General features: G+C 37.9%; 3 protein-coding genes and 1 long non-coding RNA gene across 4 annotated transcripts in view; 1 reads left to right on the top strand and 3 right to left on the bottom strand.

The window, feature by feature from the left end:
• Positions 1–5,863: 5,863 nt before the first annotated feature.
• LOC129280441 (uncharacterized) lies at positions 5,864–7,615 on the bottom strand. The gene has a single exon (XM_054916466.2). It carries the CDS (start codon positions 7,613–7,615, stop codon positions 5,864–5,866), a length of 1,752 nt encoding a protein of 583 aa, XP_054772441.1.
• Positions 7,616–8,876: 1,261 nt separating this feature from the next.
• Positions 8,877–9,677, bottom strand: LOC129280439 (uncharacterized). The gene has a single exon (XM_054916465.1). The coding sequence runs from the start codon at positions 9,675–9,677 to the stop codon at positions 8,877–8,879; it is 801 nt and encodes a 266-aa protein (XP_054772440.1).
• Positions 9,678–27,586: 17,909 nt separating this feature from the next.
• On the top strand, positions 27,587–44,176 carry LOC129280438 (EGF-like repeat and discoidin I-like domain-containing protein 3). The gene is made up of 9 exons (XM_064112168.1): positions 27,587–27,651; positions 30,408–30,474; positions 31,928–32,119; positions 34,252–34,356; positions 34,845–35,000; positions 35,901–36,068; positions 37,364–37,689; positions 37,904–38,060; positions 43,923–44,176. The coding sequence occupies exons 1-9, from the start codon at positions 27,613–27,615 to the stop codon at positions 44,174–44,176; spliced, it is 1,464 nt and encodes a 487-aa protein (XP_063968238.1). The 5' UTR covers positions 27,587–27,612.
• A 9,542-nt stretch (positions 44,177–53,718) lies between these two features.
• The window catches only part of LOC129280749 (uncharacterized), a 12,115-nt gene continuing 661 nt past the window's right edge, over positions 53,719–65,172 (bottom strand). Inside the window, exons 2-3 of the long non-coding RNA XR_008586463.2 lie at positions 55,981–56,143; positions 53,719–55,343 (exon numbers count right to left, since the gene is read on the bottom strand). This is a non-coding gene — a long non-coding RNA (uncharacterized LOC129280749). The remainder of the gene's footprint in view (positions 55,344–55,980; positions 56,144–65,172) is intronic.

Below are 65,172 nucleotides of genomic sequence, written 5' to 3'. Positions count from 1 at the left end.
TTTTAACTTTGAAATAATTCCAATACTTTTTGAAACGCACATTGTAACATGGTGTATGTGTTTGTTCCAAGACAGAAATTCATCCATAATTACACCCAAACATTTAGAATTGGTTTACTATTCTAAAGGCGTACCGTCAATGTTAATGTAAATCGGTGTGTTGATATTATGACATTGATGTCTGAAATACATAAAATGTGTCTTTTTTGTATCTAAAGAAAGTTTGTTGGCCTTAAACCAGTTAGATACCTTGTAAATTTCACGATTTACTACATTGTTTAATGAATTAAGGTCTTGATGAGAATAAAATATATTTGTATCGTCAGCAAATAAGACAAATGACAAAATAGAGGTTTTTATAATATCATTAATATAGAGTAAAAATAAAAGGGGACCTAAAATCGAACCCTGGGGAACACCACATCGAACTAAAAGAGAATCAGAGTCATTATTATTAAGTGACATATTGCCTTCGATTATTCAAGTAATCTTTGAACCATAAGAGAGATTGGCCTCGTATTCCATAATGATTGAGTTTGGAGAGTAAAATATCGTGGTTAAGAGTATCAAATGCTTTACTTAAATCACAAAAATGCCAATTACGTGTTCTTTATTTGCTATGGCATTAGTTATTTTGTCATAAATTTGAAGTAAAACTGAGACTGTTGAATATTTTTTTCTAAAACCATATTGATTCGAATTGAGAATATTGTGTTTGTTGATAAATTTGTAAAGTCTTGTGTATACTATTTTTTCTAGAATTTTTGATATTGTTGGAAGTAAAGAGATGGGACGGTAATTACTTATTTCGTGAGGATTGTATTTTTTAAAAATTGGATTGACTTTAGCTATCTTAAATAAATCTGGGAAAACGCCTTGAGATAAGGAGTTATTAAATATGTGAGCCAAGGGGCCAGCAAGAGGGTGAATTATTTGCTTAAGTAAAAACATAATGATGCCATTAGACCCAGAAGATCTAGAATTGTGAAGGGTACGGGCAATGTTGATAATTTCTGAAGGGTTTGTTGGGGTTAAAAAAAAGCGACTCCTGATTTGGATCTGACAGATAATCTGTGAAATGTGCTTTGGGAGTATTTATTGTATTTGCTAATTCGGGTCCGATATTCGTAAAAAAAGAATTGAATGAGTTTGCATAAAGACTTGGATGAAGTATTTTTGATCCATTAAGAGTAATGTAATCATTAGGTGGGGGGGGGGGGGTGTACCCAAGACTTCTTTAATAATTTTCCAAGTTATATTTGTATTTCCACTGGCATTATTTATTTTGTTAGTATAGTGCAATTTACGGGATATTCGAATAAATTTAGTTAGTTTATTACGATATATCTTATATGTTTTTAAGGAATTATCAGTTGGATTGCGCAAATGGGACTTATAGAGTCGATTGCGTGTCTGTATTGACTTGATTAGACCTTTTGTTATCCAAGGATTTTGGGGTTTTAACTTTACCTAAAGGGATATTTTTTTCATAATAATGTTTTAATTTATTATTAAAGTGATTGTAAGCACTATTGGGATCTACTTCATCGTAAACCTCTTCCCAATCTTCTAAAAATAAATCTTGCTTTAATAATTCTATATTTTGTTTAGATTCTTTACAATTAAGATATTCTTCTTTTTAATTTGAGTAAGATAGTTTACAATTACAAGTTAAAAATATATGTAGGTGGTCCGAAACCTCAGAACAGAGGATCCCTCCGATAGCTTTGCTATTATGGACGTTCGAAAAATGTTATCAATCTGAGTTGATGAATTCAGATTAATTCTGGTGGGTTTATTAATAATAGAAAGAAAGCCAAATGAGTACATCAATTTCATGAAATTAGTTGCATTATTATTATCGGTTGAGGGCAAGAAGTTAATATTAAAATCGCCGAGTAGAAAAATATTTTTGTTTTCATCCCCTATTTTATATAGAAGTTGCGCTAATTCATCATGAAAGAGGTATGTATTTGAATTAGGGGGTCTATAAACCAATCCTATGATAATGTTTTTGGAACTAGTATTTTCGATCTCTATGAACAAAGACTCAGCATGAGATAAATTTGCATCAGAACGAACTGAGAATTTAAGATTATGTGAAATATAAAAAGCAACACCACCACCTCTTCTTTCTTTACGGTCTGTCCTTATTAAATTATACTTAGGTAGATTAAAAATATCTGGGGAATTTTCATGTAGCCATGTTTCGGTTAAGCCAATTACGGAAAAGGGAAAGTTGTTTAACGAGTGGAAGAGGTTAACTAAATATTCACAGTTCTTATTTATACTTCGTATGTTTTCATGAAAAAAGTGAGATATTGTCTGAAGTATTATTAAATTTGTTGTTGCATTCTTGGGGAGTGTAATATTTGCTATCGTGTGAATTATCAATGATAATGTCCGGGGTAAAAGTATGTGATTCGGACAGGGGGGTGTGAAAATGTAAAGTACCGGAGGTTTGGAGAGAAGTCAACTGCAAGTGTGCAAGTGGTGCAGGTGATTGTGCGTGTGCGTGAAGGTGTGTTCATGTTTGAAAGTGGTGCTCGTGTATCAATTGGAACATAGTATACAAGTACAAAATGAATAAGACCCATCTTGGTCAATGATGAATAGGCAGAAGAGCAAAGCCCGACCACCAAAAAAATACAATAAAACAATTTCAGCAGCAATACATAGAATTTACAAAGGGGGAATCGAAACAAGACATAATTAACAAACCGAGCCTAGGTTTAGCTATATCGAACATTTGATTATTACAGTGGTTTCTACCGGTAAAAAAGACTTTTTAAAAGGGCATGAATTTGTATACTTGAGAGATGAATATCAATAAAAATGAAAAGGGGAAAATGATTTAGAGAATGATAAGCACTGAAAGACTGGTGGGGACTACAAGGTCAGTGACTACACGATCCAGCCAACTATTGTTTAATAGAAAGTTTCATATAGAGGAGTGGGAAATGATCAGTGGTGCATAACCACGCCTTAGTGATTGAAACCTTGGGATGTGACAATGCATATTGATTGCATTGAGTTTACATGAAATGAAGGTACAGTACAAACTTTCAGTATGTTTTCACCGGCGGACCGTTTACAAGTCAAATAATGAATGTGGTTATCTGCTTTGAGACAATGTTTAATTGGATAGAGATATTAAGCTTTTGGTACACAAAAACATTGAAAGGGTCGGTGTAAATACAGGGATGAATTCGAGGAGTGGCGGGAAAAAATACTATACGGAAAAACGTGAAGTACGTGACTAAAGATATTGGTACAATCATGTAGTTGAAAGGACATATAATGCACAGCTTACACACTTGTATTAGCGTAATCAACATACATAAAAGGATAGATTTTTCCCTTCTCTCTCCCTTTCTATTAATCAAAGGATAAAAGCAATTGTATTAACGAATTTTCGTTTAATAACAATATAAACAATAAAAGGTTGTTTTATGAATACCGTTGAAGAATGTAATTACAGTACAAGTACAAATAAAGTTTACTTGCGATATTCTGGTTGTTGCTAGCAGTACATAAGCTTCATTACGTAATGATTTGTAATTGTAAGGAGACAGAGAACAGAACAAAAAATGATTAGGCAAAGGTCAATGAAGTTTGCCCATGGTTAGTCGTCATGTTCTTACATGCTCACGTATCGACCAATAATATTCATGGACAAAATATGGTAGGCAGGGAATGATCGGTGGTGCATGGCAATCACGCCTACGTGAAACCTGTGGATATAATAATTCAAATTGATTGCATGCATTGAGGTTTAAACCTTTTATGAAATAAAAATATGCTAATCGTATCTTTCCTGACAGACAGTTTAAAAGTCCAAGAAGGAATTTCGTCATCCAATTTGGGACAAAGCTTAATTGGATATAGAGATAAAGCGATTGGTACACAAAAAGGTGGGCCGTACATGTACGGATGAATTCTCATAGATCAGGAAGTAAAATATAGGTAACAACTCCATTATTAGTACCTCATACAATTCTTGTTACACTTGTTCAATTTCTATTTTCCCATATTCTTTAATTGTACTAAATCGTTAATCAAGCAGATTCTGTTTAATTTTGCTAATCCTCTAGTTAAAAATTAAGAAGCATTTCCAACAATTGCCTAATAAAATGTTAAAGAAAACACTAAAAGTTCAGAAAAATATTGAAAAAGGTTTCCTTCACTACACATTCTTTCACATGTTTAACTTTGGATATTGTGATATTTTCAAAAACTTAAGCGCTCAAAATTGATCCTACATGTACATGAACCAAAAAGCATCCTTTTGCTAATAACCTTGAGATTTTGGTAAACTGTATTCATTTTTTCAAGATAAAGGTCTTATAAAAACAAAACCAACACCGTAGTCAACCAACATAAATTGAACATATATTCATTCAATATGAAATATTAAATGTTCTTAAATGTCCGGCTTCAAATGCAGTGCATCACTGGCTCGAAAGTGTCCATCTTGGATATTAAATTTATCTCAATCACTTGAATCGATATTCGATATGTCCATTAACAAAATTGTCCAACTTACTTGTCTCGTCTTCGTACGCGAATGTATTCATCTAGTCTTAAAACGCGACTATGTTCATGTTGTATTAGAAGGCAACTGTGTTCATCTTATATTAGCACGCGACTATGTTTATCTCAACGCGACACATCCTCTGTTCCCTTTGCTTTTGGAACTCACAACGCGATAGGGTCTCACAAGTGGGTTGAACGCTACAACTCATTTTATCACAAATATTTGTTGTAAAACTAAACATAATCAAAATGGCTTTCCAGAAAAAAAGGTATTTTTTGGTATGTATTCTATCACAAATTTGAACAATAATTGGTAACTTCCTAGCACTGAAATATGAAGATGCGTTTTGTTTTGTTTACCCAAAGAATTTCACCCATCTGCTTCTAAAATTAAACACAACTTTGCGAATGGCCTAACAAGAACACTATTCCTCGTTTTGATCTCTGCGCTACGGACAAGACCTTCTCTGTCGGGCATGGTTTTGAGCACTCTACCCAACAGCCACAGATTACGCGGTAGATTCTGGTCCACAACTAGCACAAGGTCACCAACTTTCACATTGCGATGCGTTGACACACATTTTTCCCTCTCCTGCAGTTGTGGCAAATACTCCTTCAGCCAGCCTCGCCAAAAAGGTCTGCCATGTATTGTACAAGACGCCACCTTCTTTTCGCATACACGTCAGTTTTATCAGTCAATGCTGGAGGTAGTTGAGGTTTTCTATTGAGCAGAAGCAAGTGATTTGGCGTCAAGGCTTCTACATCATTCGCGTCATCAGAAAGTCTGGTAATAGGCCTGTTGTTGATGATGCTTTCGACTTCACAGAGTAGCGTACTCAAACTTTCATTTGATAGTGTTGCTGCTTCATCAAGGCAAAGATCAATTTCCTCACTGTGCCAATCTGTCTCTCCCAGATTCCACCAAATTGTGACGCTCCAGGTGGATTGAATGACCACTTAATGTTTCTCTGGAGTAGTTCTTCATCTAGCTTGGCTTGATTCCACCCTTCTACCTCTCGTCTTAGTTCCCTTTCAGCACCACCAAGATTGGTTCCATTATCTGATCTTATCTCTCTCACATTGTCTCTTCGAGCTATAAAGCGTCGTATAGCATCGATACAGGAATCAGTGTCCAAAGATGAAGCCATTTCAATATGAACGGCTCGAATGGCTAGGCATGTGAAAATCACTCCGTAACGCTTGACCATACTCATTCCTCTTTTCAATAGGCCCAAAGAAGTCCATGCCTACTTTAGAAAATGGTTGGTCATCAGGCGTCACTCTTTCCTTGGGCAGATCAGCCATTTTCTGCTGTAGAATCTTTGCTCTATGCCGACACACATTTCCTTATCATCCTTCTGATTTTAGCTCCTGCACCAGGCAACCAGTACTTCTCACGAAGTGTCGACAGAATGTAGTTTCTTCCACTGTGTCCACATTTCTCATGTATCTCTTTAAATATCAATAGAGACACAGGGCTTTCCTTGGGAAGCACGATAGGATGCTTTGCTTCCAATGGTAACGCAGACCTGCTCAACCTTCCTCCAACCCGGATCAGGCATCCTACCATTTTTGGATCTAGCTTGTAGATGCTGCTAGATTTCTTTACACTATCTTGAGCAGTTAGTAGATCCATTTCTTCCTCAAAGAAACGTGACTGTTCATACTGCAGGATTTTCTGTTCTGCATAGTTCATCTCGTCTAAAGTTATCCTACTGGATTCACTTACCTCGTCAGGTTTGGGAAGCTTTCTCTTAGCTTTAATCCACTTCAGAAACCTGGTCACCCAACAGACTGCCCTCTTTAGACTGTGCCATGATGAGTAGTGGGCAATCATTCTATCCATGAGTCTTTCTTCATCTACTGCTGTGCCGAAGGTACTGGCATCTTTGACTAATTTGACCTCTGGATCATTGTCTAACAGATTTCCCGCTTCTATTGGACTTGTGGGCCAGTTCTCCTTCCCTTGCACTAAGAAATCAGGACCATGTACCCATCTCTCACTAGCTAGAAGATCCTTTGCTGAGAGTCCCCTTGACACATCATCGGCTGGATTGGATGTGGAGTCCACAAAGTGCCATTGCTCTGGATTAGAGTAGCTCCTAATTGCTGCTACTCTATTGGCAACAAAGGTCCTGAATCGTTTCTCTTTGTTTCCGATGTACCCTAAGACAATGGTACTGTCCGTCCAGAAGTGAGAACTATCCACTGGTACATTAAGTTCTCGTTTTAGAAAGGCATCTAGCTTCACACTTATTGCTGCAGCAGACAGCTCCAGACGCGGGATTGTTGAGTTCTTGGTTGGAGCAAGATGAGATTTCGCCATCAAGAGCTCACTGTGCATCTGATGATCTCCAGTCCTAGATACCAGATAAGATGCTGCCCCACATGCTCCTTCAGATGCATCAGAGAAATGATGCAAATCATACTTGACTGGCTCCGCAAATCCATGGGGTCTAATGCACCTGTTAACTGTGAACTGTTCTATGTCTGGTAATTCATTAAGCCAGATTAGCCACTTCTCTTTATCGACTACAGGAATTGGATCATCCCAGGCTAACTCTTTCCGACAAAGGTGTTGCAGAATTAGTTTTCCTCTTACTACAAATGGACTTGCAAATCCCATCGGAACGTAAGTTGACGAGACGACACTTAGTAATCCTCGTCTTGTGAAGGGCTTGCCATTCGGTAAGATCTTGTACCCAAAACAATCTGTTTCGACATTCCAGGTTATACCTAGAGCACGATCAACTGGGAGAGCATCGTAATTCAAGTCTACTCCAGACAACTCCTTAGCCCTCTCATCTACTGGTATAGACCCAACAACAGCTGGGCTATTACTCATCCACTTAGTGAGATTGAATCCCCCTCTGCTAAGTAGTTCTCGAAGTTCAACTGCTAACTTAATAGCTCTCTCCTCAGTCTCTGTCGATACAAGGCAATCGTCGACGTAAAAATGTTGAAGAACAGTCTCTATCGTCTCAGGCCCAAAGTCTTGTTGATTGCCAATCGCCGTCTGACGAAGGGCAAAACTGCAGGCACTAGCACTCCACGTCCCTCCAAACAGATGTACACACATGCGGTATACATGTGGCTCTATCGACATATCTCCTGACGGCCACCACAGGAATCGTAGAACGTCTCTCTCAGAAGGGGGAACTCGAACCTAATGAAACATTGCTTCAATGTCAGCTGTTAAGGCAATTGGATCCTTTCTAAACCTTAACAGTACCCTGTCAACTTGTTTATCAGATCCGGGCCTTGGTGCACAGCGTCATTCAGTGATACCTGGTTTGACTTCGCAGCACAATCATAGACAATCCGTACCTTTCGGCTTCTTGGGGTTGACCACAGGATGGTGAGGAAGGTACCATACATTCTGCTTTTCCTCAGTCTGAGCTCTTACAGTGGTATCCACCTTCTCAGCATACCCCTTCTCAAGAAGGCTGGACATTCCGTCCTTATACTTGCTGAGTAGGTAATCATCTCTCTTAAGTTTCTTTCTCAGTGACTCAAGGCGACGTTCTGCCAAGAAAAGGTTCTCAGGCAACTGCAAATTCTCATCTCGGAAGGGAATAGGCAATTGGTAATGACCCATGTCCATTAATATCCCTTCCTTCCAGAGCTCGAGTACCATCTGATCGTTCACAGACATGCCTCTGCTATCATCGTGGAGATTCTCCATTCTCTCAAGTTTCCAAAAACTCTTGACTTGATCTTCTAGTTCCAGTCCAAATTGATCAGAGACATAGTTTGAAGATACATGGATTCTTGCATTACTTGGAGCTCCTCTCTCTCTGAGCGGTCCATTTAGAGTACATCCCAAAACGGTTCGAACTGCGTAAACCTCACCAGGCTTACCTGCTCTGACTTCAAGCGGCATCAACGCCTGAGGTACATCTTGCCCAATTATCATTGTGACCTGGCTTTTACTTATGTCGGGAAAGGCAAGATCCTTTAAGTGCGAACTATTGGATATGTCGGCTTCTGTCGCCATATTAGAGATGCTAATGTTCAAGTCAGGACGAGTAAATACCCTCACGTCTGACTCTGTGTCCGAAGCCTATCCCATGACTTTCAGATTCACTGCATCACATCTCATCTGGCTGTTTCTGTTCTTTAGGGTAGATACAGATAGAATCTTACTTCTGCCTTTAGCTTGAAGCACCTCTTGTAACTCCTTCAGACAAAATGAAGTGGTCGAGCCAGAGTACAGGAGTGCAAAAGTCTCTACAATTACGTCTCCATCTGTAGCTCGTACCTTGACAGGCACAATAGGAAGAGCCACTCGAAACCCTCCGGCCCCTATGACTTCACTGCTTGTATGTGATGACAAAGATTCACCAGGCACACAGTCTTCTGTTTGAGTTGCTATCTTTCTCTGTCTTCTTGGAAGAATTCTTGCCTTCTCTAGACCTTCCTTCACTAGCTACGAGCTGCCTCCCAGTATGAAGGAACTTGGTGTGCTTCATCTTACAGCCCTTGACAGAACAGGTACGGTTCAATGAGCACTTAAATGACATGTGCCCCGGTTGAATACAGTTGAAACACAACTTCTGGTCTCGAGCATATTGAAATCGTTGTTCAGGATTCATAGTCTTAAGCTGTGGGCAGCTGAACAATCCATGATTATCACCACAGATCATACACTTTGATGAGCTGAGAGAAGTTGAGAAGTTGGACTTTGGAGCTTGCTGGTGATGAAAAGATGAAGAAGTCTTTTCTTTGGCTTTGAAGTTACGACCTTGTGATCCTTGAAGCAATGTTCCATAGACAGGATCACTCATGTCATCAGCAGCATTCTTAACATAAGCAACAACATCATAAATGTTTGATGGTCTCCCCAAATCTCTGATACGTTTCACTTCTCTTACCCACCTAGTCCTCAATGCATAGCGTAGCCTCTCGATTACCTTCTGCAGCTCTCTCTGAGAACTCATCTCTTGAAGAATACCTAGCACTCTTAGTGTCTCTGTGCACGACTGCAATTCATCAGCGTACTCTCTTAACTGCTTACAGTTACTTGTAATTATTGGGCCTTCTGTCACTCGCCTCAGCCAGGCTTCTCCTATCTTAAAACTATCTCCAAACCTCTCGTCCAGAAGTTCTCTAGCCCGGACATAACCTTGGTCTGGTACCATCATCATACAGCACTGTATAACCTTCCTTGCTGCGCCCTCGCAACAACTGTACAGCCTCATTAGCTGACAGCTGCTCGACAACAAGGTATCGCCTATCATACAGTCGAATGACTGTACAAATTTATAATACTTCAGCGGATCACCATCAATTCAGCATTGGGTGAGTTGATAGATGCTAGAAGCTGTTGCTGGCTTGCTTGACCCATCTGCAAATGTCTTAATATCTCCATGTCAAGCTGACTCTTTGATGGAAATGTCTCCTTGTGTGTAGAAGCTGTCATCCCAACAGGATCATCCATCATCTTAGGAGACTGTTCAAGCTTATAAGGCAACGTGCTTTCATCTCCGCCAACATCCTTAGCGACATCACTCTTAGCCTGGGTGGCTTTACATTTGTCCGATTCAGCAGACTGAGTCTTGAAGGCTATCACATGACTGCTAATCTTAGAGCCATTCTCGGACCAAAACACCTCTTTTTATTCTGTCATTGCTGCTCTAATTGCGCATTGAATTTCATGATTCTGGTATCATAGTAAAGAAGAAGAATCATTCTTTCAGGTCAAGTGTTTGAATTTATTCAAAGATTTGTAATATAGGTTAAAATTGTGATCTAAAATATGCTACAAAATAATTATTTTCACCTGACAAAAGCTGCTATTTTCACACTTTATTTTTGTTTGAGCCCAAATGATTTTTATATCATGATAAAGCTGAATATGTATGCTTTAAAATGGTATAGGTTTCAAAATAAGAATTAGTTTAATCGGGTCAAGATCACACTTTTAATTGTCCAAGTACATAAAGCAGCTTGAAAACAAGAATACTGCACTCTGATTGGTCAAAGGGACCACACACTGGCAAATTCCAACGGTTCCACTGCCTGGGCTCATGGGAAGGTCACACTTCCCATGTGGTAATCTCATCAAATACCCCGCGCCTGTTGTTCTGTGAACCTTATCCAGCCAATCAGAACTCTGGATTTCATGCAAGTACAAAATTTCAGAAATCTCGTCTTGTACCTTGGTGGGAAAAGTGTGATCTTGACCCGATTAAAAGGTGCCGCATATCAAGAGTGGCATTGTGAGAAAGCACAAAAGTTCAGCTTCATGGTGATATATATATCATTGAGGCTCAAAATAAAAAGTTTTGCACAATTTGCAAAAGAAAGCAGAGGAAGAAAATTCAGTTTTGAGGCACATTTTCAGGCCAGAAATTCACTTATTTCTCAAACTATTGTATACAAAATAAATGACCAATGTGAAAGAATAACATTTACTCTATCTGATGGTGCAATGATATTTCATTTAACTAGAGGTTACAACAGGTAAATTATTAGAGAAAAAAAATCTCACGAATCACGAGATTTTGCAAGGAGGAGGATTCAGCCACGAGATGATTTGGATGAATCTGGCCTTTTTGCTCATTAGCATAGGGACCTGCGGTCTGACTGTTCAAAATCAGGTTAATTTTTGTTATATTTCTAACAGAAAATTGTTAGATTCGAACTACTACATGTATACCAACTGTACGCCCGAAGGAGGGTTATCATCTCGTATTGTTGTGTAAATGATACATAACAATTCATTTTAGGAGTGTAGTAATCCATGTTAGATAATCTTTTTCACGGTGACAGCCCGCTAGACCGAGGGTCCGCGAGACCGAGGGTCCGCTAGACCGAGGGTCCGCGAGACCGAGGGTCCGCTAGACCGAGGGTCCGCGAGACCGAGGGCCCGCAAGACCGAAGGTCCGCGAGACCGATTTTTTTCCCTTCATCGGTTGCCGCGGTCGAGTGGTTTAGGGCACCTCGTTGCAGAGGCGTAACAGTACCTGTTATCAGAGGGGGGGGGGGGGGGGGGGGGGGGGGCAGCGCCAATATTTCCCAGTAACTCCGTCTAAAATTAGTGGCATAACTAGAATTTAAGTTTAGGTGGCAGTAGTGAGCACTGGAAGCGCTTTCACTTAATAATGAGCGCACGAAAGGTGATCCATATTTTAAGAGGAGTTTTCCCCCTCCCGCGCGAAGCACGGAAGCTCCGAAATTTTCTTCGAATTGTTCCTTGTCCGCTCCGGCCTGCTCTTCTCACGTTCTCTGCCTGTTAACGGAGAGAGGGGGATTTTAATTGCGGAAGCTCCGACGTTTCTTTGAATCGTTCCTTGTCTGCATCCACTCTTCCAGTGGCGTTACAGGCGGGTGGCAGGGGGGGGGGGGGAAGGGGAAAAGAAAGGGGAAAAGGAAAGGAGAAAAGAAAACTAAAAAAACATAAAAAGAGAAAACGGAAAGAACTTGGGAAAAGGAAGGAAAGAAGGACATGTAAGAAAAAATAAATTTCCCCGATATACAAATACATTAGCATGATTAGTAAGACAGGGAAATAATAAAATTAAAGATGACAAAAAGTCAAAGAAAAGCGGGAAATGAAGATAGAATGGAATGAGGCAAAATTTAAATTGGAAAATAAAGAGAAGGGACAACATATTACTACCGGGCTGCTGAGGATTGAAGATAACGAGCGGGAAGAAAGATGGATGGTATATAACATAATTTCGTATGAAAGTCTATCATAAACTTGCTAAATCTCCAAAGCTACCGGGGGCTCTGTCCAAGAGTCAAGATCCCGTGCAGTGGGGGCTCTTCATCTGTAACATTTAAAGGGCTCTATATACAGTGCGTATCAAAAAAGTTTACACTTTGAAAAAGCCCTGGGAATTAAAAAATATACAACATGTGGGTAATTTTTTCATATATAATTATGGGTTTGGGTCTCATCTATCCAATGAAAGTAAAAGTTTTGACAGAATGTTACACTTGAGTGAGCACTGTCCACTTTTGTAAAGCTTGCAGAAATCTGTTTGCGCAGAAATGCTTGTTTTCACGCTGTGTCAAGGGGAAAGGGCGAAATCAAACTTACCCTGCGAAGCATTTCTCATAAATTTTCCTAGCACTTTTAGCCAATTTAAATAAAACGGATACATTCAAGCATTTTGAAACAATTTTGCCGCCCAAATTTGAAATTTCAACACTTAGTGAGCACAACCTTTACCCTTTTTGTGCCAGCTAGATCTGAGGATATAACTAAATCTGTACAAAATTTTATATCAGACATCTCCAAAATTTTTTGCTAAGTTTTTATCATTTAAAGTTGGTTTACATTTCATTTTTCATTTAATACTTGTTTCTCAACACTTTTCCCAAGCTTGGCAATGATTAACAAAATGAAAATTAACCCTAAGCCATTTCATGTAAATCACAGCTCAGTGTAAAGCAAATATCGTAACGATGGACTCGGTGTGTGGGGGAGTGGGGTGGTCCGCAATGCACTCTTCGAAGTGTTTTGGGCAAGTAAACTAGTTAAAAAAGGTAAAAGATATCTCCAAATCAATTTTACTAGCTAATTTCACCGTGTTCTTCATGATTAAGGTCTACTTTTACTCGCGTAACTTTTTCAAAGTTCTGCGCAAATCATTTTTCACCAACTTTTCAAAAGTAAGTGGTGCTCACTCAAGCGGAAATATTATTCGACAGTTATATCGTCATTTGCTTAAATGGATCTGTACCAATGCTAAAATGTGGAAAAATCGTCAGGATATTACAAATGTATAATTTTACAGGATTTTTTCTAAGTGTAAACTTTTTTTTGATACGCACTGTATAACGGGCCCTTATATGGACCCTTTTTGCATTAAGCTTTGCGTTGAAGCACTGGCGTACTGGGGGGGTAGTTCCACAGCCAAGGGGAAATAAAAGAAAATGAAGGAAGCAGCGAAATGAGATGAATGAAAAAAATACATGACATGATATTTGCTATGATGTAAAAATCTATCACATAATTAGAATTTAATTTCAAAAGGCAATTTTTCTTTCTGGCTCGCTTCACTCGCTGGCGACTTTTTACAAATTTTCCAACATTTGTTATGGTGTGCCCCCTCAAAATATTTGGATGATTACGCAAACAACAGCAAAATCAGAAGGAAAGAAAGAAAAGCAAACGAAAAGTGTATAATATTTTTCTGAATATCACGTCAAAATCTATCTTCATGTTAGATTCTCATGAACAGGTATTTTTGTTTATCTCGCTCGCTTCGCTCACTCGGGAGTTATTAAGCTACTTCTTGCCACAAGGGCTATACTTGGCCCCCTAGAGCATATAAAGCTACGCCTCGATGCGCACAATCATAACAAATGTTCTGTTCACCGTGGCGTACAAAAAATATTATTTTATTTTATTTTTAACATTGTGCCAAAGTCTATCACAAAATTGTTTTTTTGCATTAAAAATGTCAAAATTTTTGCTCGCTCGCACACACACACACACACACATATAATATATATATATATATAATTATAATGATAATAGTAGATTTCTTATAAACGCATAACACCTACAGGTCTCTATGCGTGATGACTGAATGAATGAACAAAATGATCAATTATATTTATCAATTGATTACACCCTCGTAGCAACCCCCCTCCCCCCAAAAAGAGGGGGAACGTGAGCGTTATATATATATATATATATATATATATATTTATATATTTGCCCGATATACTCCATATATCGCCCCCTCAAATCTTTGCTTCATGATGCCATTGCCAGTTTCATGATATATGACCGGGAATTTTTTGGCTCTTCCCCAGTTTCCCCCATCTTATTCCTAAATAATTTCGCTTCTTTTTTCTTCATGATTTTTGTCTATGTCTTTTCTCGCTGCTCTAGGTGAACTCGGTGCTTCTATTTATTTATTTTCCTTCCCTTTTACGGTCATTTTTCTACCATTTTTTCTTCATCTGGATTTCAGAGACATACCTTTAACATACATGACTGTTTATAAAACTTTGTCTGGTTTTAGAAAAGTATTCATCCATTTATTTAGAGTGTCGGTATTAAACAATTATTTAATAAACTAACGTGATGAATGAAACAAAGGATACAAAATGAAACAAGGCAAAGCAAAAATGCCGAATAATGTTAAGGACTTAAATGAGAGTAATAATAATGATGATAAAAACAACAATGATAATGTAACTACTACTACTACTACCATAGGCGGATCCAGGGGGCCCGAGCCCTCCCCCCCCCCTTATTGGCGGAGCAAGAAAAAAAAGGAAAGAAAGAATAAAAAGGGGAAATAAAGAGGACAAAGAAAGAAGAAGAGGAAGACGAATGAATAAAATAAGATAAGGGGAAGACTTGGAAAATAAGAATCTTTTGGGTCACTATATTAAATTTTCGCTCGCGCTTCGCGCTCGCATTAGGTGATTTTCATATCTTGTTCAATATGGAGTTTTAATATCAAGTTTGGAAGTCAATGTACAAAACATATTTCACCTCGGAAATCGAACTTTCATTATTTTGTGTAATTTACAAATTGTTTTTAAGAAGTGCTCTGTAAAAATGTCATTTTTATGGTCTTAACTGCTGAATATTACATTTTTCGCTCGTGCTACGCGCTCGCAAATTTTGATTTATCAGGTACCTATTATTTTCGTGTATTCCATAAAGTTTTCAAAGTATCACTTTTCAGTTCTGATTGTCAAAACGTATCAGCTAGCGCTGCATTCTCGCATCATGATTGGCGAGTTATGTATATCTCAATATTGGTTATACAACAAACTGCTTAAAATCCCTTTTCAGGACAGTTTATAAAAAAATCTCGATTTCCACTCGCATTAATGATTAAAATATGTTAACTTGATGCATCCAATTTATAATTACAAAAGTGCTTGAGATGCCTCATTAGGCATTAATGAATAAGATATTAATTTAATAATTAAAGTGGCCCTTTTGTTTTATATCGCACTTAGGAAGAGGAATAGCAAGATAGTCATTTTCATATACATGTCTAAGGATGTCCCGGTCCTACATTAAAATTTAAATAGTAATTAAAAAATATCAGCTCTTTATCCACCTCAAAATTTTCCTACAAAGTGCTTGAAATAATACAGTTGAAATTTACTCTTTTTCAGATCGGAATATCAAATGTCAAATAGTTTAAGCTCGCGCGCTTCGCGCTCGCTTTGATTTTCATGATAAAAGATTTATTTAGAATGCCTAGATTCTAGGACTATACAGTGCGTCCCAGAAAAAACAAAACCGAGATTTATCGATGATTTATCATAACTTAATCACAAATACAATAGACAAATGACCTACCATTGTAAAGCTTAGAATCCCTTAGAATCCCTTCTTTCATCTGAAATTATTCATTCACGCATGAGTGAGCAAAAGCAATTTGAAGAGGGGATACCAAAAATTCAGTTGGCGGTGCCTATCTGAATTTGAAAAAGAAAATCACATGCATTAAAAGTTCAATATCTGCTATTTTATTTGATACCTCAATTAAAGAAAATGGTCAAGAAATAAAGTTCTGGTTATTTGAAAAAAGGGCTGATTTTCAATAATTTCATGAAATGAAGAGGTTTTACAGGCTAGCGTCCAGACTCACTCGACACTCCGTTTTGTTGACGATCAGCCGTGCATTAAGTCTTTTGTTACCGTGCGATAGCTTTTGTGGGAAACAGGTGAAAACACGTTTATTTATTGAAATTATGGAAATACAAGCATTGTTTTTTTTTTTTTTTTTTTTTTTTTTTTATTTCTTGACAATTTTCTGTGATTAAGGTATCAAATCAAAAAGCCAATATTGAACTTTTAGTCATGTGACTTTCTGTTTAATATTCAGATACCCCCCGCCAAATTATTTTTGACATCCTTTCTTTTTTTTTATGATTAAGTTATGATAAATCATCGCTAAATCTCGGTTTCGTTTTTTGTGGGACGCGCTGTATAAGTATGAAATACGTGCGCGCACGTTTATTTAGATAGTCAACTTGTTCACTATTGAAATCATTATCCAGTATGAGATCACAATATAAAAAGTTTTCTGCTCGCACTTTTTGCTCGCATTATTAATGTAAGGAATTCAAGATCCCCACTTATCCTTTTCATGATTTACAAAACTTGAATAGAGTGTCTCGTTCGGGGGGCTAAATCTCGAAATTTTCCGCTCGCATCAGTTTAGTTATTGTTTAGTTATATACCTACTCTGTTTAAGTTACAAATAGTGCTTAGAATTTCCATTACTTACGTAAAAATGTAAAACAAAATCAGCTCTCGCTTCGCGCTCGAATTATTTGATTTTAAAAATATGTAATGTCTTCATGGCTAACTGCAAGCAGTCTTCAACAGTACCTTTTTCATCAGTCCATTTCTGCTCGCGCTTCACGTTCGTAGTAATTATCCATTTGCATACACATCTTTTTCAAAAAACATTGCCCAGAATTTTAGGAAAAAATACAGAAGATTTCAACAAAAAAATTAGCTCGCGCTTTGCGCTCGCATTATATAAATAAGGATTATCGTATTATATATTTATGTCTATTCATAAGACTAAAGCTAAAGAAGTGACTATTAGGTCTACCCCTTGACAGAAACCAAAAAATCTCGGCATAAATCATCTTCGTGCGGCCGATCGGGGAAAATATGGCTGAAAGCCCCCCCCCCCCCCTATTGGCGAAGGCTGGATCCGCCCCTGACTACTACTACAACAACTACTACTACGACTTCGACTTCTACTACTGCTGCAGCTGCTGATATCATGACAACAAAAATAGTAACAACAACAATAGAAAAATGGGTTTTAGGACAACTCCCCGAGAGGACTACTCCTCCGGAGGGCGACTCCCCCATGACAACTCCCCAATGAAAACTCCCCCGAATGACCATTCTCCCGAGGGCAGGCTTCCCGGAGGAATAACTGATTTAAACCGGCACTTCTATTTGAGTGACAAATTAATTTACGTTCTTTTCTTTAGAACTTTCACCTTCTTGTTCTTCTTATTATTCTGTTTAAATGAAAAAAAATGCTAAGATAATATTGCCCATAATGAAGGTTCAATGTTCCAGGTTTAAGTATTTCCATGATACTTCCAGTTTTATTGTTAAACATTAAATGCACAAGATCATGAAGCAGAATTACCATAAAAATAAACGTTAAATAAGTAGAGTCAACGATTAGGTAGTGTCAGTGAAATAAGGCATCGTAAGTTTATACTGTAAATAGCATAAACACCCCCACCCTGCACCCCCCAAAAAAGAGACGTTTCGTGCGCGCAGTACGTATTTCGCACGATTCGCGTGCTCACCACCGTCCCCTAAAATGAACTCCTAGCAACACCACTGATTCTAGACTAAGTTACCGGGAATTATTTTGCCCCCCCCCCCCCCCCCCCGATAACAGGCACCCGTTACGCCGCTGCAGTGCGCTGCAACGAGGCGCCTTAAACCACTCGACCGCGGCAACCGATGAAGGGAAAAATCGGTCTCGCGGGCCTTCGGTCTTGCGGGCCCTCGGTCTCGCGGACCCTCGGTCTAGCGGACCCTCTGGCTCGCGGACCCTCGGTCTAGCGGACTCTCGGTCTCGCGGACCTTCGGTCAAGTGGTCGGACCCCTTTTTCACGATGAGTTTTTGTAATGAAGAGAAAAAATAAAGTTCATTCTTAGCACGCGAGCCGCAGAATGATAAATTTTAGCGTGCGCAGACGGGGCTGATCCCTAGTGTGTCGGACGGGATTATCTAGTCCCATACTGGTCATGCTGGTTTCGTGTGGTATATTCCACGTATCTTTTCCCCTTGCGATGACCAATGTCCAGTTTTATAGTGCTTAATGTTGATACTTAATCTGTGAAATGAATAGTTTACCGATATCTAAAAATGCTATAATATACCTGACACATGAATGATTTCATTTTCGAGGATTATTATTTCTTTCGACCTGCATGAATCACAAAAAGTCAATCTTATAGGTAAAGAATGTGTACATTGACTGTATATACTGTAGTTAAAAATGAAAGAATTGTCAAGGCTTGGGAAATATCGTGTTAAGTTTGCCCAATGTCATGAGTATCTCACTGTATGTTAAACAGATCCCAGAATGACTGTAAACTTTGTAAATTCCACGGCTGCCTCCACGAACTGGGACATGAAGACGACATGGCGGCTCCTGATTTGTTAAAATCTAAATGATGGCAATATTTACAACAATTTTGAATCATACAACTGCGATAAACCAGGCTCTCGTGATTCGGCGGATAGTCCCTATAACCATTGCAAGAAAGCAAAACATGATTTCGTAATGACCTGGGCTGATTGGCACTTTGCGAGAAATGTCTCGTTTTTAGACTTTCGGCCATGCAATCTAAAGCACTAAAAAATATCTTTCTAACAGTAGTTTATTAATTTTAAGAATTAAAAAAATGTAGCTTCTGTGTTGAAAACGAAGGGAATATTGGAAAAACCTTTCGGCTCTTAATCCAGCTCCTCTTCCTCCTCCTCCTTTTGTATATACCATCCCTTTATCTTTCTTATTTCTAATAGTAATTCCTGTTTTTATCGTGTAAATATTAAGTTTTACCTTTCATCACAATGGGGATCCTACTATAAGCTTTCCAGCTGTCCGAGATTACTGATTTTAATGCAACCCCAGGTAACAAGCCAACGTTGGCTCCACGTTGGAAACTTGAAAGTCGTTGGATGTTGGAAAAACTTGATGGATTAACGTTGAATCGACGTTGGAAACTAGTTTGATGGAAAGATGATGGACAATCAACAATGATACGACGTTGCAACGTTGGAAACTTGTTAGTTGGAGAGTTGTTGGACAGTCGACAATGTCACAACGTTGAAAACACGTTTGATTGGATAGTTGTTGAACAGCCAGCAATGGCACAACGTTGGCAACGTTGGAAACTAGTTCGCTGGAAAGTTGTTGGACAATGGCACAACGTTGACAAAGTTGGAAACTAGTTTGTTGGAGATTTGTTGGACAGTCGACAATGGCACAACGTTGGAAACTAGTAAGTTGGAGAGTTGTTGGACAGTCGACAATGTCACAACGTTGGAGACACGTTTGATTAGATAGTTGTTGACAGCCAGCAAAGGCACAACGTTGACAACGTTGGAAACTAGTTTGCTGGAAAGTTGTTGAACAATCAACAATGACACGACGTTGGCAACGTTGGAAACTTGTTAGTTGGAGAGTTGTTGGATAGTCGACGATGGCACAACGTTGGAAACTGGTAGATTGGAGATTAGTTAGATAGTATACAATGACACAACGTTGATAAAGCTGGAAACTAGTTAGATGGAAAGTTGTTGAACAACTGACACTGGCACAACGTTGGAAACTGGTAGATTGGAGATCAGTAGGATAGTCGACGATGACACAACGTTGGCAACGTTGGAAAGTTGTTGAACAAAAGACAATGGCACAACATTGGAAACTAGTGTGTTGGAGATTTGTTGGACAGCCAACAACGTCACAACGTTGGAAACGCGTGTTTGATTGGATAGGTGTTGAACAGCCAACAAAGGCACAGCGTTGACTACGTCGGAAACTACTAGTAGTTCGATGGAGAGTTGCTGAACAACCGACAAAGGAACAACGTTGGAAACTATTTTCTTGGAGATTTGTTGGACAGTCGACAGTGGCACAACGTTGGCAAAGTTGGAAACTAGTTTGATGGAGAGTTGTTGAACAACGGACAATGGCACAACGTGGAGCGTTATTGGAATAGTTTATTGGAGAGTTGTTGACACAATGTTGGAAACTATAGTTTGTTGGATATTTGTTTGACAGTCAACATAATATCCCGGCATAATATATACCCAGTGTTGCACTGGCGTAAATCCGTGTTGATGAGTGGGGGGGATGACTGAAATATTTTGGAATTTTTTTGCAATCATGTTTTTAGATATGCAAGGAATTGTCATTGATATGTCCACAGTGGCGTACCGTGGGTCACGGCATTGGGGAGGGGGGCACCAGTAAAATATTTGAATCACTAAGTGAGTGCGCGAAGCGTGCTAAGTTGCCAGTTATACTGACCTAATAGAGACATTTTAAGGACAATGTCATTAAACGGATATGTATCTCACTGATCAAATAATGCGAGCGCGAAGCGCGAGCTGAAATTTTTTATATTCACACCTAAAAAGGGACAATATAATCAAATTTGTGTAATCATGATAGGTACCTGTCTCGCTAAACAACGCGCGCGCGAAGCGCGAGCTGAAAACTTAGATAATTCAGACCTGAAGTGGGGCATTCTAAGGTTTCTTTGTAGGAATTAACTAGGACCATACGTATTTCATTAACCAAATGATGCGAGCGCAAAGCGCGAGCTGAAAATTTTTGATATTCAGATCAGAAGGGACATTTTAAGGACTGATTTTAGGAATTCATGAAGAGCAGACATATCTCACCAATCCACAAGTGCGAACGTAATCATGGACAGGAAATGTTTCATATATAAGAAGACCTTAACATGGGGCAATCACTTTTGAGTCATGAAAAAGAAGCATATGTCACTACATAAAACAATGATAACTCAAGTGCTAGGAAATATATTTGGTTTATATTGACTTGAAAACAGGATGTTTTAGTACAACAGGATTATATATCTCGTTAAACAGACAATGCGAGCACCAGGAACAATAAAAAAAGACGTAGGCCCTGGGCAAATTATGTTTCATAAAGTTGTAATGTAACATTACATAATTATAATATAATATAACATTATAATGAATATTTTCTTCTTTCCCACTACGTTTCTCTTCCTTTCTCCCTTTTTTCTCCTTTCCCCCTTTCCCCGTTTTTTTTGTCAGCCGATGGGGGGAATGTGCCCCCCATGCACCCCGTAGTTACGCCACTGTATGTCCATATGGCAAATACTCCTCCAATATTATTGTCTTTTTTTACCCCATGATGGTTTAATGGTTTTATTAAAGATTACATTCAACAATTTTTGACATTCCATCTTTAATCCCTTCCCAAAGACCCCAACATTGATGAATTAGAAGAAACAGGGGTTTCTCTTCAATGTTATAATAAGGACATAAGTATTTCGTTTGGAAATGGTGAAATGGCTCTTTATTTGCATTTATGATTCAATAATATTGTTTTATTTGTTAAGCGGTATTTTAGGAAGAATTTTCACCAATAAAACAATTATCTCTTGTGATTTTTTTTTCATTTCTTTCGTAAAAAGTGGGGGGGGGGGGATGTTTGTACAGGCCATCCCCCCCTCTTCGAAAAGTGGGGGGATATATCCCCCCCCCCGGGATTTACGCCAGAGCAGTGTTGAGAACGTTAGAAACTGGTTCATTGAAGAATTGATAATGATATACAGACGACTACTCGCATAATTTCCAATGGGGCCAAGGGGTGGGGGGGGGGGGTCGATCAAGTAAGTTTGCTTGTCTATCCATGTCACCCTAGGTATCCCCCAGCAATAAGGGGAAAAGAAATCGAGAGAGAAGGAAAATAATGGGAAGGGAAAGAGGAACTAAAACTAAGTCTAAGGGGAAAACAAAAATAAAGATGAGGTAGAATAGAGAGGCTGCATGCACCGGGGGATGCAAATGTGTCGATTAATATAGAAAATAAAGGAGAAAAACAAGAAAAAAATGTAGTTCAAGACCAGAATTTCCAGAAACGCCCTCGTCCTTTGCAGCTGGCTAGGCCTTTCACAGTAAGTACGAGATATGTCATAGGCCTATAACGTCACATAACTAGAAGAAATTGAAGAAGGAAATACAAGCATCAAATGTGCCTATTTAAAAATACCATACTATTCTGATGCGCAAAATTAGTCGCGACGTCGGACTCCTTCTGTCATGTCTAGTCTGTGTAGTCTGCTTCCTTCAATTTTGAACTTGAAGAATCTGGCAGAATTTGGACTGGATATTACAATTAAATTCCAGAATATCTAGTGATCTGGAACAGTACTTATAAGCTGCATATTTAGGACCTACAATCTACAGTGAAATTTTCTTTGCACTTGCAGATAATCGGTAACTGCAACCATTGATCCCCTCCGAAAGATCCCGGACTCCTGAGTCAGCTTCTGTGCGCGTACAGTCCGACGCTATTATATTCGTGTAAGTAGTAGTAAAGTAGTACTTAACACCAGTCACTGCACAGTATAACATATGGCAGTGTATCCTATTAGTATTACCGGACACCTTTATTTCAGTGCTTTAAAAATGACAACTAGAGGAAATACAATCAAGAAATATTTGCACTTGCTATTCCAAAAATTATGAATATGATAAAATTATTTTATATTTACCAACCGTTTTCTTTGCATCGCAATTGTCGCATACCCCTCCACGAAAAACAGTTATTTTCGCGCGCGACAAATTTCATCATGATTCCGGACGCGCGCCGGACGGGTAAAGATATTCTTCATTATAATGATGTAAGAAAGAATTTGTGTGAATTTTTCTTCATATATCATATCATACATAAATTATAAGCTTATGTTTTTTTTTTCACATCAAATCTGAGCAGATGTTGGTAATAAATTCGTGTTTGATAAATTTTATTTTGACTTCTTAGCTGCATGTTCCATGGCACTGTCCAATACTATGCTCGTTTGTATCGTAACGCTCATCAGGTTTGATGAGCTGTCGATAGACGGCTCTAGTCACGGTAAACCTCACGCACGGTATACCTCGAGTCTAGCCGTCGACGATTAACCACAAAACACCACACTTCATCATTCGATCAAAGGAGCGGACGAGACTGAAATTCGGCAAAATCAGGCCCATTTTTTCATCAGAAAATATATCAATTGTTAATGCAAAACTACCTTATATGATATTTTAATCATTTTCTGTCATTTTAGAGATAAATAAGGTAAAAGTTGGATTTTTTCGCCTTGTTTTAGCAATCTTGTTCTATGTATTGCTCTGTGAAATTGAATTGCGGAAGTCTTACGGTACGAAATTGTTTTCGTACGCAGTACTATGCGCGTCCGGAATCATGATAGTGTCCGGTAATACAATACGTAACTATACTAACTAACCTCGTAATTAGCTTGTGTGAGTGACTAATACTAACCTCGCAATACGTGTGAGTGGGAACGAGTATGCGATACCAAGGGCAAGGCAACAGTCATTGGGTGATTTCAATAATTTCAAGTACAGTGTTGAAATATGGTGTTGTTGTTGTGACAACACCATACTTGAATCAGGCTGGTGTTGAGATTGACCTCGGAAAATATGGTGTATTTCCGGCAGTTTGTGTTGAAGGCTGGTGTTGATTGTCATCTGCTGAACCCAACACTGCACTGTGGCTGCATGGTGTTGATGATCTACATGCAATTTCCCCATTCAGCAACACCGACCCCCAGGGATTGAGAGAATCGTGATTTAAAGTTCAGTGTTGGTGTTGATGAACTGTAGCTCACGAACAGGGGGTGAACACGACGAACCATTTCCGTAAAATTATCTTTTACATTTAAGATTAGAGCAAATCATTAGAGTTTTAATACATTTCAATGAAAAATAATATTACGCTTGGTGTTGGAGCTCAGTTCAGCAGCCCTTTCACACTCTCAACACCGTACACCGTACTTGAAATCACCCAATGACTTGCTACCTGGCATGCCTGCCTTATTTATTATACGCTGCCTTGAATTGACCTGGTCGGTCCTGCCTGGCCTAGCCTGGACCGAGTGTTTCCAACTGCAGTCAAACCTGTAGTTGCTATGTGAGGCATGCTACACTTGACGCTGATGAAATATAATTTAATAGTTATGGCACGAGCGAGACTAGGCCATGGCCATGCATATTGAGATATCAGTTGACTTCTATCTTAATCAAAAAGAGGCACTCTTTAGTTACAGTAGGCAGTAGCTACATTACTCTGAGTGAGGCCAATCTACGCGACCTCCTTTTTAGATTTTGTAAGTACTGAGCATAGAGATGTATGGTACTGAGAGACTGCAATTACACATGTGAGTTTTTGTGATGATTACTGACGTTGCAATTGGCATTGCATACCGAGTCATTAAACAATTGTAGACAGAAACAGAGATTGCAACTCGCAAGAAAATGTAATACATCTTAATTCTTATTACATATGCATATGTTTTTTGGTATTAGTCTTGTTTGAGAAAAAGAGGATGTCAAAAAAGTTTGAATGCTACAAAGGCCTCAATAAATATCACACGTAATTCTCTTGATTCCTCTTAAATATGTGAAGAGACTTGTAACAGAAAGAATGAAAAGAAATGAATAGCTGTAATAATAGTTGTAATGTTTTTTTTATAGAATCATGAACAGGTTACAGATGATGATGGCACAGTGTTGAAAACTGTTTGATGGAGATGGCGCATCGTTGGATTTGTTTAAAATTAGACCAACAAAGAATCAATGTTACAAGAACATTTAACCGATATTAGACAAACATTAAATCAACGTTTACGCCAACGTTGGACTAAGATTGGACTAAAGTTGAATCAACTTTCCATCAACATTGGACCAACATTATACCAACGTTGGATCAACGTCACCCAACGTTGGACCAACATTGGACCAACGCTGCCATACCTGCCTCATCTGGACAAAATGATTATGCACTCATGAATATTCATTGCATCAGTAAATGACAAAATTTTAAGGTAATATTGCTATAATAATGAGAGTATTTATGTTTATTCAATATTTCCACCATGAAAAGTTTCAGAAAAGTATGTGGCTCCTTTACCATATCATTTATAATCAAAACATATTATTCTAGGTGAAATTTTCAAGGTTAAGTGTGGAAAATGATATTAACTGTATTCTGCCAAGTATAGCAAAGTTGCTCTATAGATAGGAGTCAATGACAGGATACAGTGGATAGGTGTAGGATGATAGGAATAGGATATAGGATTAGGATGTAGGATTTTGAATAGGATAAGACATGATGATAAAGATTAGAGTGTAGAGTTGTAATGGTGGACTTCACCTTGAAACCAATTAATGTTTTGTTAATTACTGCCATACGTTGGAATAACGTTGGAGCAATGTTGGAGCAACGTTGTGACAACGTTGTAACAATGTTGGAGCAATGTTGCCAGACAACGTTGGAGCATTGTTGCTGGACAGCGTTGAACCAACGTTGTAAACATAGTTGGACTGACGATGTATGCACGTGCACGTCCATCGCTGCTTCAACGTTGCCAATCAACGTTGCAGCAACGCTGTTATTGATGACTCAGCCGACATTATACCAACGTTGGAGCATTGATGGTGGACAACGTTGAACTGACGTTGAAAATGTTGTTGGTCTGACGATGTATGGACGTGCACTTCTATCGATGATGCAACGTTGCTTACCAACGTTGTAGCAATGTTGTATTTGACTATTTAGCCAACATTGGATCAACGTTGCCAGACAACGTTGAAACATTGTTGCTGGACAACGTTGAACTGACGTTGGAAATGTTGTTGGTCTGACGATGTATGCGCGTGCACTTCTATCGATGATGCAACGTTTGCCTACCAACGTTGAGGCAACGTTGGGAAAAAATTCCCAACGTTGATCCAACGTTGGTCCAACGCTGTATTGTTACCTGGGACTGTATTTTGTTTGGTGACTGTATTCAATCTGGCTAAACACAATCAATTCATCAACCAATCAGTCAATTTTCTGCTGGTCCTATTAGCCCCCTTTCGCTGCTACTGAAACTGACTAGGTGGTAGAGGGAGGGAGGGGGGAATAATCATCTCACCGTGCTCGCTGCCGCCCCAGACAAGTGCCTGTTTGATATATTTTAATTGCAAGGGCTTCTCTTTTCCTCCTATATCTCCCTGTTTTCTCTTTCTTTGTTTTTGCTTTCGTGCCATTATATATCTCAAAGATAAGCTCTCATTATTTAAATTACCACTGTCTTGTATATTCCTTCCCTCCTGTTATGGTCAAGCTCTCCTCAAATAAAGCTTGCCCTATTAATATTTGCCCCTCTGTCATTCTACCGGCATGCAATCTCCTTTTGGCCCCTTAATTCTTTTTTTTCTCCCGGCCTTGACCCCTCCCCAATCTATTTCATCCAACCCTTTTTACTCCCCCAACTCACCATGATTATAATTTATAATCACAAGAGCCTGGTAATAGGCATATTGAAGGTCTATAAATATTGCTATTACTTTCATTTTAACAAATAATTTGAGTGCCCCCCCCCCCGACGGTCATGCATGCAGGTCGACTTCAAGATTAAATGCTCGTGTACTCACATCATTGGGCTTGTATGCAATTTTAAACCAAAATCAATGGCATCGTCGGGCATCAAAACAACTCCACACTCAGAATTTTTAGCAGCACGCGTTGACAACGCCCTCACTGGCCAAACTTGTATTTCGCTTCAAAATCATCGCTTATGACATCAGTCTCGACATTTCAAACCCGACATTTACCTTTGACTATTTGCTCGAAGGACAAAACCTAGGATACTCACCAAGTATCCTTGTATACCGCTGGAATATGAAGAGATCCTAACAGCATCTTCTTACAACATAACCATTTTTACCATTAACTAATGATGCAAAGCATTAACATTCTTACGCTTTGAGGTCATTGACCTCTAGAGGTAATCAGAGTCCAAAGCTGACTTATGTCTTAATTTATTTAAAATGAATCCTATGACAAAGGTGAAATTGTTATGCTGCAGCAGTAATTTGCAAAATGGATATGATCAGGTCAGTGTCTGTACTACTACCCATAACAAATCGTGTATATTTGTCAAGATGGCAGCCATTTGGATTTCTGACAATTGGACGTCTTTCCATGCAACCCTTCGATTTTGGGGGACTTTCAGTACTTCATTTTGAGAAATTCTTTACAATTTATTGCACTGAAACACATTCTTTTGCACTTTTTAAAAGGTCATTTAGGGGTTCAATCACCAAATGGATCATTTTCCAGGATTAATAAGACGATGAGCAACCTCTACACAGCTGCACACATGCATGAGCTCCAAAATTAATTTTCTCCCATCTAATATCATTCATTAATCAAGTTTGGAGCTCCCATTGTATAGGCCGTGTGCGTCACTACCAACCCAACAGGCAAGAGAATTGGATGTCTTTGAGCATCCAGCGGAGCATCATGTCTAAACATGGGACACAGAAATGGAATCTAATTAAGGTAAGCAAATTTCTGTAATTTTGGTTGACCAAATCCAATAGAGTTTCTAACCAGTGGAAACTAAAAGGGTTTATATTAAGGGTCAAGTCCACCCCAGAATAATGTTGATTTGAATAAACAGAGAAAAATCAAACTAGCATAATGCTGAAAATTTCATCAAAATCGGATGTAAAATAAGAAAGTTATGGCATTTCGACGTTTCGCTTATTTTTTCACAAAACAGTGATATGCACATACAAATGAGTCAGTCGATGATGTCCATCACTCACTATTCTTTTGGTTTTTATTGTTTGAATTATACAATATTTCATTTTTTTACATATGTGACCATAAGGACCAACTTGACTGAACCATATAATATTAAACAATGTTCATTCCACATGTTCAGGGAGGAATTAATCGTTGTTTAACTTGACAATGAGAAGAAAATTACACTATTTCATATTTCATATAATAAAATACAAAAGAAATAAAGAGTGGATGATGTCATCAGTCTCCCGATTTGCATACTGACCTGGATGTGCATATAAATGTTTAGTGAAATTAAGCGAAACTTTAAAATGTCATAATTTTTTTATTTTACAACCGATTTTAATGATATTTTCAGTGTTATGCTTGTTGGATTTTTCTCTTTTTATTCAAATCAAATTTATGTTGGGGTGGATTTGTCCTTTAATGTTATCGATAGACCCACCCTACCTCCACTGTTACATAATATATTTGTGTGTATATTTGAAGGATCCAGTCTCTAATCGTATTCACCACACTTTTGCAAAGATTGAGTACCTAAATCTATCGGAAAATAATGATAATGATAATGATGATGATGATAATAATAATAACAACAACAACAATAATAACAATAATACTATCGATGATAATAATGATTAATAGTACAGATTTTTAGAGTGCAGAAAATATTCACTAGAGTAAGCCTGTACTGCACTACACGACTCATAAAATGTTTATTGATGTGTTGTGAGTTTTAATTCAAAGTTGTTTTACAGATGGTGCTTTCCTAACTTCTAAGGCTAAGCTATTCCTCATCTTGGGGGCTACACAAACAAATTTATGCTCGATCACCTAGCGTTACTTTTGTTTTGAAGGATGGGATCTGTAAAAGCAGATAATCCATTAAACTACACCATATTGCGATCATGATCATGATGATGACTGGATTTATAACTGAACAATCCTGTAATGTAGTCAGGAGCTTGACCAAGAAGTGCTTTCATTTGACCAAATGAGAATAAGACCATGGGGCCCGTTTCTTAAAGATTTACAACTGTTGTAACTTTGCCATTATGGCAACCACCAAGGCAACCTTGATTCTGATTGGCTGCTGAGCTCTGTTACCATGGTAGTTGCCACAATGGCAAAGTTACAATATTTGCAAGTCCTTTATGAAACGGGCCCCAGGTATATATTAGACCAATTGCAAATTAGATATAATTATTAGCTAACAAAAGGGGTTAAGTCCATGTGTTATTAGACAAACGGAGAATTAGTCCAACTGTTGTAAGACCAAGTGGGTAAAAACCGAATTTTCCACTGGCTCTGCTGCTGTACTCTATATTAGCCTGCCCTAAAGGTAAATTACCAGTTGGTCTAAACCTAATTTGACTAATGACTGTTTAGCCTCATCCTATACATGGTCTAATTCCATTTCGTCCAAAACCAGTTTACCTTTTGGTCTAATTGTCATTTTCCCTATTTAACATTCCGTTAAATTTCAATTTGGTATAAGATATATATTGTTTGGGATTTTGGATTTATATGGGATTTAGACGAAAAAGGTGAATATACCATTTGTGGGTGCGTCGTGGTTAAGTGGTTCTGACTCTCGCCTTTCAAACAGAGGGTCGTGATTTCGAATCCTAGCCATGGCGTGTTTTCCTTCAGCAAATCACCCAAGTGAGCTAAATGGGTACCGGCAGGAAGTTATTCCACAAAAACCTGTGCGCACCAGAATCGGTAGACTAGCTTAGCCGGGGTACCATAGGAGCTTCTTGAGCACCTAGCAAGGTGGATACGTGCGCTATAAATATCTTATATTAGTATTATTTGACGATTCGGCAATTATACCGAGTGGTCATGAGACCAAGCAAGAATTCGACCAAGTCCTATACATAAGACCAAGTGAAAGTAAGTCCAAAAAGTTACTAGAGCAAAAGGGTTTAGCTCCTATGGCTCCAACTGCTACTGCTAGACCAAGTGGATATAACCCCCAAAACACAAAAATAATAATAAATTATAATAATAGTAATACACACACATGCACCCTCATACATACACACCCAAACACCCACACACACACACACTCACACACACACACACACACACACACACACATACCCTCACCCCCAACATAAGACTCACCATGAGTCACCACAACCCCGGGACCACAACGTATACAACCTTATTACAAACAACGACACTCACCTGGACGCACATACACTACACGCCAGACTGGTGTTTGAAGATGTTTGTGTGATGGGCGACAATATGTGGTTCTAAGTTTCTTTTTGCCGACACTAATTGGCACAATATGCTTAAAAATGAGTCTGGCAAGTGCAGCACATGTCGCGAGGCGACAATTTGTGGTGTCAGGTTTTGCACAAATTGTCGCGGGGTGACAATTTGTGCTGGGTGACAATTTGTGGTGCAAATACGTTCTCAGACATATCTGGCTGGAATGATCATTTGGATGTATACATGTATTCATAAATAAATCATTTGATGTTTGTAATACTCAGGAAACTGGTCAAGGGACAGTTACTTTCTTCATCCTGCTCGTGACCGCGATCACATTTTGTGCAACAGGTATAACTGAAAATCTTTATATATTAAACAGGTATACCTGTTCCGTATTTCATTTGAACTAGTCATGATGGTGGACCCGTGGTAGCGTCAAGTCAATATTAATGCTGATTTTTTTATGCATTACTGTAGAGAGCTAAGGGACTTCTGATTATAGTTAAGCGCTATATAAGCAAGTATGCTTATTATAAAAGCTATTATCTATGTATATTTCTCATATATAAGTAATAAATACGTGACAAATATTGAATAGGTAAAAACTATCATATTCTTTTTCAACATCAAAGATATGTTGAAAGTTATTGCTGTATGGTAGTGTAAATACCTTTAGGTGGGTTTCGTGCATGTACAGTTGAACTATTGGGAACTAGACATATGATTACTAGGACAAAATAATTGTTTGGATAAAGTAAATTCTAACTGATTTGGATCAAATAATTCATGAAGAACTCCATAATTAGCCGCAGTAAGCTTGACCATTCAACGCATTTTCCGTTATACTTAACAATTTATGTTTGATTAAATTCAAGGTTCGCTCCACTCCTACCCCCTTTTCAGGGAGGGGGTTGGATTTAAATAAATTTCTGAAGCCAGAATTGATAGGTAGACAGTTATTTTAAAATACATCGATACAATATATCAAATTAATGACATTGTGCAGCAAGCATATCGCATTGATTAACTTAACCTCGCGATAAAACTCGCTTGCCGCGCAAGACTTCTGTTTTGACCGATATTCAATAATTCACGTTTTTCAAGTGCCATCTATTCACTCGGCATTAATTATCGATGTCCATTAGCCTTTCTATTGAGGTTAGATGACAATCATCTTTATAGCTGTGACATAATTCGAAATCAATATCATTTCTTACTTTTACTCAACCTATCCTTGATATCTAATACGAAAATAATTGAATGGAAATGAATATACAAATAAAAAGATAACAAAATAAGTAAATGATATGAATAAAGAAATAATAGATAAATAAATGAGTAAATAAGTAAACAAATATAAAGATGAATAAATAGACGCATCGGTAAATTTTGTCCAAGAGACTCATACCACCCCATACATTAATAGGCCTTATTGGTACGCCCAACCTGAAAACTTACCTGAACTAAAGTTTTTTTTTTTATATACATTGAGTTATTGTTCAGGTATGTATTATATGTAAATAGTTTTGTTCTGCTCTAAAGCGCCTTGAGCATCTAATCAGGATGGAAAGTGCGCTATATAAATCCCATGTATTATTATTATTATTATTATTATTATTATTATTATTATTATTGTTATTAAAGTGGGGGGTGGAGGTACCCTGACAATTACTTGGCCTTATAAAAAACGAAAAACCGGAAATTGGAAAATAGAAATTAGGAAATTAACTTTGAAGTCAAGCAAATGAAAGCTACCATATTTTAAAAATCACCTGTTTATCCCTTCATAATTTCATTGTAGCATCGTCTGACGTCCAAGATGGGTGCCCTCACGTAACCATGACGTCATGTCCAACAATTACTAGAGAGAATGGCGAAACTGTGCAATACATACCGAAACCCCTAACACTTGATCTGGATTGGATAACTCAAAAGATATCCAAACATCATGAGATTTCTGAGGATGCTCATCATTATTTTTGCACCGTACCAGGTAAATAGGAATTGGGACATTTAGTTATTGAAAAAAAGTGGTGTATAAATTGTTCATCTCCTTCATAAACATATGTTTCTGTAATAGCAAAGTTCATATATCTTGGAATGATTTTATCATTCTATTATATATTACATTATTATATTTTAAAGATATATTCTGTTATTGCGGAGGTGTTGTAATCTTGTAGTTAAGACACCTGTCCTTTAATCAAAGGAACACGGGTTCGAATCCCAGTTATGGAGTGTATTCCTTCATTTATTCACATTGTGCTACACTGAGGTGAATGGGTAATCGGCAGGATTATCCTCGAATGCACCAAACGCTTTAAGCAACTGGAGATGAAGCCGGACTTATACTGTATAGGGTGTGCCATTGAAAAGGCAACTATAGATAATCGGCGCATCATACATGCTATATTATAATTATTATTATGTGAGGGGTTGTTTAATATGCAAACTGAAAGTATAAGTTGTTTTAGTTGAGAATTAATAGACAAAACATTCGACTGGGTAAATTGTATTTTTAAAACAAGATATTATTAAATGAAAAGGTGTTTATATGGCCAGGCTTCCTACCCGTCTTCATGCGATTTCCGTTTGCACTTGAAGTTTAAACTGTTGTAAAAACACAAAGTTGAAAACTACGCTACTTCTATTTTCTTATAATCACACAAGGAAAACCGAATCTAAATGTCACAATTTTCCATGATGATTAGTTAAAGAGAGAGAGATAGAGAGAGAGAGAGGGTGAATGAAAGAGAAGAAGAGTGAGACCCAACACTGAAAAAAGGAACATAAGCGGAAGCATATCGTGCATGTTACATTGAACATTACAGTGATTCAAGGGAGTAAGGGATGTGAAATAAAACACAATTAAAGCTGGGTAAAGGATTATAACATCAAATATACCAGTCTTAGAACAATTATTTAGAGCTTTCTATTGGGATCCTTCTGCACAAACATGAAATATTTTCTTGTAAAATGGGAGCACCGAGGCTGGTCCTCTCATTTCCATTGTATATGCATACTTGCTAGGATGATGTTCCCTTTGTCCTCTGTTGGAAAAGTAGTGGTAATATATTTATATACATATTTAATTTATTTATTTTCATTGGGTACTCAAAACTAATTCACAAGGTACAAATACGGATTTATATAAGTTAGATGACAAAACAAACTTTTTAAAATGCTGCGCAATCCTATCATGCTTTGCAGCAATAATACCATGGTCACATTTATTCTACGGCGGCCGTACGTCGAGTCGAAAACAGCCGTTTCAACATTTTTGTATACCAGCTAAATATAGGTGGTTTGAATTTGCTCTAGAGCAAATGTGACCATGGTATATTCAGATCTGTACTTCATCTTTTCGAGTTCTCGTGTTATTGAAAGGTCGGATGACAGTGTTCTTATCAAGACGACGCAACTTGCCATGAAAGGATGATTGATTAATTAAGATAGTGTTCTCTGATACAGATCACTTCATGTGTTAATATGATTACGGCTTTGTATAGGTTTTTAACCAGATACATGTCGATATTCAATATAATTGACACGAGACCCGAAGAGTGATGATTAATCACCTAATCTACATGGCATAGTAAGACGCGATTTGAAAATGAATATTTGTTGTGTGATTAATGAATTAACTAATCAATTAGCAATTAGTGTATGCATTTGATGTTATTTTTATTATTTTATTTCAAGTTCAGTTATTTACTTATTATGATTATTATGATCATTCTTTTCTCGGGGGGGGGGGGGGGCAAGAAAAATATGGGACGATTATTTCAATACCAGGAGTGTCATAACAAGGGTAGCATGGAGGTGGCAGACTCCTGATAAGGCATGAAGTAGGGTCATATCAATCAGTCCCCCGCTCGCATTAAATCAGTGTCAATTATTATATAAGGGCGGCTAGCATATGTGATGGTTGAGTTTGAAGATATGGTTGCTACATGATCATACAATAATTACCAAAAGATTTTCATATAATATTATTTTTAATCAGTTTAATGTAAATGTACATTGTGCTTCTTGTTCTGGGCATGATGTATTTTTCAGCACACAAACTCTTAGATGTCATACAAACGATATATTTCTTATCGATCTTTCGTTCTACTATTGCAGCATGTCTTTCGAACCCTTGCCTGTATGGAGGAACTTGCGAGGAAACAGAAATTGGATTCTCTTGTATCTGCATCAATGGTTACCAGGGTAACAGATGCGAAAATGGTAAGTGACCACAACCCTAATCCTAGCCCTTACTGTAGCCTTTATTTCCTTTGCCACGATGTGAATCCATTTACTTGCAATATTATATCATACACTTCATCGTCCATGAGATAATAATAGACATAATAAATAAATACCAATCAATTTCAATACTGAATCTACGACGCACAGTTAACGAATGGAAGAAACAATCTTCCCTAAAGCTGATGATGCATAAAACCTTCAGTTTGACGTCGTGATTTACCATGTCCAAATATGGGATTTCTTTAAAATCTAGTCTAATTGGAGTACATTTTGTTTTTGTAACGCGGTATAGCAAACACATCGGAAAAATCCACATTCTCAAGAGAATTATGGTTTTATATTTATATATTACTTTCACACTAACTCCAGCATTGAAGGATCAAACAATCCATTAACCATATCTCAATAGTGCTATTAATAACACATCTTTCAGTTCTTGTATTTTTTAAATTCAATATGTATAGAACATGTCCTGTCTGTAAAGCTTCTTGGTGATAATATATCCGAGGGACCACTCGCTCTGACATCCCATCCGCGCCCTAACACGTATTTCCTGATACATCAACACCAATGGAACATGAAACTATCTCAGCTGGCATGTCAGTACCTAGGTTTTGAAGGTACTTATCACCTTATATGATTTGCCGATCATCGATGTTATCCGAGTTATTGGTATCCTCGTAATTGTCACAGTCATCATCACCATCGTCATCATCATCATCGTCATCATCATCATTATCATCATTATCATTATCATCATTATCATCACTATCATCTATGTTATCATCATCATCATCATCATCATCATCATCATCATCATCAACAACCGTCATTGTGGTTGGTTTAGCAAGTGTGCACCTAACAGGCTGCTTGAAATGCTATGAAACCAGTGGCCGGGTAATAATAATTGTGAAGCGCTTTGATCAGTCGTAGATTGATTAAGCGCTATATAAATGCAAGTTATTATAATCATCATCATCATCATCATCATCATCATCACCATCATCATCATCATCATCACCATCATGATAATCCTCATCATTGCATTTTGATATTTGTATATACGGCCTGCCGGTTCATTCTCAATTCAAGTGCCCCTTTTTACTTAAATAATCATGAGGAATAGAAAAAAGAGGTTCGGGTTCGTGGAATCAAAGATAGTAGCTCAGTTTATTTAAAGTATAATTTTAACAAGTAGGTTTCGATGGCAAGGAATTGATTTAAGCTTTTTATATCTCAAGAATAATGTACAACTGTAATATTTCAACACATGAAAACTCCCGTATCTTATCAAAATAAGATTTTATTGCAAGGACAAAGGGGAGGCTGATTATTTATTGTAGTACCTGTCTACATGATACAATTGTTCATGTTTTTTTTTATTCAATGTCTGGAAGCATCGTGTTCAGTCACTCGTTCTATATAGGTATATAAAATATATGTGTATAATATATATAGTATATGTATATATTGGTTCTACAAATCTTGTGATTTTCTTTCTTTGCATCCCCACAAACAAGGGGTATTTGCCACTGTAAGCGGTGCGCTGTATGATTCCATCGACCCCCCTTCTGAGGTTGTATCAGTGGTGTGTCCTGATGACGTCATGAACATAACTGAGTGCTGGTACGAGACTAGAGTTGGTGGAATCAACGAAAGCGAGACTATAGCCGTAATATGTTGCCCTGGTGAGTATATCTGATATGCGACTATTGCTGAACTACTATTACTACCACTACCTTTGCTATTAGTTTTTAACTGAACAAATTATCCAAAACATTATCATCAAGACAGCTAAGGTCAATTATGTATTTAAATGCTTCTATTATGATAAAACATAATAGGGAAAGGAGGAGTATACATATACCAGTGTTCTGGGTATTGTGGTATGATACTACAGAAGAAGTTACAGTTTTAATATTAGAATAATAATCATCGCTGTTATTAGTAGTTTTTTTATCGATTGGAAAAAAATCCTAGGCCTAATATGATAAACATGGTCTTAGAGATTTCAATATGCCTTGCCAACTACACTGGCACCCAGTGGCGGACCTCCACCCGGAGGAGACAAAGCATTGGGGAGGGGGCACATCATTGTTTACAAACAATACAGTGCCCCTCCAATGCTTTGTCTCCTCCGGGTCACGGTCACGGTCCGCTTCTGTTGGCACCACAAAGTAGAATACCTTGCTATATTTTAAACAATGTTGTGTCCTCGCAGTATTTAATCAGCATTTTTTTTTCTGTCTGACAGGTCGGATCTTGCCACTTTCTTGATTTTGATTCGCTTAGAAACATTTACTATGAACTGATGTATGTTTTGATTCATCCAGTAAGAAGGACAAATAACGATTATTCTGACCTTACTGTTTGAAATGGAGGGAACAGTGTCATGTCCCAACGGTCCGATCCAGGACGCTTCTTCAGCGTCAGATTTATTTCTAATCGTTATTTACTGTTACTATGGTAACTGTCTGTTAAAATGGGTCTTGTCGGATAAAAATTCCGACAAGTCCTATTATAAAACAGCCTTCTGTTGTCACTGACGAAAGAAAAACATCATGACGGCCTCAAACTGTAGGAGAAACTGGAAATAGTCAATGTTCTACTGCAACTCTGATTTACACGCATAACTTTTATTCAAGATCTAACAGTTACAAGACATGCCTGGTGTTCGATGAAAAAGTGTCCCAGGTCTGTGTCACACTTTGCCTTCCATTATGGAGCAACATGTTGTTAACATGTGGTTCCATAATGGACAACATAATGGATGTCTTTTTAAAAAATACATTCAAACCGTGATTTATAGCATGAACAAGAACAAAGGCTCATGTATAGTGTGGGAAAAGGAATGGCGGTGTGAACTAAAATGAAATGAGAAAATTAGGACGCAATGTATTACCAATAATTCTAGTTTATTCATTATTTATTCAATATTTTTCACACCTTGATTTAATAACGTGTATCTTGCCATTTACCACAGTGAACTCGTGTAATGTATCTGGCAGACCTCTTGGCCTTGAGAGTGGTGCGTTGCCGGATTCGGCAATATCTGAGTCGGAATGCTTTGACACTAACCTGCACTGCGCTCGTCATGGTCGGTTAAACCATAATGGTGCCTGGAGTCCAGTCAATCGCAATGAATATCAATGGATGCAGGTCCAATTCGAATCCAGTTTTGTTATAACGGCTGTAACCGTTCAGGGAAGGCCCGACTACAGTCATTGGGTCACATCATTTGTCGTTTCTTCTAGTTTGGACACCATTACTTGGACTTATTATCTAAGTGTGTACTCTGCATCAGTCGAGGTAATAATAAAAGGGGGAAATATAACCGTACAACCGTAGAAAATTATCGGATGATAAACCTTCAGTCATGTTGTCTAAAATATAGCATACATAAAGCAATACTGCGAACAATTATTTTGTTAACAGTGTGTGAGAAACAGTCACAGTGCCCAAATTTATACCGTCCAATTTTCTTGGAAACTATATATTTTATTAAATAATTGTTTTATTCTAGGTATTTCCAGGAAATTATGACACAAACAGCTACGTGACTCATATGTTCATTAGGCCAATCACTGGGCAATCTTTTCGGATTCATCCAAAGACATTTTACGGCCGTATAGCTATGAGGATGGAATTATATGGATTTGGACCTGTAACAGATGTCATAGGTATGTACAGAAGGGGTCCACTCGCCAGTCATAATGACCACTAGTCATGATAGCAATAAGGGCCGCTATTCATAAGGGTCTTTGTTCATAGAGGTCGCTAGTCATAATCAACGATGGGGGTCGCCATTCATAATCAAACAAGATGGTCGCTAGTCATAATCAAGGAAGAGGGTCGCCAGTCATAAGGAGGAAAATGGTTCGTTGATGATAAGGGTCGCCAGTCATAATGGTGGATGAGGGTCGCCATTCACAATAGTAGAAGGGGTTCACCAGTCATAATAATAGATGAAGGTTGTCAATCATTACAGATGGGGTTCGCCAGTCGCAATAATTATATATGAGAGTCGCCAGTTATAATGGTAGAGGAGGGTCGCCAGTCATAATAGTAGATGAGGGTCGCCAGTCAAAATAATAGATGAGGGTCGCCAGTCAAAATAATAGATGAGGGTCGCCAGTCATAATAGTAGAAAAGTTTCGCCAGTCAATATCCCGACCTTTCGTTGGAGAACGCGAACGCTTATTTACGACGGTAGTTGATTTTGGAAGAGACTTTGGGGCCCGTCGTCATGGTCGTAAAACTCTGTCCTGCAATGCAAATTGTGTGACATGAGATTTTTTTGTTTCGCATCTGGAACGGAAACATTCAATCTGCTTTTCGTGTGCAAAATTCTGGTTGTTTACTACATGTATGGCAACAGCGATATTTAGGACGACTTTCCAGAGCCACATTTGGTTCCTCCCAGTGCTCGAGATGCCGCCCGGGGGCACACCTCAATTGAAGAGTAGATACCAGGCCCGACCACGCGTAAAAAGCGAAATAGTGGGCAAGTACGTTACGTATAGGCCTATGTAACGTTATAAGGGTGTCCAAAATGATGTTTAAAATACTGAAAAGGGGGATATATTTCCCATACTTGTAGGCTTTCACATGCTAAATACTTGTTAAGGGATGCATTTTCATAATCTGGAAAAGACTTGCTTCCCTTGTTTAGGGTGCTTTTCGAAACCCCATGGTCGTGCCTGGTATCCACTCATCAAGGTAAGTGTTCCCCCTGGAATTAGAATCAAATCCCTCATTTCTGGGGAAAGTAAAACATATTGCCCATTTCATTGTGTGCTAGAGGCATATCGTTTGTGTAGGAGTAAACAAAAGAAACCCCCCCGCAACGTTGTGTCCTCTTGTTGGAAAGGCAATAATCTGGCTTAGTCCTTCATCTGGATTGTTCATTGTCTCACTGAGGAATTTCTGTTTACCATGTATATCAGGAAATTAATATTATTATTGCATACGCCTTACGTAGAAACTATAGCTTTAATATGTAGAGATGGTTGCCATAATAGGAGATTTATCAAAGAGGAAAGAACAGAAAATGGATGCTTCATCATGAAGCAGCAACTGGATTCAGCAAGAACGTCTAATCACGATTCCTGTGTCTGAGATAAATCTATACCTGTATCTGTATATGCATTTTAAGCCTTCATCATGAATTTATGAATGGCTTTCATGTCGCTCGTATAGGCAAATGCCCATTGTTACTCTTATTAAGCATGCCCAAAGATCTTGTCATCTAAGCAAGTACTCATGTTCACCACCAAGACACGTGATGATGATGGGTTCTTTTAAAGCACCAGTATCAGCTTCAGCTAGGCGCTCATGGCACTTGCTAAAAAATAGGAAATATCTCACAAATTTTAATATCTTCCTGGCCTTCAAACAGTGCTTAGGATCATCATTCAGCTCAAGTACTGTCCTAGTAATGCTACAATTGAGTTATTATTGGGGTAATTTGGAATGGGGAACAGAAAGGTCTTCAGGTAGGACTCAAAAGTTGATTGGGTCTCTGCTCCCCTGATAAATTTGGGAAGGCTATTCCACAGCTTTGGCCCAAAGATGTAGAAGGCTCTGTCAACCCAGGTTGTGTGGATGAGAGATTCCCTCAGCAATGCTTGATCTGCTGTTCTGAAACTACTTGTTGGTCTATGCTGAGATAAGAGCTCTGATATGTAGGGTGGAGATTTAACGTTAAGTGCTTTAAATACAAGGACCCAAAGTTTATAAGCTAAGTGGTGTGCTACAAGGACCAAATATTCGAAGCCAATGGGCTTTTATTTGTACGGGTGTGACATCTTGTGCTGATCAATTGGCACTCCAGGAGCTTGCTTTGTAGAGACTTTATGTTTCTTGCGAGTATAGTCCACGCTAAGCGTGGACTATACTCGCAAGAAACATAAAGTCTCTACAAAGTCAAGAAGAGAGCAAGACTTGGATGGGAGTAATGAAGCATTCAAGCAGTGGGATCCATGTAGAATGGACTCATCATTGTCCAATATGAGTGGGGTAACTGCTCGTGACAAATTAACCAAGCAAAAAGTGTAGAGAAGGTCATCATGGTTAATACACATAATCTACATGGAATTTTCGAGGAAAGTACCACGAATGTGTTATCTTGAATATGTCGGAAGCTTATTTGCATAATATGTAAATTACACTTAAGATATTAAGTTGATTACTAATTTATTTGCCATTCTTAGTCACAACATATTGATCCAGACTGAAATGTTTTCATAACTGTTTTTGTGAGAAAAATAAAAAAATCTGGATTTTTTTTCCGTACTAAGATGCTCATATAATATGCAAATGCGGCAGATTTATTTACGATTTTTTATCTAGAAAATAAACTTATCATGGGTTTTCGTTCAATTCGTATTGTTTTCTGAACTTGATTTCCAATATTTGGATTATTTTCCTCTTTTGTAATTTGCATAAAATGCTAATTTTGTGATTTTCCAATATGCTTGTATATTCAAGGACTTCTAATATGGTGTTGAAGAAACCTCCTGTAAGGTATTGCCATATTCCAAGTTCAGTAGATAATCTACTTACGTTAGATACTTTTATTTGCATAATATGCAAATTACACTACAGACACTAAGCTGAATACAAGTGTATTCAACGTCCTTAGTGATAGCAGCATGTAAATTTCAACATAAATGAAATTTTCAAGCAGTTAATGAGAGAAAAATCACAATATCTTGACATTTTTTCAGATAAGGGTGCTTATTTGCATATTATGCAAATGAGGTAGACTTTTTTTGATTTTTGACAAAAAAAAAACATTGAATACAGTTATTTGTCATGAATTTTCGCTCAAGTTAAATTGTTTTGGACATTCAATTTTTAATTTTTGGGCTATTTTCCTTATTTTTCTAACTTTTTATGGCTAATTTGCATAATATGCAAATTTTATAAATTTCCACTGCTTGGATTTCTTGGGACTTTTAGTATGTTATATTTAGGGGACCTTCCCTGAAAGCATTGCAGTGGAATATCTCGTGTTGCAATTAGTGGTGGGTCAAACCCTATATTGCCTGAACTAATATGTACTTGATTTATTTGAAAAACCACTTTCTTATCCATGTCATATTCTATTTTAGGTCCTGCATTGCGAATATCTCCAGCCATCAGTCGTAACTTGTATGGTGCGGGTGTCGCGGGAAAGAATATTGCACACGAAAAGCAGATCTATAGGGCATGTAAACCCTCTGTAACACAAAACTTAGCATTGTAGAGCAGTTTTCTACGTTTGATTCTATTGACTATGACGCACAATCAATCTTAAAAATCAAGTGTATGATTAAGCGTCAACTTTTGTGTTAGGGGACCCTAATATTAGCGCCGTGAGGATTGCGAAAGGTGCCAATGATGACTGGTGAACATTTTTCTATTATGAATAGCGGCCCTCTTCTACTATTAAGACTGGCAAACCTTATTTACTATGATTAATGGAGCCTCTTGCTTTTTATGACCTTCGACCCTCATTTTTATTAAGACTAGCAATCTTCATGATCAATTACCCTTATGGTCCATTATGGATAGCGTCCCTAATCTTGTATTATGAATATCGGACCTTATGACTCATGGTCCTTATGACATTATGACTAGTGACCCCCTTTTCACTATTATGACTAGCGAACTTTCGGGTACAGGATTGTACATGTTATGACAAGCGGTCCTCGTGACCAGTTACTATTAAGAACAAAAAAATGAACAAACATTGACGTTGCTGGCCGTCCATAGTTGTGATTGATTGGATCAATCACAACCCTTTGTAAGACGGGGCCGTGATACAATCTTTAGTCCCACTCATTAATATTCATGAATTGAGCTGCGATTACCGTGCATGTGCAATTTGCGTTTGCGATTTTTTTGGAATCGGCTGTGAATTAATACGTTTGAGGAAACTTACTGGCTCTAAATCAACAATTTTGAGACTAATCGGAGGATGGATATGGAGTGCAATTAGAGTTAGGAAGATCATTTTTATATTCTGTATAAGGTCATATTGTTGCATAATATTTATATTTCCCCCATAAAATCCCACCTTTGTCACTCGGGAGTATCAGAGCGAGTTTTGTACCTTGATGTTCGGGTAGGTGAAGTGAAGTTGAGTTGAGCCTACGCTGTACACGAACATCACTTGAGGTACGGCCACCTCAGCACAGAACTCTGTGTGATGTGTTGACGTTTGCGGCGGCGGGCGCCGCCCAAGGCAAGACCACGGGAGCGTTTCATGAAAGGACTTGTCGGACGTTTTATCCGACAAGTCCTGTTTATCCGACAGTTACCATAGTAACAGTGCCTCTCCGCCAATCAGAATCGAGGAAAGTTGTCAGATCTGACAACTTGTCGGACAAAATGTTGATGATACACACCCCTGTGCACAACAAAAAAAAGTCAAACCTACCGGTGCGGCAGTACCGAGAACTAATAAACCAATTTAGCTGATCTTTTTATCCTGAATAAATATTTTCTAATAAATAAATAAATAAATAAAATGTGACATTGGTTCTCATTTTTGAATTATGATTAAGATACAATTCTATGCAAATGACTGCCATATATTTTGATCATCAAGTTTGGAGACGCCTGATCAAGTTGTCAAGATGTAAAACAAGGTGATTCAAGATCCGGCCAGTAATCCTATGCGCTGCATCTTGAGGGAAACTGCAGCTGCGCAATCGCTAGCTCAGTTACTTGAAGCGGGTAGACGCAGCGCGCAGCCTGCACATGAACTGGCACTGGCTAGCAGCAATAGCTTAGGAGCTAGGACCCAGGTCTACCTTGTGACCGTCTAACTAGGGCCTAGCTAGGCCTAATTTGAAGAGGGCAAGATTGACGACAGATCTACATGTAGATGAACTTGATCTACAGTCCTAACTTTATAGAAGGTATATAAAACAAATACACAATGCCTTTCTTGGATCCAGCAAATGGGTTATGAAGAGAGATTAATAGTAACTTTGTTACCTTATGGCAACTTTCCATCACATTAACTTTTTTATATATTTTTTTATCCAGAGTTTTTGCTAAATCCTCGAAATACATTATATATTTGTATACTATATTACTCTTAATATATACTGTAAAAGTTCAATGCAACCGACTCAATGTAAGGGATAGGCCTATAATAACGTTAACTCCATCGGGTCCAATTGAAATAGTATAAAACAGAAAAAAAGAGAAATAGATTCATTCAGAAAAGAATGAAAAAATAATAAGAAATATAGGCGACTCTATTAAATGATGACATTTTGGTTTAAAAGACTTTAAGATGATATCCACAACATTTTCTTATCTGTTTGTTTGCACTCAAAGCTGGTCCAGTGGTTTCATTTTCATGAGTCGCTAAGTTGACATTCATGATTCAAACTTCGCCCTTTGTCCGGGGGGGGGGGGGTGTTCACCATAGCAAGCATTATAAATAAATTGTAGCCTCATTGGCAAGCATTGCTAGAACGTTTGCACCCTCAATTGTTTGGGAATGGATTATCTACTGTATACTGATCTGTTATTCATTTCAGCGGAACTAAACGTTGAAGGCAAACCTGGATGTCGTCCTCCTATGTTAGGAGAGGGGCTCGGCGTAGAGGACGGTCGCATACCAGACAGCAGTTTGACTGCCTCATCGTTCCATTCAGCCGGCCATGAACCATACAGGGGCAGACTTAATACACCCGAAGGTCCTGGCATAGCTGTTGGGGCATGGGTCGCCGTTAAGACGGATAGCAACAAATGGGTGAAAGTAATTTTTTTCAACGTGTCTGAATTTAACTGAAGCGTATTAAAATGTATAGCTGATGCTACATTCCATCGTCGATAGCGCGTGTTCGCCCTGCGATATGGGCTTCCAGGGACGAGATATACAGAACAGAACCCAGGTAAAAAAAACAGTTAAGGACCAGTTCATCCAACTGATAGTGGTACCAGTTGATTCCAGTTAGCGAACTGGATTCAATATGGAAATTGGAATACTGGAATCCAGTTGACATATTGTAACTGGTACCAGTTGGAAATACCAGTTGGCAACTGTTCCTAACCGGTGCCAGTTAAAACCAGTTGGAAACATGACTGGTCAACTGGTGCCAGTTAGGACCAGTTGGAAACATGACTTGTCAACTGGTGCCAGTTAAAACCAGTTGGAAACACCAATTGTCAACTGGTGCCAGTTAGGACCAGTTGGAAAGGTGACAGCCCGCTAGACCGAGGGTCCGCGAGACCGAGGGTCCGCTAGACCGAGGGTCCACTAGACCGAGCAGGGTGACCAGATTTCACAAAATGAAATACGGGACAAAAAAGATCAACAAAGAAGGCTACACAGTGTTACACCTGTGAAAAATTATAAAGAATTGGAAGGGAGCTCAGGGTGAACGAAAGAATGAAGGAGAGAAAGAAAAGACGAAAGAAAGGGGATGAATTGAGAAGAAAGAAAGAAAAAAGTAAGGGGAAAATGAAGAAAAATTAAAAAAAAATCAAAGAAAAGAAAGTTAGAATAAGAGGATTAAAGAATAAAAGAGAGAAAAATGATTCCGTCATTCTTTGAATTGAATACAGAAAGAAAGAAAAAGAAAGGAATGGAAGAAGAATACATGTGTGAAAGACAAAATAAAGGAGAGAAAGAAAAAAGTAAGAAAAAGGAGGAGAAAAGAAAGAATGAAGGAAAGAAAAATGTTTCCTTCATTCTTTGAAAGGAAGAAGGAAAGCAGTAAGGGAGGAGGGAAGGAAGGAATTAACAGAAGGAGGGAGAGAGAGAATAAGGGAAAGAATTAGAAGGAAAAGTAAAATGAAGAATGAAAGAAAGGAGGAAAGAGAGGGAGGAAGAATGAAGTGAGGAGGGAATGAAAACATAATGGAAGCAGAGAAAGAATTAAAAGAAAAAGGAGAGGAAAGGAGGGGGAGAAAAAAGTTTTAAGAATGAAAGAATATAAAAAAGGGAAATTTGATAAAGAAGATGGGTAAGAAAAAGCAGGAAAGAAAGAAAAATGAACAGAGAGAGAGAAAGGATCAGGAAAGACAAATAGGAAATAAAGATAGATGGAACAAAAACGGGCAAGCAGGAAGGATAGAAGGATGAAGAAAGAAGGCTTAAAAAGAAAGAAAGGGGAAAAAAGTTCAAACTTCAACCAAAAAAAAATCCAATCATCTAACAAAAATCATAATGATATTTGGTGTTTTTCAAGTATATTTTTTTCATAAAAAAAATAAAAGGTTTTAGAAATGAATAAAATGTCAAAGTGATTTTTTTTAACTTAAAAATTAGATGAAACATCGCGGCATCATACACAACAAGACTCAAAACGAAAGCTGAAACAACTAGATCTAGTTATGAAAAGTCAATATCTAACAAAAATCATAATGATATTTGGTGTTTTTCAAGTATATTTAAAAAAAAAATGTTTTAGAAATGAATAAAATTTCAAAGTGATTTTTTTACTTAAAAATTAGATGAAACATCGCGGCATCATACACAACAAGACTCAAAACGAAAGCTGAAACAACTCGATCTAGTTATGAAAAGTCAATATATAACTTGTTCCTCCGAGATTACATCTCCAAATCATTAATCTGAGAACCCATAATATAGTCATACAAATTTCCCGCCGATTTTGTGATTATTTTGGCATGTTTGGTGGAAAGAATCTGCTCCGATCCTACAATGCCTAGCTAGTAGCCTGCCACACAATGGCAGGACGCCAGTTCGTTTGCGATGTATTGGGTTAGCAAGAAAATCACCGCAGAACTTGCAAAAGTTTATTTATCGTTGTCTCTTCTTCGTCATCTGTTGGTTATTTTGATGAAAATTCGTCACTTTTAAATACATTTTGTTCAATATTCTGAAATACGGGACAAATAGGCGTCCCGGGAGGGTTTGTCGGGACGCCGGGACAAAGAAGCAAAATACGGGACAATCCCGGGAAAAACGGCACGTCTGGTCACCCTGAGACCGAGGGTCCGCGAGACCGAGGGCCCGCAAGACCGAAGGTCCGCGAGACCGATTTTTTTCCCTTCATCGGTTGCCGCGGTCGAGTGGTTTAGGGCGCCTCGTTGCAGAGGCGTAACAGTGCCTGTTATCAGGGGGGGGGGGGGCAGCGCCACTATTTCCCAGTAACTCCGTCTAGAATTAGTGGCATAACTTGGATTTCAGTTTAGGTGGCAGTAGTGAGCACTGGAAGCACTTTCACTTAATAATGAGCGCACGAAAGGTGATCCATATTTTAAGAGGAGTTTTCCCCCTCCCGCGCGAAGCACGGAAGCTCCGAAGTTTTCTTCGAATTGTTCCTTGTCCGCTCCGGCCTGCTCTTCTCACGTTCTCTGCCTGTTAACGGAGAGAGGGGGATTTTAATTGCGGAAGCTCCGACGTTTCTTTGAATCGTTCCTTGTCTGCATCCACTCTTCCAGTGGCGTAACAGGCGGGGGGGGGGGGGGGGGGCAGGGGTGAAAGGGGAAAAGGAAGGGGAAAAGGAAAGGAGAAAAGAAAACTAAAAAAAACATAAAAAGGGAAAACGGAAAGAACTTGGGAAAAGGAAGGAAAGAAGGACATGTAAGAAAAAATAAATTTCCCCGATATACAAATACATTAACATGATTAGTAAGACAGGGAAATAATAAAATTAAAGATGACAAAAAGTCAAAGAAAAGCGGGAAATGAAGATAGAATGGAATGAGGCAAAATTTAAATTGGAAAATAAAGAGAAGGGACAACATATTACTACCGGGCTGCTGAGGATTGAAGATAACGAGCGGGAAGAAAGGTGGATGGTTTTTTTTTAAATATAATTTCGTATGAAAGTCTATCATAACCTTGCTAAATCTCCAAAGCTACCGGGGGCTCTGTCCAAGAGTCAAGATCCCGTGCAGTGGGGCTCTTCATCTGTAACATTTAAAGGGCTCTATATATAACGGGCCCTTATATGGACCCTTTTTGCATTAAGCTTTGCGTTGAAGCACTGGCGTACTGGGGGGGGGGGGTAGTTCCACAGCCAAGGGGAAATAAAAGAAAATGAAGGAAGCAGCGAAATGAGATGAATGAAAAAAATACATGACATGATATTTGCTATGATGTAAAAATCTATCACATAATTAGAATTTCATTTCAAAAGGCAATTTTTCTTTCTGGCTCGCTTCACTCGCTGGCGACTTTTTACAAATTTTCCAACATTTGCTATGGTGTGCCCCCTCAAAATATTTGGATGATTACGCAAACAACAACAAAATCAGGAGGAAAGAAAGAAATGCAAACGAAAAGTGTATAATATTTTTCTGAATATCACGTCAAAATCTATCTTCATGTTAGATTCTCATGAACAGGTATTTTTGTTTATCTCGCTCGCTTCGCTCACTCGGGAGTTATTAAGCTACTTCTTGCCACAAGCGCTATACTTGGCCCCCTAGAGCATATAAAGCTACGCCTCGATGCGCACAATCATAACAAATGTTCTGTTCACCGTGGTGTACAAAAAATATTATTTTATTTTATTTTAACATTGTGCCAAAGTCTATCACAAAATTGTTTTTTTGCATTAAAAATGTCAAAATTTTTGCTCGCTCGCACACACACACACATATAATATATATATATATAATAATAATGATAATAGTACATTTCTTATAAACGCATAACACCTACAGGTCTCTATGCGTGATGAATGAATGAACAAAATGATCAATTATATTTATCAATTGATTACACCCTCGTAGCAAAAAAAACGTCACCCCTCCCCCAAAAAAGAGGGGGAACGTGAGCGTGATATATATATATATATACATATAATATTTATATATTTGCCCGATATATCCCCCTCAAATCTTTGCTTCATGATGCCATTGCCAGTTTCATGATTTATGACCGGGAATTTTTTGGCTCTTCCCCAGTTTCCTTAAATATTCCTAAATAATTTCGCTTCTTTTTTCTTCATGATTTTTGTCTATGTCTTTTCTCTCTGCTCTAGGTGAACTCGGCGCTTCTATTTATTAAATTTCCTTCCCTTTTACGGTCATTTTTTATTATCATTTACCTCATCTACCATTTTTTCTTCATCTGGATTTCAGAGACATACCTTTAACATACATGACTGTTTATAAAACTTTGTCTGGTTTTAGAAAAGTATTCATCCATTTATTTAGAGTGTCGGTATTAAACAATTATTTAATAAACTAACGTGATGAATGAAACAAAGGATACAAAATGAAACAAGGCAAAGCAAAAATGCCGAATAATGTTAAGGACTTAAATGAGAGTAATAATAATGATAATAATAATGATGATAAAAACAACAATGATAATGTAACTGCTACTACTACTACCATAGGCGGATCCAGGGGGGCCCGAGCCCCCCCCCCCCCTTATTGGCGGAGCAAGAAAAAAAGGAAAGAAAGAATAAAAAGGGGAAATAAAGAGGACAAAAAAAGAAGAGGAGGAAGACGAATGAATAAAATAAGATAAGGGGAAGACTTGGAAAATAAGAATCTTTTGGGTCACTATATTAAATTTTCGCTCGCGCTTCGCGCTCGCATTAGGTGATTTTAATATCTTGTTCAATATGGAGTTTTAATATCAAGTTTGGAAGTCAATGTACAAAACATATTTCACCTCGGAAATCGAACTTTCATTATTTTGTGTAATTTAAAAATTGTTTTTAAGAAGTGCTCTGTAAAAATGTTATTTTTATGGTCTTAACTGCTGAATATTAACATTTTTCGCTTGTGCTACGCGCTCGCAAATTTTGATTTATCAGGTACCTATTATTTTCGTGTATTCCATAAAGTTTTCAAAGTATCACTTTTCAGTTCTGATTGTCAAAACGTATCAGCTAGCGCTGCATTCTCGCATCATGATTGGCGAGTTATGTATATCTCAATATTGGTTATACAACAAACTGCTTAAAATCCCTTTTCAGGACAGTTTATAAAAAAATCTCGATTTCCACTCGCATTAATGATTAAAATATGTTAACTTGATGCATCCAATTTATAATTACAAAAGTGCTTGAGATGCCTCATTAGGCATTAATGAATAAGATATTAATTTAATAATTAAAGTGGCCCTTTTGTTTTATATCGCACTTAGGAAGAGGAATAGCAAGATAGTCATTTTCATATACATGTCTAAGGATGTCCCGGTCCTATATTAAAACTTAAATAGTAATTAAAAAATATCAGCTCTTTATCCACCTCAAAATTTTCCTACAAAGTGCTTGAAATAATACAGTTGAAATTGACTCTTTTTCAGATCGGAATATCAAATGTCAAATAGTTTAAGCTTGCGCGCTTCGCGCTCGCTTTGATTTTCATGATAAAAGATTTATTTAGAATGCCTAGATTCTAGGACTATACAGTGCGTCCCAGAAAAAACAAAACCGAGATTTATCGATGATTTATCATAACTTAATCACAAATACAATAGACAAATGACCTACCATTGTAAAGCTTAGAATCCCTTCTTTTATCTGAAATTATTCATTCACGCATGAGCGAGCAAAAACAATTTGAAGAGGGATACCAAAAATTCAGTTGGCGGGGCCTATCTGAATTTGAAAAAGAAAATCACATGCCTAAAAAGTTCAATATCTGCTATTTTATTTGATACCTCAATTAAAGAAAATGGTCAAGAAATAAAGTTCTGGTTATTTGAAAAAAGGGCTGATTTTCAATAATTTCATGAAATGAAGAGGTTTTACAGGCTAGCGTCCAGACTCACTCGACACTCCGTTTTGTTGACGATCAGCCGTGCATTAAGTCTTTTGTTACCGTGCGATAGCTTTTGTGGGAAACAGGTGAAAACACGTTTATTTATTGAAATTATGGAAATACAAGCATTGTTTCGAGGGATTTATAACTTTTTTTATTTCTTGACAATTTTCTGTGATTAAGGTATCAAATCAAAAAGCCAATATTGAACTTTTAGTCATGTGACTTTCTGTTTAATATTAAGATACCCCCCGCCAAATTAATTTTGACATCCTTTCTTCGAATTTTTTTGCTCACTCATCCATGAATGAGGAATAATCTAAGTTTTTTTTAATGATTAAGTTATGATAAATCATCGCTAAATCTCGGTTTCGTTTTTTTGTGGGACGCACTGTATAAGTATGAAATACGCGCGCGCACGTTTATTTAGATAGTCAACTTGTTCACTATTGAAATCATTATCCAGTATGAGATCACAATATAAAAACTCCCCCATGACAACTCCCCAATGAAAACTCCCCCGAATGACCATTCTCCCGAGGGCAGGCTTCCCGGAGGATAACTGATTTAAACCGGCACTTCTTAATTTACGTTCTTTTCTTTAGAACTTTCACCTTCTTGTTCTTATTATTCTGTTTAAATGGAAAAAAATGCTAAGATAATATTGCCCATAATGAAGGTTCAATGTTCCAGGTTTAAGTATTTCCATGATACTTCCAGTTTTCTTGTTAAACATTAAATGCACAAGATCATGAAGCAGAATTACCATAAAAATAAACGTTAAATAAGTAGAGTCAACGATTAGGTAGTGTCAGTGAAATAAGGCATCGTAAGTTTATACTGTAAATAGCATAAACACCCCCCCCCCAAAAAAAAAGAGACGTTTCGTGCGCGCAGTACGTATTTCGCACGATTCGCGTGCTCACCACCGTCCCCTAAAATGAACTCCTAGCAACACCACTGATTCTAAACTAAGTTACCGGGAATTATTTTGCTCCCCCGATAACAGGCACCCGTTACGCCGCTGCAGTGCGCTGCAACGAGGCGCCTTAAACCACTCGACCGCGGCAACCGATGAAGGGTAAAATCGGTCTCGCGGGCCTTCGGTCTTGCGGGCCCTCGGTCTCGCGGACCCTCGGTCTAGCGGACCCTCGGTCTCGCGGACCTTCGGTCAAGTGGTCGGATCCCGTTGGAAACATGAGTTGTCAACTGGTGCCAGTTAAAACCAGTTGGAAACACTAGTTGTCAACTGGTGCCAGTTAGAACAAGTTGGAAGCACCAGTTGGAAACACAAATTGTCAAGTGTTACCAGTTAGAAACACCCTGCAATGTATAGCATAAACAACAAGATGAATGCCTCTGGCCGTCTCACCTGCATCACGCGATTCAATATAGCAGCAGTGCTGATTTTGAAAACTACTATAACTCGCACAAGATGTTCAGTGATACTTGGTTACTCTTATTTCCACGCTTTATGAACTAGACCCATACACTTATAGAGATATGATGGTAATTCAACAAATACCCCCAACGTGGCCAAAGTTCATTGACCTTACATGACCTTTGACTTTGATCATGTAACCTGAAACTCGCACAGGATGTTCAGTGATACTTGATTACTATGTCCAAGTTTCAAGAGAAAGATCCATCAACTTTCCAAGTTATGATGGTAATTCAACAGATACCCCCATTATGGCCAAAGTTCATTGACCTTTGACCTTGGTCATGTGACCTTAAATGCGCAAAGGATGTTCAGTGATACTTCATTACTCTTATGTCCAAGTTTTATGAACTAGACCAACACACTTTCAAAGTTATGGCGGTAATTCAACAAATACCCCAATTTGACCAAAGTTCATTGACCCTAAATGACATTTGACCTTGATCATGTGACCTGAAACTTGCACAGGATGCTCAGTAATACTTGATTACTATTATGTCCAAGTTTCATGAATCAGATCTATAAACTTTTAAAGTTATGATGGTAAATCTACAAATACCCCCAATTCGGCCAAAGTTCATTGACCCTAAATGACCATTGACCTTGGTCATGTGACGTGAAACTCATGCAGGATGCTCAGTAATACTTGATTAACCTTATGTATAAGTTTCACGAACTAGGTCCATTTATTTTCTAAGTTATGATGACATTTCAAAAACTTAACCTTAGGTTAATATTTTGATGTTGATTCCCCCAACATGGTCTAAGTTCATTGACCCTAAATGACCATTGACCATGGTCATGTGAATTGAAACTCAGGCAGGATGTTCAGTAATACTTGATTAACCTTATGACCAAGTTTCATGAACTAGGTCCATATACTTTCTAAGTTATGCAGTCATTTCAAAAACTTAACCTCAGGTTAAGATTTGGTGTTGACGCCGCCGCCGCCGTCGCCGCCGTCGCCGCCGCCGCCGTCGGAAAAGCGGCGCCTGTAGTCTCACTCTGCTATGCAGGTGAGACAAAAATGAATCATGTGGATATGTACATTCCTGATCTTTCACTCTTCTCGTATAATCACTCCTTCGTTTTCCTTGCACACACACATTAAAACATTGGTACCAACACCCCCCCCCCCCTCTCAGGCGGTTATTTCAATTAATTATCTTCAATTATCTTTACATTGAATGTCCACTCCTGTTATAACAATGTGCATGGACAAGTGAAATAATTATCCTTGCACACAGGACTGATGAAATGAATCAAGGTAAATTAGTAGCATTGTATTGAAACCTTGTTAATTTCAACATGCACAATATAACAGGATTGGACTTTAAACTTGCTCTGGTAAAACAATCCCTCAGTCTCTTGAAATCTGTACCAAAAAAATCAGAGAATGACGTAAGTCACAAAAAACATCTATATGGTATTAAAACTAGAAATTTAATAAAAAAAATTATGTTACAAACTGTAACATACTGTGTATAATTCTTGCATTATGTGTCAACAGAGGCGTCGATCCTGGGGGGGGGGGGGGCAGGGGGGGGGGCCATCGCCCCACCAATGAAAATATTGGGGGGGGCAAACATATCGTTTTGCCCCCTTATAATTCCGCATGTGCAAAAAAATAAATAAAATTGTAATGTTACACAGAAATCAGCAAGCGAGATTGAGATACAAAATTTGTTCTTTATATAAAATCATGCTCAAAATGTCTGCTTTTTCAGATTGGAATATCAAAATTTAACTCATTTTTTAAGATCAAAATATCAAAATTTTTGACTCGCGCTTTGTGCTCGCATCTGTTGTTGTTTTAGATACCGATCTTAATCATTCGTACCAAAGATGCTTAAAATATCAAGCGTTCAGGTCAGAATCTAATTTCAGCTTGCTCTCGGCACTCACATTATATGTGTAGTGAGATATGTATCCTCCTCAAGAGTTACTACAAACAGGTCACTTTTTCCGGTTTTCAGGTCAGTATGCTACAAAAAAAATTCAGCTCGCGCTTCGCGCTCGCATTAATTGTTGCTTAATTTGTTGGTGAGATATGTGTATCTTTCTCATGAGTCACATACATACATACATATATATATATATACACACGCCTATGGAACGTTGGTTCACTTTATGATTTTGCCCCCCCCCCCAATACGAAAAATGGATCGACGCCCCTGTGTGTCAACAAAGATCATTAACTTACACAGTATATATGTAGTCAATCCAATTTTTACAAGCTAGCTTGGAGACAAAATTTGAATATAATGCATCTAAGCATTTACCTTAAAAAATAATGTACTGTAATGTGCTATTATGTACTATAATGTACTATTTTTAAAGGAGTCTATGTTGCACATTATCTGCTAACATCTGATGGGTATTTCATGATTGTCAATGCCGACTATTTCAGTGAAATCATTGCTATTGATTGGCTAAGAGCACTGGGCTCTGACTGTTGCTATGGTAACTGTCGGAAAAAGACAACTTGTTAATGCTGACAACTTTCAAAAAACAGTTCCCAGAACATGTTTAAAAACGCAAGACAAGGCAAAAAAACATTTTAAATACAAAATTTTATCCGAGAATTAAAGGGATGGTCTGGGCCGAAAATATTTACATCTAAATAATAATTTAGTAAAATTCAGAGCAATATGATGAAAATCTCATCAAAATAGGATAACAAGAAGTTATTGAATTTTAAAGTTTATCAATATTTTGTGAAAACGGTTGTATGCACTTTGTCATGAATATTCATTAGGTGGGCTGATGTCACATCTCCACTTTCCTTTTTTTTATGTTACTAGATGAAATCATAAATGTTTGATTTTTTCATACATGTGTAAATGATGCGTCTCCATTGTAATGAAATAAGTTGCGTCAATAACTAATGCACCTAATCAGTTGTCAATACAATTGTCAATAGTTCTTGGTTAAAAATATTTTAATAAACCTAATCTCATATAATAAAATACAAAAGGGCAATTGGGATATGACATCATCAGCCAACCTAATGAATATTCATAAAGACATGCCTAGAACTATTTCACCGGAATAATGCAAATCTTTAGAATTCAAAACCTCTATTAGTTATCCAATTTTGATAAAGTTTTCAGCATTTTGCTCTGTGAATTTTCCTCTATTTATTGAGATATGTTTCCAGCCTGGACCATCCCATTAATTCTACTTCTATGGTACCTCCACACATACTGGTAAGTCAGAGGTAAAAAAACAACAAGAACCAATTTAATTTCAAAGATAAAAAAATTACCTCAGCCTCCAGATTTAAGAAAAAATTCAGGAAATTTTATTTTAGTTCAGACTAACTGTGCACGTTTCATTTCGGAGGTCAATCTGAAATTATAATTCCAGTTCCAAATTCACGCCATATGGTTATGCAAAAGCATGAATTAAAATTGATGGACATGGGCCCATGTCACTGGCTAGCCTAGAGGACTCCATGAAGATCATTTCATAATTTTTACATTGTATTTTCATCACGGAGCCTAGACAAGCTTCCTATAAGGTTGCTCGTACAACTGTGTAAACAAAGATAGATTTCCCTCGGAAATCCACCTTTCCCATAATGATTTTTGGGCAAACATTTAATTTTTACATTTTGTAAGCTTTGATACTCTAAATGTGTACAAAGGCTTAAAAAAAATTAATTGTAAAATGTACAAATTGGAAATTTTCTTACTAAAAGGATCACTTGCTTGCAGATCTTGTCCTCACTGCCTATGAAGAGTTCATGTGCGACAGGTACTGTACATTCCTTTCCTGTACTGGCACACATTCTTTGCTGGTAGATGCGATGTATCTGAAGAATTTTTTTTAAACAATGGAGAGAAAAATAATCAGTACAGTGAACAGTGAACAACAAATACGTCTATACTACAGTGAATAGCAATACATGTCTACACCTAAGGCGGGCAAGGGTTACTACAGATTGTTGTAAAATTCAATTTGCACATTAAGAAAAATACATTGGATTGTGAATCAATGATTCAACTGTAATGATAAACAGCACCTAATCAAAATGATTAAGTTCACTTGGTCTTGGGAATACTTCTGAAATCAATGTCGCAGAGATCAGTCCTTCACAAGTTCATGTTTATAATTCCATGGAGCTCAATAAATGGCTCTCCTTATGTTTTTGAGGAGCTCAATCGAGCTCCTCAGAATTTGCTTTCCTAGACACACTCAATTTTTTAAATTTTAGTTTTTTATTGAAATTGTAAATGCAACAGCTGTGTAGGTATTAATTAATATGTGGTTAATCTAGGTTTGGGTCATTATGTACAAAAATATCGCGCTCCTCAAAAAAAAATTATTAGGCCTAAAAAGAGAATTTCATATTTGACATCTTTAAAACCATGAAATCGCCATCTATTTTCCATAATTCTCATAATAGAAAGACCACAAAAGAAAACTTGACATTGCATAACCTAACTTACAGCCTCCTCTCATGGAGGGCAGCAACAAAATATTCGGATCTCCACTCCTAGCTCCTGGCGGTTCTGAGCTGGGCCTTCTTCTGGAAACGATCGGTCATGTTCACTGACTTCATCTCCTCCTCGAGGCTCAGTATGACTCCAGGTAGTTTTGGGTCTCCCTCTCCTGAAATACACACAGTCAAAAAGTGATAAACAGCTATTCATGAAAAAATCTTACTATTAATGGTGGAAAAAATAATTAATTTCGATTTTTTGCATTGTGATTCTCATCAAAATCCTCAAATCATGTGTAAAGTGATTGGTGCGCAGACACGAGGCACTTGCCACTGCCACTATCAAAATGCTAAATCTGAAATTGAAAATCATAACTGGCCGAGTCTCAGATTTTTTCCAAGAAAATCAGTTTCACATTAATTCGAATTCGATCACATATATCTCTCATTTTCGAAATAGATTTAGTTTGCATACTGGTACTTACTTATAACAAAATATGGAACATTATTCTCGGCAAACAAAATGACAAAACAAAATAATATGCGATTATGTCGTGGCTTTATTCAATAGAGATGAACGCTTCCCGAAATTGGTGTCACAATCACATAAGTATAAAACATAGATATGAATACCTCTGATTAGAGACTTACATTCATGTATATCTGAAACCAACCGATAGCCTCGAATTAGCTCCCCGAAGGGGGGTTAAACCCCCGGCTAGAAGGCCCCCCTCCCAGAAAATTCAACGCTAAATTTCGCAGCTGCTTTCCCACTGGTTCTCTGCTAGCCGGACAGGAATACCAGCACAGCTATGAACTACATTTATGAGCTACCGGCAAATCGGTGGATTACAGATGTCATACTTATATCATATAATATACATATATATATATACCAGCCTTCCCGCATGAGAACTTGGGTGAGGCCTAAATTTCACGAAAAATATAAATGTATACAGAATACCAGCCTCCCCGCCTATGAGATCAGGTGAGGCCTAAACTGAAAGTTCGAGCGTGACACCCTTACATAAAATATAAATGTATACAGAATACCAGCCTCCCCGCCTATGAGATCAGGTGAGGCCTAAACTGAAAGTTCGAGCGTGACACCCTTACATTCAAATCTACAATTGCGTTCTTAAAGTACTATGTAAAGTTATAAATAAATCCCCTTCGTCTAGGTACCGAATGAGGACCCGATTCAATATGAAATATTAATCAACGTACATGGCATCAAAGTGGAAAATCTAATAACTAGAGGCGAAAATATAATTCACTGCTTTAAACACCTTGCAAAAGTGACCATTGTGGATTAAAGAACATATGCCATGTCAATAATATGACAATACAATTCATGTGAATTACCAATATATAACGAACACCCAGCCACAAAAACGGGTAAGGGCGAAAACCCACCTGACCACAGTCCAAAATAGATCAGAAGGATAAAATTCCCTTACGGCCCACAATTCTAAATGCACGACGATCTTTGTATTGTTTTGGTGTGCGACCAGGCAAACTGCCTCCGGATTTGAATTCGTGTTTCGTTATATAAATCAATATTATATTCATGTAAGTAAACTAATTCAAATGTTCATTATCGACAGCTCTACATCCCGTTATTCCATCCTGAACGAGCTGTAAATTCCAATAAAACACAAATCAACTCTGAATGATACGTATAGCGTATCTTCATTCTCGACCTTCTCCAACGCATGTGTTTAAACAATATTCCAACATCGTTTGACCCAAACGTACCGTTTACATGGGTGGTTGTTGGGGAGGAGGTGGGAAAATTACAAGCGAATATTTTGGACGTTCATCTCCGTTGAAAGCCAAGACTAAAATGAAGGATTTTTCGCGCCTTCACACCTAGGCGCGCGCGCCAAAACATGCGCGCTCCTTGCGCCCAGTACAAATTATTGTCATTGTGGGCATAAACCAAACAGGCTGGCGCGCCATTGTGACGTATCACCTCGTCAACCGCGCCATTCCAAATTACAAATACCTTCATGACCTGGCATTGTTCACCGACTAATAAATCATTTTAAATCGCCGAGTCGTCTTTAAAATACATTATTCTCGGCAAACAAAATGACAAAACAAAATAATATGCGATTATGTCGTGGCTTTATTCAATAGAGATGAACGCTTCCCGAAATTGGTGTCACAATCACATAAGTATAAAACATAGATATGAATACCTCTGATTAGAGACTTACATTCATGTATATCTGAAACCAACCGATAGCCTCGAATTAGCTCCCCGAAGGGGGGTTAAACCCCCGGCTAGAAGGCCCCCCTCCCAGAAAATTCAACGCTAAATTTCGCAGCTGCTTTCCCACTGGTTCTCTGCTAGCCGGACAGGAATACCAGCACAGCTATGAACTACATTTATGAGCTACCGGCAAATCGGTGGATTACAGATGTCATACTTATATCATATAATATACATATATATATATACCAGCCTTCCCGCATGAGAACTTGGGTGAGGCCTAAATTTCACGAAAAATATAAATGTATACAGAATACCAGCCTCCCCGCCTATGAGATCAGGTGAGGCCTAAACTGAAAGTTCGAGCGTGACACCCTTACATAAAATATAAATGTATACAGAATACCAGCCTCCCCGCCTATGAGATCAGGTGAGGCCTAAACTGAAAGTTCGAGCGTGACACCCTTACATTCAAATCTACAATTGCGTTCTTAAAGTACTATGTAAAGTTATAAATAAATCCCCTTCGTCTAGGTACCGAATGAGGACCCGATTCAATATGAAATATTAATCAACGTACATGGCATCAAAGTGGAAAATCTAATAACTAGAGGCGAAAATATAATTCACTGCTTTAAACACCTTGCAAAAGTGACCATTGTGGATTAAAGAACATATGCCATGCCAATATATCTTATGACAACAGTGTTTAGGCGGCATAATTTGACAAATTACCGCCAAACGAGAATATATTTTATATATATGATCGGCCGCCAAACACTTCATTCATTTTTTAAGCCTTCGTTCATAATTTAGTCTAGTTTTGCATTAGCTGGCCAAGCTAAATCAGTTATCATGCATATGTAGTCAAGTAGGCTTCCAAGCCCTCCAATAATTTGAAATGAATTTAACATATATCATCTTTGTATAAAATCTTTGTACAGCCTTGACGTCGCTGTCTTACATGACACAGTTACCTGAAGGCTGGCATTCTTTGCCTCTAGCTATTCTGGCTGATATAAGAGTGATCATTTTATATGCAGTATACCTGTTTTCTATTCTTGACCAACATGCCAGCCCGTTTTAAACCAGCATGAAATGACAAATACTTTGCACCTGAATATTTCACTTATTGCATTCCAAAACCAGATAGAAAAATTCAATTCAAGTATATGAACAAATATCCATCTCAAGTATAATGAGAGCATGAAAAACACTTCAATGTATTCAGCTGTTGGAAAAATCTCCCAATAGAAATACATTAAAACATAACCGTGTCAGAACTTCATTCACAATTAAAATCTGATTACCATGCGCAAAACTAAACAAAACATATGAAGGAAGACAAGATAATATGCCATTTGAAGTATCATGTTTTTGATACAAATCTATTGCAATCTTCAAAATTGAAATTCATTGCATCACTAACTTTGATAAGTTATCAATGGTGGCTGAACGCCTTCAGCTTGACCATATAATTAACCAACACTGGCATCCCAATCATTGCTAAACTAGCAATGCATGCCGCACTGAGGTACTGCCTCTGTCTTGTTGTCCCATTTGCCATACATGTATAACAGTGCATAATTTAACCCTATGCACACAAATAATTCAATTGTGGACAATCGATCGATAAAAACCGAACACGGCATTTAGCTAGTCACTTCACACTTAATTCCAACAAATACGGTACATATCATACTTTATTTTATTCATTTTTTCATTATTAATATTTTTTATGGATTTGATATACTGTTCTGTTGGAAATGAGATAAGATAAAATCTGAAACTGAAAACTTGAGTAACATCCACAGAATAACCCCATATAACCAATGGGAGTATAACCATGATAACTGAAGGCACTAAAACCAATTAGATGGCCGAAAGCCATCAGTTTGACCATATAGTTAACACATACTAGCATCCCAACATAGCTAAACCAACAATGCATGCCACACTGAGGTACTGCCACTTTCTTGTTGTCCCATTTGCCATATAATTATAACAGTGCATGACTTAACTCCATGCACCCATATGATTCAATTGTGGACAATCGATCAATTAAAATCCAACCACAGCCTTTAGTTAGTCACCTCACTCTTAATGCCAACAAACACACATCATACCATTCCTGAGTTATAATGGATTTTGAATACTGTTCTGTTGGAAATGAGATAAAATAAAAACTGAAACTGAAAACTAGAGTAACATCCACAGAATAACCCCATATAACCAATAGAGTATAACCATGATAATTGAAGGCACTAAAACCAATTTGAACATGAAACATTCCCGAACAGGACTACTCCGTTAGAGCTACACTCCTCATGCAGCTAAACTAAGAACCAGTGAACATAAACTGGAATTTTACCGGGGATGTTTCATTTTTCGATTATGTATTCACATATCGACGGCTTATCATCTTCACCACATCCATGAAATAATTGTTTATTTCAAAAATAAAATAACATCCGACGAGTAGTCCTTCAAAGGATAATGAATAAAATTTGAAGTGCCTTATACATTTATACATGCATATATATATATATATATATATTTGTCCTGAACAATATGTTACATTCTTGTTGGCAAAAGCACAAAGAGGCAAAGGGCATTTTTTCATATGTTCAAGTTCCAATCCCTTCCAAGTGAACAATGTGGAGGACCTCATAAAAACTCTGAAAATGAAATCATAATGAACTCATCCTCATATCATGGACTCATTATTCAAGGTAGCCCACTGTATCATGATGTTTCAAACATAAAATTGTTTTCCCTGCTGCAATACAGTTCCTTGAATGCTAAGATGTTTGTTCACCAGTTTTTTTTACTGAAGAAAACCTCTATTCCTTGGACTACGTATTATAACTCCACACCTGTCGGTAAATTATTTATATGAAGATGAAGACGTTGACCACTGCTCCAATTAGGGTAATTTCCGGCAGCATAGTTCTCAGGCTATACCCAGTTCATTTCTATTTATTACATGAGCGTATTAACGCAAAAATTTACATCCATTACCATGGACTAGGCTATCTGGTCAAGAACTTTATCCAACCAAAGGGAAACTCTTTGGCAGCCAGGCTTGGAGCGTTCTAGGTCATATAGTAGGTCCAATTGTCATCAAACTTTCCTGCCAGCCTACCTTGCCTCGCAGTAGTCAGCTTGAATCCATTTTATCCAAAGAGCCGACTCTGCAAAAGAAAACAAGAAAAAAGCCTGGGCAGAACACCTAAATCTGTATCTCGTACCAAAACGGGTTTGTCCCTCTGCTTTCCCTTTCAAGTTATCACTCAATTATGAGCTTAACACGAAAGGAGCAGCTTCCCGAAACATCGCCTTCACGGAATAATCAGTAGTCCTGCTCCTTATGTTTCATTTTTAACTGTAATTTTCCAATTCCCTACAGTACAACCGCAACCAGCGATGCAATATCATCTGCATACATGTGCGTGTCGCAACTTAGACAATATTTCAAAACCAGATTAAGCTTCAAATAATCTGTTCCAAATGACTGTAACTTTTATTATTTTGAAATATATTATCATTATTATTTCAGTATTCAGTTTACCTCTATATTACTGCAGAAATAATCGAGCCAAATTATTGCATCCGGCCCATTGGAAACATTTTCATACTCAACGGGCTACCAACAAAATATTTCACACGCTGTACAATTCCAAAAAAGAAGATGTACTTTTGTAACCTGGTTCCTGATTGTGCAATCGGTAAATTTCGTTTGATTGGCCAGTTTACCTACATGGCTTATTGCATTAAAGGCATCCGTATTGTGTCCCCCGAAGCAAAGGGGGGGGGGGGGGAATGACAGCATGGTGCATCTACAAGATTTCAGACTTTCCCACACATGCCCATTTACACTCAATGCCTTCCATGAATTAACTCCTCATTATTTATTATTTTATTTGCCGCCTTGATCATTTATACCAAATCTATAATAATTATCATTTTTTAAAAAAAATGATATTATCGATATTATCTCAGTTCAAATCATTGACCAGCCAAATAGGCCTATTTGATGTATACCTTGAACCATGAGGTGTAACTAGGTTCAATTGTGAAGCGCTTTGAGCAGTTCGACTTCGAGGTTGATATAAAGCGCTATATAACAACCAGTAATTAAATTCAATTCCAATAGGGCCTAAGCATTTCTATTTCTTTTACACAAAATAAAATCCACACAAAATCATCGCACATAAACGACTCCTATTACATAAAGGTTTCTTATTAGGAGGCCTATAATATAACAAACTGCTCGTTGAACCCCTTGACTTCAATCTAAACTAATTTGTGGATTCCAATCTAGTTCGAAATTACATCCGACTATTATGTGCATGGTAAGTCTACTTTTACGTGTACCATGTTTCACCATGTTTCCTCGAAAAGTGAAGCTCACATTTCCACCAAGCATCGGCATTCAATTCATGCAAAGTGAATTCCAAAAACCAACCCCTTTCAAGGCGTAAATGTATAAACAGAACTGCTTGGTGCAAGGTGGATGTATTTATATTTAATGTATAATCATTATCACACTGTATCATCAACATCAGCAATAAATAGTATTATTTTCAATACTATAAACTCTAGTTATTTTCCTTTAAAAGACTGTAAGAAATCCATACAATCACATGTCATAATGCTAAGCCACATCCGCTACTTTTCAAGTGACTGATTCAACAATAATATCATGCCCGTCGCAGTCTGTAGATGTTCATTTAAAAACTGAGTAGACGTATACATATCTAGTATAAGCTCTTCCACTACCGGTCTATCCACATAATTTTTAGACCGAGAACACAGCTCATGCTGGCCCATATCCAGAAAAAGTCACAGAGGTCAAATACTACTTTTATAGGCCTAACTGAACCAGCTGCTTTATCCCCAAAACAGACATGTAAAACCGCGTCTACTGTAAGTAGATCTAACGTTGGACCTAGCCTAATTTCCTCTGTGGTGTCATCATTAAATTGTAGTCCGAGTACCTGTATTAGTAGTAGACTACTTGTAGATTTATAACAAAGACAAAGTGACATTTCTCACTCAGTTATTTATCAGTACCGAAAAAGTTCGAACTTTTTGCCAATCACTAGTAGACCCTCAGCTATTCTCACCATTTTTGCCAAAAACGGCGGCTTAAAATTAATCATGGTCTTAAATACATCTTAGCCTAGCCCATCACTAGGCCTAGAATAAGCTGTAATGCTAGAACCAATTCCATATCGGCCTCTATAGACTTCATTTTTCTTTGATTTTCCATCGTAAATTGGGCCTATACTTCGATTCTGGCCGAAGTTTTAGAACCTGGCTCAATGTAGGCTTAGGTATATACTGAAAAGACTAACCCCAATTTCCAAACCACCGGCTGTGAAAATGTATTTACATCCATATTAATCCACAGCCATGAACTAGGGCCTACACCTAATACGATACGGTAATTAACGTTAATAAAAATTGTTGAACTCATTTTAAAAATTCACCATGACACACCTAGTGACCTAGTTCAGACACTAAAACAAGTCGTCAAGTAGGAACAGGCCTAGGCCCGTGTTTGAATTATGACGATAACCCCTCCCTTTTCCATCATGATCGTATAAACCACTTGGACCAAATTTAAAATTAATTCCAGGCCAAGTCCAAGCTATGTCTTATTATGGCTTGACATATGACCTACATTCAAATCTAAACCCCAATTGTGTTAACAAGCCAAATAGCCCCCCCCCCCCCAATCAAACCATGTTTGCCTGACTACCTTAACTAGTCTTATGCCTGGCCTATGGTTGGTAATAGGATTTTCGCGTTCTAACGTGAAAACCGGGGGGGGGGGGGGGGGTTGACGGGCCATGAAATTGAAATGAAAAGGACTCGGAGCCTATTAACTCCTGACCAATAAGAACATGATTTTGTTCGATTTCTAAAACCAGGCCTAGACAGGCCTACCTGCTCGTTACAAAGCAGGCCTCTTCTACGATTCATTTAAGCCTAACTTCTACTCTAAGTTATTAGCACTAGGCCTACATCAATAGTAGGCTTAGCGTTAGGCCTAAGTTAGACCTACTAGGCCTAGCCTATACTATTTGACACTAAACCGTAGACCTAAATCTAGACTGAGTCTAGCCTAGATCTATTCCTGCTTCGTACTCACCGGATAGGCTAGGTCTTGTAGAGACTGGAACTTGTGAATTGTCTGGTAGTGGTACCGACCACGAGTACCCCGTTCCGTCTGCCAGTGCCAATCCAGACCGTCGCCTCTCCTCCCACAAGCAGACTCGAGAGCTCGGACTCAGCCTCAGGAGTAGGACCTCTGACTTCCGACAAACATTCAATACCGGTACTCATAGTCATATCATTGGGTGATCATGATGAATCATAGTCGACTGTATCATGGCGTCGCCGACAATGTCTAACTTATGCATGATTTCGTTGCCAATGTAGGCCTAACGTTAGGCCTAACTTAGGTAGTCTCTAACCTTGTGCCACGGCCCGTGCTCAAATGTTTTGTTGGCTGGGTTGGCTGTTGCCAGCCCCAAATCCTGCTCGTTAACGACAAGACTCTCAGACTCAATAAAAATTCCAGGCTTATGAAAAGCCGAATTAACTGAATTCCACCTAGCAGCTTGAGTCACATTCTCATCATTCGTTCCCATCGTTGCTGAAACCAAACAGCTCAAAGTTAGGGCCCAGCCGATCTGCTGACTGCTGTAATCGATACGCTCGCTCCCCGTCGTATTAAACTTGGTTCAAAGTCAAAGCAGACGAGTTATAATTGTTAATGTTAGGCCAGGCAAGAAATAGAGCATCATCAAGTAATTCGGACTGCATTTTCAGCTTCATAAGCGAAATTGTTGTGAGTCCCGATCGATGATGGTTTCAACCAAAAAATTCTTGTAGATTTCGTTGTTCTTTGTAGATTACGACGTCTTCAAAAATGCAAGGTCGTAAGAAAAATTACAAGCGAATATTTTG

This window comes from Lytechinus pictus, chromosome 17 (assembly GCF_037042905.1).
Source record: "Lytechinus pictus isolate F3 Inbred chromosome 17, Lp3.0, whole genome shotgun sequence".
Lineage (NCBI taxonomy): Eukaryota > Metazoa > Echinodermata > Echinoidea > Temnopleuroida > Toxopneustidae > Lytechinus > Lytechinus pictus.
Note: the sequence above shows the minus strand (reverse complement) of the source record. Positions and strands in the feature narration are given on the sequence as shown.

Bases quoted from the DNA above. Each gene is read 5' to 3' on its own strand.
- LOC129280441 (XM_054916466.2), bottom strand. From the start codon at position 7,615: ATGTGTGTACATCTGTTTGGAGGGACGTGGAGTGCTAGTGCCTGCAGT.
- LOC129280439 (XM_054916465.1), bottom strand. From the start codon at position 9,677: ATGGTACCAGACCAAGGTTATGTCCGGGCTAGAGAACTTCTGGACGAG.
- LOC129280438 (XM_064112168.1), top strand. From the start codon at position 27,613: ATGTCTAAACATGGGACACAGAAATGGAATCTAATTAAG. The intron at 34,357-34,844 runs GTAAGTGACCAC...CAATATGTATAG, and splicing joins GGGTAACAGATGCGAAAATG to AACATGTCCTGTCTGTAAAG. The intron at 38,061-43,922 runs GTATGTACAGAA...TATTCATTTCAG, and splicing joins ACCTGTAACAGATGTCATAG to CGGAACTAAACGTTGAAGGC.